Source organism: Zingiber officinale, chromosome 8B, assembly GCF_018446385.1.
Source record: "Zingiber officinale cultivar Zhangliang chromosome 8B, Zo_v1.1, whole genome shotgun sequence".
In the NCBI taxonomy this organism is placed as follows: Eukaryota; Viridiplantae; Streptophyta; class Magnoliopsida; order Zingiberales; family Zingiberaceae; genus Zingiber; species Zingiber officinale.
The window spans coordinates 66,420,688-66,491,980 of record NC_056001.1 but is presented as its reverse complement, the minus strand read 5'-3'; the positions used below and the strand labels follow the sequence as shown (position 1 = coordinate 66,491,980).

The 71,293-nt window shown below is 37.9% G+C and overlaps 5 protein-coding genes, 1 non-coding gene and 1 pseudogene across 18 annotated transcripts; 4 read left to right on the top strand and 3 right to left on the bottom strand.

Annotated features, from left to right (window-relative positions):
- The first annotated feature begins 18,203 nt into the window (after positions 1–18,203).
- On the top strand, positions 18,204–22,710 carry LOC122015069 (receptor-like protein 7). Of its 12 annotated transcripts, none has more exons than XM_042571736.1 (13): positions 18,218–18,792; positions 19,015–19,201; positions 19,294–19,380; positions 19,512–19,622; positions 19,696–19,767; positions 19,864–19,938; positions 20,037–20,107; positions 20,193–20,433; positions 20,514–20,585; positions 20,654–20,725; positions 21,836–21,941; positions 22,031–22,209; positions 22,304–22,710. In XM_042571736.1, the coding sequence occupies exons 8-13, from the start codon at positions 20,336–20,338 to the stop codon at positions 22,401–22,403; spliced, it is 627 nt and encodes a 208-aa protein (XP_042427670.1). In that variant the 5' UTR covers positions 18,218–18,792; positions 19,015–19,201; positions 19,294–19,380; positions 19,512–19,622; positions 19,696–19,767; positions 19,864–19,938; positions 20,037–20,107; positions 20,193–20,335; the 3' UTR covers positions 22,404–22,710. The 12 variants fall into 12 exon arrangements, 7 of the variants coding, with proteins under 7 accessions (XP_042427670.1, XP_042427672.1, XP_042427667.1 ...); XM_042571738.1 differs by having other exon boundaries at positions 20,014–20,107; XR_006120822.1 differs by lacking the exons at positions 20,654–20,725; positions 22,304–22,710 and having other exon boundaries at positions 18,204–18,792; positions 20,193–20,239; positions 20,359–20,433; positions 21,748–21,941; positions 22,031–22,074.
- On the bottom strand, positions 21,864–21,941 carry LOC122018341. Its single transcript, XR_006121752.1, has one exon. It is a non-coding gene; the product is annotated as a small nucleolar RNA snoR35 (small nucleolar RNA).
- Positions 22,711–26,202: 3,492 nt separating the features above from the next.
- On the bottom strand, positions 26,203–29,357 carry LOC122016697 (beta-glucosidase 26-like). Its single transcript, XM_042574080.1, has 11 exons — positions 29,120–29,357; positions 28,931–28,989; positions 28,441–28,516; positions 28,280–28,351; positions 28,113–28,200; positions 27,776–28,019; positions 27,566–27,681; positions 27,226–27,443; positions 27,105–27,136; positions 26,737–26,839; positions 26,203–26,665 (listed from the first exon to the last, which is right to left on the bottom strand). The coding sequence occupies exons 1-11, from the start codon at positions 29,334–29,336 to the stop codon at positions 26,388–26,390; spliced, it is 1,503 nt and encodes a 500-aa protein (XP_042430014.1). The 5' UTR covers positions 29,337–29,357; the 3' UTR covers positions 26,203–26,387.
- A 13,540-nt stretch (positions 29,358–42,897) lies between these two features.
- LOC122017218 (probable inactive receptor kinase At1g48480) lies at positions 42,898–45,101 on the top strand. The gene is made up of 2 exons (XM_042574775.1): positions 42,898–44,209; positions 44,289–45,101. The coding sequence occupies exons 1-2, from the start codon at positions 42,922–42,924 to the stop codon at positions 44,927–44,929; spliced, it is 1,929 nt and encodes a 642-aa protein (XP_042430709.1). The 5' UTR covers positions 42,898–42,921; the 3' UTR covers positions 44,930–45,101.
- A 1,407-nt stretch (positions 45,102–46,508) lies between these two features.
- LOC122017217 (RNA demethylase ALKBH10B-like) lies at positions 46,509–51,186 on the top strand. Of its 2 annotated transcripts, none has more exons than XM_042574773.1 (8): positions 46,509–47,573; positions 47,831–47,950; positions 49,028–49,113; positions 49,241–49,358; positions 49,709–49,828; positions 49,903–50,015; positions 50,101–50,255; positions 50,351–51,186. In XM_042574773.1, the coding sequence occupies exons 1-8, from the start codon at positions 46,991–46,993 to the stop codon at positions 51,057–51,059; spliced, it is 2,004 nt and encodes a 667-aa protein (XP_042430707.1). In that variant the 5' UTR covers positions 46,509–46,990; the 3' UTR covers positions 51,060–51,186. The 2 variants fall into 2 exon arrangements, with proteins under 2 accessions (XP_042430707.1, XP_042430706.1); XM_042574772.1 differs by having other exon boundaries at positions 46,510–47,573; positions 49,019–49,113.
- Positions 51,187–51,946: 760 nt separating this feature from the next.
- LOC122017219 (65-kDa microtubule-associated protein 6-like) lies at positions 51,947–55,745 on the top strand. Its single transcript, XM_042574776.1, has 11 exons — positions 51,947–52,562; positions 52,652–52,855; positions 53,033–53,284; positions 53,735–53,950; positions 54,026–54,181; positions 54,257–54,416; positions 54,510–54,661; positions 54,791–54,878; positions 54,950–55,023; positions 55,097–55,171; positions 55,251–55,745. The coding sequence occupies exons 1-11, from the start codon at positions 52,491–52,493 to the stop codon at positions 55,548–55,550; spliced, it is 1,749 nt and encodes a 582-aa protein (XP_042430710.1). The 5' UTR covers positions 51,947–52,490; the 3' UTR covers positions 55,551–55,745.
- Positions 55,746–56,295: 550 nt separating this feature from the next.
- On the bottom strand, positions 56,296–63,777 carry LOC122014945 (annotated as a pseudogene).
- Between the last annotated feature and the right edge of the window lie 7,516 nt (positions 63,778–71,293).

Here is a 71,293-nt window from a genome sequence, read left to right as displayed (position 1 = left end):
TTTGTATAAGTGGGAGATTGTTGGAATGTATACTAAAAGCCTAGCTTTTGTATAAACATCACATTGGTCAATATCTACATTTATTTGTTAAGTGTAGTTGTTCAATTAATTTATATTGTAGATAACATGGTGTGTGGTGTCACACACAGAAGATCGTGTTATTAGTTCTTTATAAATTATAAATAGTAGCTTACGACTAAGATGGAAAGGAACAAACCATTGGAATAGTCGTAGTGTAATTAGGTGTTAGTTTATCTTGACTGATAAATTATACTAGTACACTTTGAGTGTATTGAGCAGGACCATTTAAGGTAAGTTCTTTTTATACTGACTTGATAAAAGAACAACACCTTAGTTATTATAGAAGTGTGTGCTTTTAATCCTAATATAAGAACAAGCATATATATTTTGTATTCATTTCTTTGACTTATCAAAGGGTGAGATTTAGCTCGATAAATCAATAAGCCCGATAAGTTGGGAAATGATATTACTTATAGTGTGTGTTTTTTATTATAGAAGAAAACTATATCCTATTAATCTAGGTTGATAATGCTCCCAAGAGGAGCTCATAAGGATTGTCATGTTAAACCCTGCAGGTGAATTTAGTCCGACATGACGATAAGGTTGAGTGGTACTACTCTTGGATTGACATATTAATTAAATGAGTTGTCAGTGACTCATTTAATTGGTGGACATTTGATATCTTAAATACAGGGAGACTGACACACTCATAATAAGGAGCCCAAAATATAATTTGGGATTAGTGTGGTAGTTCAATAATAATTCTTTAGTGGAATGAATTATTATTGATGAAATTAAGTTGGGTGTTCGGAGCGAGCACGGGAAGCTTAATTTCATCGGAAGACCAAAACAAATTCCTCCTCTCGGTCCCTATCGTAGCCTCTTATTTATAAAGTATTATACCCACCTATACCCACCTTTATACTCATTCTAAGGTAGTCGGCCAAGCCTTGCTTGGAGCCCAAGCAAGGGGTCGACCAAGTTAATCCTTGGATGAACCAAGTGGTGGCCGGCCCTCGCTTGAGTCCAAGCTTAGGTGGCCGGCCACATCATATTAAAATGATTTTATTTTTAAAATTTTTCTTATGTGGATTCCATGGTTTTAAAAGAGAGTTTAAAATTTAAATCTTTCCTTTTTATAGCTTTCTACAAAAGATTAAGAAAATATATGATATCTTTCCTTATTTGTAGATGGAAAGGAATATTTTAATTTTGAGAAAACTTTCCTTTTTGTAACCATGTTCATGATTTAAAGAGAGTTTTAAAATTATAAATTTTTCCTTTTATAAGTTTCTACAAAGGATTAAGAAAAGATTTGATATCTTTCCTTATTTGTAGATTGAAAGGTGATTTTAATTTTAAAGATAACTTTCCTTTTTGGAAATCATCCAAATGTTTAAAATAAATATTTTAATTTATAAAATTTCCTTTTATAACAAACCATGAAGGGAAAAACTATTAGAGAAATTTTTATTAAAATTTTCGGAAACAAATTAGGAAGTTTTAATTCTTGTGTTGTTAAAACTTTCCTTGTTTGGAGCTTTAAGGTGGCCGGCCATATGATTTAAGAAAAGGAATTTGATTTTAATTAATTAAATTTTCCATTTCATGGCAAAGAAATTAAGGAAGGTTTTATTTAAATTTTCCTTATTTGCCAAGACCAAGGATTATAAAAAAGAGGGTAGGGGTGCCTTCATGGTTTACAACTCTATTCTATTTTCCTCCCTCTTTTCCTTGGTGGTGGTCGGCCCTTGCTTCTTGCTCTTCTCCTTTTCTCTTCCTCCTTTGTGGCCGGCGGCATCAACACAAGAGGAGTCCTTGGTGGTCGTTTCTAGCTAGGAGAAGAAGGAGAGAAAGGAGGCTTTGTTTCTAACATCCCTTGGAGCTTGGTGGTGGTGGCCAAACCTCACATCTCTTGGAGTTTTTTGTGGTGGCCGAAACTAGCTTGGAGAAGAAGGAGCTTGGGTGGTTCTCGTCTCGGTAGATTGTCGCCCACACGACGTCCAAGATAAGAAGAGGAATACGGTAGAAGATCAAGAGGTCGTTGCATACAAAGAAAGGTATAACTAGTAATTATTTTCCACATCATGCTAGTTTTTCTTTGTATGAATTCCAAACACAAGAGGCATATAATTCTAGGTTTCGAATTTGTGATTCGAGTTCATGTTTTTTTTTTGTTTTTCGAATTTGTGATTCGAGTTCATGTTTTTTTTTTGTTTTTCGAATTTGTGATTCGATTGTTCTTTTTAGTTAAACCTAATGTAATTTTAGGAAATTAATATTGAATTTCTATAAAAGGCTTTGTCGAGGCAGTGGTGGATGATCCCATACCCAAGAAGGCCTAGTGTTTCGCCATGTTTAACCTGGGAGCCGATTTTAGAAATAAATATTTAATCAACTTTGTAACATAGGTCAGACTTGGCTCAATAGTGTTAAGTTCCGCTTGTGATCTAAGTCTAAACCATTAAGAACAGATAAGTTAAATTTCAAATCAATAATCTTAAGTTCCGTTTGCGATTCCGAATTTAATATCTAAATAACACAATAGGTTGTTAGGAAAGGTTCGACACTTGTACAAAATTTTTGTACAATGGAACCGGTACGATCTTCCTAGGACCAACTAACAACCATTTCCATAAGAGTCATATTCCTTCGTTTTGCCACACCATTCTGTTGGGGTGTACCAGATGCAGATAGTTGGGATTGAATCCCTACCTCTGATAAGTAACTCCTAAACTCTTCTAAGAGGTACTCGCCACCACGATCAGACTGTAGTGTCTTGACACTTTTACCATGACGTTTCTCCACATCGGCCTTGTGCTCTCTGAACTTATCAAAGCACTCAGACTTGTGGCGCATCAAGTATATGTATCCGTATCTCGAATAGTCGTCTATAAAAGAGACGAAATATTTGAAACCACCTCTTGCCTGGATAGTCATAGGTCCACACAAATCAGAATGAACAAATTCCAACACATCTTTGGCTCTATACCCCTTAGCCTTAAAAGGTCTCTTGGTCATTTTTCCTTCCAAGCAAGACTCGTAGGTTGGAAAGTTTTCCACCACCAATGAACCCAAAAGTCCATCAGCTATTAACCTTTGAATCCTACTCAAGTTAATATGACCAAGCCTTTGATGTCAAAGATATGTTTGGTTCATTTTCGAAGGTTGCTTTCTCTTATTAGAATTAGAAGATGTGTTATTAATTTTCATTTGTTGCATCGTGGGAGTTATTGGATTTAGAGTATATAAATTGTGAACAAAAGTACCAGAACAGATAACTACCCTATTTTTCTTAATAACAACTTTGTCATCAAAAGAAATAAAATATCCATCCTTAAATAGTTTAGAAACTAAAATCAAGTTCTTTCTAAAACTTGGTATGTAAAGACAATTTCTCAAAATAAATGTTTTATTCCTATCAAAAGATAAATAAACATCTTCCACTGCAACAGCCGTCACTTTCGTAGCATTGCCCATGTAGACGATGATTTCCCCTTCATATAGTTGTCGGATTTCCGGGAACCCCTGCAATGAATTGTAGACATGATTAGTGGCTCCCGTATCTACACACCAGGTACCGGTAGATAACACCACTAAATATATTTCAACAACTAATGAATAGGATACACATTTATCGTTCTCAATTTTGCGAGGACAGTCCACTTTTTGTTTCCAATCAATATAATTGGGACTTGTAAGTTTATTCTCTAATATATCAGTAGGAGGTTTGAAGGTCATTTGAAATCCTAAGAATCACAAAATATTTGATCAATACTTTAGAATTTAAAATAATATTGATTCCTCAAACAATATCATTTAAATTCATCAACACCTCAAAACACCGTGAATTTTGTATGCCACGTTAGTATGGACGTATACAAATTCAAACATTTGTAATAGGGGGGCATAACCATTAATTTTATTATCTTGTCAACCTAACTTTATGACAAATAAAATTAATAGTTGATTTTTCTTTGGTCACACGGAAAATAGCAGTGACTCCGATGTGGATGATACTATTAAATGCACCTAAGTGTATACCATTACTTGATACTTAGTCCATTAAATAGGATTGTGCCCCTTCAGTTGGAGAAGATCACATGCACCTAAATAACTTTCTATAATCATCCATAAAGGAAGTTTGATCTAGTGATCCGTAAACAAACTCATCTGTTGTGGAGAAAGGCACTCAGAGCCAACGCGCAAGTTTGAATGCATCACTTACAAACCAGTAATGGAAACCGTGGAATTTAAATAATTTCTCTCTCAGTTAGTAATTTAGAAACGAGGAATTTTAACATGCACATAAGTATATAAATACAGCACACACATCACAGCATAAAAGACAATAAATATGAAAACTAATTTTCCAACTATTATGGCCTTATCCATAGTTGTCCTCCATATGCTGCTAACCCTAGCCACCGCCAATGGGTTATGTCGTCGCGTCTATCTTGCTTCCTTTTCCGTTGTGCCTCTAGTCCTCAAATAGTACCACGCCTCGCAAGGATACGATCCATGAAAAAAATAAAATTTTACATTTATCGATCCTATATTCGACAAGGGAATGTACAAGTAATCTAAATCGAACAAAATATAAAATCCTAAAACTAATACAGCACCTGCTATATTTAATAATTACAATCATGCACACACATAAAATGCCCTCGACATACCGAGGGTCCCATCACACACAAACACAATAGGGCCATAATAGTTGGAACTAGGATGTCTGCAACCACAGAATTAATCTATTTGCACATCCTACTATTATCCTGTCAAAATTTATGTATGAACAGTGCACAATTTAACTGAAAACCAAACACACAGAGGCAGAAAAATAGCTCCGATACCAATTGTTGGATGCTACTCGAAATTCCGTTCTGCTTCCCCTGTACAAAAATTTGTACAAGCACAGAACTTTCCTAACAACCTATGTGTTCCTCATGAGTTAAACTTGAATTAAAAACGGAACTTAACATTTTTACTTCAAGTTCAACTCATGAGTTCTTCAGTAGTTAAAACTTGGATTGCAAGCGATACTTAACATTATTAATCCAAGTTCATCCCATGTTACAGAAGTTGATTAAATATCTATTTCAAGGATTGGCTTCCAGGTTAAACATGGCGAGGCACACGACCTTCTTGGGTATGGGATCATCCACCACTTCCTAAACAAAGCCTTTCAAAGAAATTGGATATTTAAACTGTTGGTGCAACATCCCTCAGGTCAAGGTTGACCTGGTTGACCAAGCTGAGTCTTGGTTTGAGTTTAGATGTTTGACAATAAGATATTGATTGAAGAAGAGTCAAGTAGGTCAAGGGAGTGACCGGATACTTGACTGGGAAGTCCTAGTGAGTGAAGCTAGGCAGATGGAAAGTCCTAGTGAGTGAAGCTAGGCAGATGGAAAGTCCTAGTGAGTGAAGCTAGGCAGATGGAAAACCCTAGTGAGTGAAACTAGGTGAAAGTCCTGGTGAGTGAAGCCAGGCAAGGGAAAATTCAGATGGATCAAGGATGATCGGACATCTGGTATTGGGAAGTCCAAGTAGGTCAAAGGATTGACTGGATACTTGGCATGAGGAAATCCAGATGGGTCAAGGTTGACCAGACATCTGGTGGAAGTCCAAGTAGGTCAAGGGAGTGACCGGATACTTGGCACGACTAGAAAAGTCCAAGTGGGTCAAAGGAATTGACCAGACACTTGGTGAGAAGTCCTAGCAGGTCAAAGGAGTGACCAGATGCTAGGCATGATGTACCAACGGGTCAAGGTTGACCGGGTGTTGGTTTGGTAGGCTTGGGACTTGGTTTTGGGCAAAACCAATCGGATCGATCGATGGATCGATCCAAGCCTTTCTAGCGAGCAGAGCCTCGGATCGATCCGTGGATCGATCAGATGTCCCAATCGATCGGTGGATCGATTGGGACGCGGCTGCGCGATAAGCGCCGGATCGATCCGTGGATCGATCCAGCGTTTCCTAGAGCACAGAGGCGCTCTGGATCGATCTGTGGATCGATCCAAAGCCTCCCCGATCGATTGGGAACATTTGAATCGATCGGGTTCCGACCGTTGACGTCGATTTAAGCTGCAGGCGTGCGATGGCTGCGGTATCTCTTCTCCGATTCACTCCAGATCTTTCGCCAACTTCTCCACAGCGCTTTCAAAGATCAGATCGCCAGTTCTTGAAGGATCTTGGAAGCTTTCCAAGTCAAGAGGCGGATCAAAGGCAAGAAGAGAAGCTAGGGCTAGGGTTTTCTGTACTCATTGTAAGCTTTGCGCTTGTATTTTGTTTCCCTTTCCTTTCTTCTTGTACTGAGAGTCTTGTAGGGCTTCTCCGCCCTCGGTAGTTACCGAAAAGGAGTGTTTTCATAGTGGAGGGTGCGTGCGTGGTGTGGATCCTTGGATTAGTCACCTCTTGTGAGGTGGATACCAAGTAAACCAACCTTGTTAGCGTTGTATGTTTGTTTCTGTTATTTTCCGCTGCATATCCTTGAAGAAACAAGCCACGCCGAGCGACGAGCGAGCGACGAGCTATTCACCCCCCCCCCCTCTAGCTACTTTTGGTCCTAACAAGTGGTATCAGAGCGAGGCCGCTCTTCACCGGAATCATCGCCGGAAGGGTCAAGCATAACAAGAAAAGCTAGAGGGTGAAGAAGTTGGAGCAAATTCTTCAAGTTCAAGACTTTATCAAGCTCAACTTCAAGATGCAATTCCAAGATGGACTTGGATTTGACACAAGGGTGGCTCCACCATACACTTCTACGAGTTTCGATTCTTGGAAATCAAGAATCGAAAATTTTCTTATGATGGAGATAGAGCAATGGTTTGCTCTAATGGAAGGCTTCAAGGCTCCAAGAAATTCAAAGGGTAAAGTTCTCAAGAGGAGCAAGTGGAGCCAAGAGCAAGTCCAAAGGTGCGAGGCTAATGACAAAGTGACCAAGCTTTTGGTCAATTTATTGCCAAGCACCATCCTTTGCAAAATTGGAGAATTTGAAGATGCAAAGGAATTATGGAGCAAATTGGCCAAGCTTCATGAAGAGATCCCCTCCACTGTACAAGAGCAAGAAGTATCCAGAGAGGGTGACTCTTTGGAGCAAGACCAAGAGGAGGACTCCGAGGTTGAGAGATGCTCAACCTCCGAAGAAGAGGAAATCCAAGAAGCTTCATCCTCAAGGGAATGCAACGAAGGGAACAAGGAGGGAGCATACTCCTTGTTTCATGTTCAAGATGATGAAGCCTCCACCTCTAGGATTGAGGGGGAGCAATCCTTGGTGACGCCGGATCAAGAAGAAGGAGAAGCTTCGACATCCGGGTCAAGTGAAGAAGAAGAAGGTGGTGCCACCTCCGAAATTCAAGAAATAGCAAATGGAGGAGGAAGTGTCATCCCTACACAAGAAGGTATAAATGTTTCAATTAAAAATAAAAATCATATAATATGTTTTGAGTGTAGGGAAAGTGGGCACTACAAGAGCAAGTGTCCCAACTTGGCCAAGAAGAAGGACCAAGTGGCAAAAAAGGGCAAGGAGAAGCCCAAGGAGACCATCCCCGGAACAAAAAGGAGCAAGGAGCACATTGTGTGTTTTCTTGCAACCAAAAAGGGCATTACCGAAGTCAATGCCCCAAGGGGAAGAAGATGGTCAAGGCTCAAGGAGGCATTAGTCAAGGGGGAGCCTCCAAGGTAAAGAAGAAGGTAACATTTATTGAGCCTACCCCTTCACATTATGGTAAAAAGCATGATAGTTCTAACTTTTATCATTTTAATGCAATTTACCATAAGAATAGGAAGCATGAGGGCTTTAAGGAAAAGCATGTGGCCCTACATGCCAAAACTACTACACCTAAGGCTAGGAATGTAGGTAAAAGTCTAGGCAAGAACTCTAAGGATTGTAGCTACAAGCCTAGAAACAAAAATGCTCATGAACTTAATGGAAAAACAAAAACTAAGGACTTAGTGATGGAAAATCAAGTCTTGAGGTCAAGACTTGATAAAATGAAAAAGACCCTAAAAAGGATGGAAAATATCCTATTAGGGCAAAAAGAGCATAACCTAGGTTTAGGGGTACAAAAGTCATCCAATGGCCATAGAGGTTTGGGATACAAACCGAAGGCTAAGAAGGATGTGCCCTCTTACCATAGAGTTCCATATACTTATGGAACAAACCCTAGGTCTAGTGGTCAAGCCAAAAATACTAGGGAAGTCATCCCTAAGAGTATTTTTGTAATAAATGTGACTAAGGCTTCTAAGAAGTCTAAGAAAGTCACAAACAAGGTCACAAGGGAGGCTATCCCTAGAGTTGACCTAGAAAGTGTGACCAAGGCCTCCAAGAAGCCAAACAAGGTCACTAGGAAGGTATCTAGGGAAGTTATCCCTAGTGAATACCTAGAGCATCCAAGGAGCACCAATAGGTGTTGGGTTCCTAGGAGCATCTTCTCTACCCCATAGATGGGTTAGAGAGTGTCAACTCCGATTAGAAGGGTAGTTAACCCAACTTTGAGGAAATTGACACTCAAGGAGCATTTTCAAGGTTTTTGTTAACCTTTGAAAATGAAATGAAATTATTATTTACTCCTTGAAAGAGTAAAATGTGCCTAATGGTGGAAGAATTGATTTTAATCTTAAATGGCACATATTGGGAAATTCATAAGAACTACCAAGTTGGGATTTTGGTATGCTCTTAGGAAATTTAAGGCAATCCGGCCCTTAATTTAACTGTGCTACTCTTGTGGAAAAATGAAATATGCCAACATTTGAGGAATATGCTTAATTTCAATTGGCATAAATTAATCAAGGGAAGTAGAAATGCCAATTTAGGCTTTGGCATTTTCATGAAGCACTTTAGGGCAATCTAGGTTTAAGTTTTAAGTTTAGCTAAGATTTCAAGGATACTTAGATAGTTAATCTAGGTATATTTTATTTAGGCTAAATCTTGCCATGATTGTTTGCCTATCATATGCCATGACATCATGTCTATTTTTGCATTCATGTTTTATTATGCAAAATCCAAAAATACCATGTCATGACATTCATACATCATGTAGTTATAGGAATCTTTCTTTTGAAAGTTATTTTATTTTGATGTATACCATAACATTATCATGCATTAGTTTAAATTCCTTGTAATTAAGGACAAATGGCATTTAACAACACTTATTAACGAGTGACATCCTAGGTGGATGTCAAATATCTCTAAAATGCCTAGATAGATATGCATGATCCCTAGTTTAGGGCAAAACCAAAATCTACATCTCACAAAGACTATAAGGTGACTTGTATGTGGTTTAGTGCACATTAGATACAAGTGAGATGTTAGGATGATGAACAAAGCTTAAGATGTTGATTTAGTGCATTCTTTTGAGTTTTTAGGTTCATCAAAACACATAGTTATGTGTTTTTCCCATCATTGGGAAAGCTAATGTACAAGTCATGTGCATTATGCCCAAGGAACATGATGGGATATTGGTTTTGAAAATGTTTTTAAAATGTTTTTGGAAAACCTTGGTGAAGACTATCTTTTGATAGTAATCACCATTGAATAGTTAGACACAAACTTGAAGAAAACGCTAAAGTTTTTGCAAGTTTTCAAGTTTGTGTCAATCTTTGAAAATATGAAGTATTTTCATAGAAAACTATTTTTCCATGATTAAGTATGCCCTAAATAATGTCTACACGAAATTTCATGATTTTTGGATTTTTGTAGAATTTTCTAGGGGTTTCTGAAGTTGGCTGAATTTAAAATTCAGCAACTATCAGAGGCTCCGATCGATCCATGGATCGATTGGAGTGCCTGAATCGATCCGTGGATCGATTCAGAAGGCAACTCTTGCGAGCAGAAGCTCGCTGGATCGATCAGTCGATCGATCCACACATCCTGAATCGATCAGTGGATCGATTCAAATAGGTTGAATCGATTGGAACCCAACTCCAATCGATCCAGGACGCTAATTTTGGCTGGGAATGTCTGATTTCAGCACTCTAAACCTATTTTAGTCTAGGTAACCATTCCAAACCCTTAAAATATATTTGTATACATAAAAAGGGTGTTTTCGTGTTGAAAACAAGGATGGAATGGTTAAGGAAGACTTCATTGAAGTTAAGGTTGAGGTTTGTTTCAAATTTTGAACATTTGAACCTCAAAACTTCAAAATTTGGGTTTCCTAAAGGTTTAGGGATTCCAAGTCATTGTTGGTGCAATGACAGAAGTTACCACCATGTCTTTAGAGGGAGGGACTCTTTAAAGGCATGAAAATTATTTTTCATGAACCTTGGAAGGTGGTTAACCTTCTTTAAAGAAAATGCTCATGGACGAGCTTTTGAACTTGAAATGGGGAGTGGATATCCTCATTATTTCAAGTGAAAACTCAAGTGGTTAGAAAATGCTCAAGGTTGGGTATTTGTCTACATTGAGGGAGAAGTTAAGGATAAATGAAGGGTATGGGACCTTCATTGTCGTGTTGATCACAACAAGCAATGTTGTGAACAACGATGAGCAACTCTTCAGGGGGAGAGTTGTCAACAAATGGATTTGTTGATGTATACCCAAAATTGGGGCATGGGTTGATGTGTGCCCAAAGATGGGTTGATGTGTTTTATCAGTAGGGGGTTTGATGTGTGCCAATAGGGGGAGAATGAAAGGACTTGTGAATGGGAGTAAGTTAGGCTTTCATTACCTAGAGGGAGTTTGCCCTCTTAGGGGGAGAATGAAGAGTCTAACTTATGTGTTCATTACCTAGTGGCATGAAGAATGAGGCTATGGGATTAGCTTAACTTACATGTGGTATTGTAAGTGTTATTATGGTATTGTCAAACATCAAAAAGGGGGAGATTGTTGGTGCAACATCCCTCAGGTCAAGGTTGACCTGGTTGACCAAGCTGAGTCTTGGTTTGAGTTTAGATGTTTGACAATAAGATATTGATTGAAGAAGAGTCAAGTAGGTCAAGGGAGTGACCGGATACTTGACTGGGAAGTCCTAGTGAGTGAAGCTAGGCAGATGGAAAGTCCTAGTGAGTGAAGCTAGGCAGATGGAAAGTCCTAGTGAGTGAAGCTAGGCAGATGGAAAACCCTAGTGAGTGAAACTAGGTGAAAGTCCTGGTGAGTGAAGCCAGGCAAGGGAAAATTCAGATGGATCAAGGATGATCGGACATCTGGTGTTGGGAAGTCCAAGTAGGTCAAAGGATTGACTGGATACTTGGCATGAGGAAATCCAGATGGGTCAAGGTTGACCAGACATCTGGTGGAAGTCCAAGTAGGTCAAGGGAGTGACCGGATACTTGGCACGACTAGAAAAGTCCAAGTGGGTCAAAGGGATTGACCAGACACTTGGTGAGAAGTCCTAGCAGGTCAAAGGAGTGACCAGATGCTAGGCATGATGTACCAACGGGTCAAGGTTGATCGGGTGTTGGTTTGGTAGGCTTGGGACTTGGTTTTGGGCAAAAACCAAGTATTGGATCGATCAGTGGATCGATCCAGGAGCTGGATCGATCAGTGGATCGATCCAAGCCTTTCCTAGCGAACAGAGAGCCTCTGGATCGATCCGTGGATCGATCCAGATGTCCCAATCGATCAGTGGATCGATTGGGACGTGGCTGCTTCGCGCGATAAGCGCTGGATCGATCCGTGGATCAATCCAGGCATTTTTCCTAGAGCACAGAGGCGCTCTGGATCGATCTGTGGATCGATCCAAAGCCTCCCCGATCGATTGGGAACATTTGAATCGATCGGGTTCCGACTGTTGGCGTCGATTTAAGCTGCAGGCGTGCGATGGCTGCGGTATCTCTTCTCCGATTCACTCCAGATCTTTCGCCAACTTCTCCACAGCGCTCTCAAAGATCAGATCGCCAGTTCTTGAAGGATCTTGGAAGCTTTCCAAGTCAAGAGGCGGATCAAAGGCAAGAAGAGAAACTAGGGCTAGGGTTTTCTGTACTCATTGTAAGCTTTGCGCTTGTATTTTGTTTCCCTTTCCTTTCTTCTTGTACTGAGAGTCTTGTAGGGCTTCTCCGCCCTCGGTAGTTACCGAAAAGGAGTGTTTTCATAGTGGAGGGTGCGTGCGTGGTGTGGATCCTTGGATTAGTCACCTCTTGTGAGGTGGATACCAAGTAAACCAACCTTGTTAGCGTTGTATGTTTGTTTCTGTTATTTTCCGCTGCATATCCTTGAAGAAACAAGCCATGCCGAGCGACGAGCGAGCGACGAGCTATTCACCCCCCCCCCCCCCTCTAGCTACTTTTGGTCCTAACATAAACTTCTTACAGTAACCCTAGGTTTAACTACAGAGACCTCAATAGAAGCACAAGATCAAAACACTAAATCGAAACACGAAAAATGAAACACGAAATCGCTAGCCTCTTGTGTTCGTATTTCAGGATCCATACAAAGAAAAACTGGTTTCACTGCCGAATTAAGAACTAATTATACCTTTCTTTGTAAACAAAGACCTATTGATCTTCTGCTGTATTCCTCTCCTCTTCTTGGACGTCGTGTGGGTGACGATCTACCAAGATGAAATCCATCTGAACCTTCTTATTTGCCTATAAGTTTCGGCCACCCAAAGAATGCCAAAATAGGAAACTTCCTTCTCTTTTCCTTCTTCTCCAAGCAACCAGCCACCAAGTGCTTCTTCTTTTCTTTCAAGTTTCGACCACCAAGAAGAGATGAGTGCCGACCTCAAAAAGAAGAAAGGGAGAGAAGAAGATGTGTGCCGCCGGCCTTAGGGAAGAAAACAAGGTGAAGGGGAGAAGATGAGAGAAGGGTCGGCCACCAAGGAATCAAAGAACCACCGGCCACCAAGGATATATAAGGTAGAGTCCCTCCTTCTCTTCTTCTTATCCTTCAAGCAACTGGCCACCAATGGAATCAAAAGTGTGCCGCCGACCCTAAGCTTTAGAAGAAAAGAGAGGAGCCGACCACCAAGGATAGAACAAGAAAGGAATCCTATAGATCATTATTCTTCCTCTAAGGCACCATCTATCCTCTTTTGTAATCCTTGATAATGGCTAAAAAGGAAAGTTTTAAACATAATTAAAACTTCCTTTTAATTCCAATCATGGCAAAAAAGGAAATTTTAATAATAATTAAAATCTCTCTCTTTTAATTTCCTATTGTGATGGCTACAAAAGGAAAGTTTTAAAATTAATCTCTCTCTTTTAAACAATGTAGAAGGCTACAAAAAAGGAAAGATTAAAATTAAAACTTATCTTTTAAATCATGGTTACAAAAAAGTAAAGTTTTATCAAAATTAAAATCTCTCTTATTAAACATTATAGATAACTACAAAAAAGAAAAGATTAAAATCTCTCTTTTAAACCTTTGTAGATAGCTATACAAGGAAAGATTTTAAAATTTAAAACTCTCTTTTAAAACCATGTGGATGGATATAAAAGGAAAGATTTTTACAATTAAAATCTCTCTTTTAAATCCCTTTAAGGATGACTATAAAAGGAAAGCTTTTAAAATCTAAAACTCCCTTTTAATTCCCTTGTGGCCGGCCCCTTGCTTGGGCACCAAGCAAGGCTTGGTCGGTCACATCTTGGACACCAAGATGTGCTTGGCGGACCCTAACATGGACTAGAAGATGGGCTTGGGTGTATACAAGGTTTTATATATAGAGGGTACAACAGGGACCTAGAGGAGGAATTGGTTTTGGCCTCCTAATGAGCTTGAGCTTCTTGTGTTCAACCCGAACACCCAACTCAAGTTCATCAATAATAACTCATACCACTAAAGAGTTATTATTGAACTACCGCACCAATCCCATATTACATTATGGGCTCCTTCTTATCATGAGTGTATTAATCTCCCTGTGTTTAAGATATCAAATGTCCATTAATTAAATGAGTTACTAACAACTCACTTAATTAATATCTAGCTCCAAGAGTAGTATCACTCAACATTATTATCATGTCGGACTAAGTCCATCTGCAGGGTTTACATGAAAATCCTTATAAGCTCCTCAAGGGGACATCATCAACCTAGATAACTAGGACACAGTTTCCTTCTATAATCAACAACACACATATAAATAATATTATTTCTCAATTTATCAGGTCTATTGATTTAATAAATAAGTCTCACCCATTAATAAATTAAAGAAATAAATATTAAGTATATGTGCTTGTTATTATATCGGGATTAGGAGTACGCACATCCATAATACTAGAGGTTATGTTCTTTTATACAGTTAGTATAAAAAGAAACAACCTCAAATGGTCCTGCTCAATACACACATAGTGTACTAATGTAATTTTATAGTCAAGATAAACTAATACCAAATTGCACTACAACCATTCCAATGGTTTGTCCTAATCCATCTTGGTTGTGAGCTACTATTTATAATTTGTAAGGAACTGATAACATGATCTTCTGTGTGACACCACACACCATGTTATCTACAATATAAATTAAATGAGCAATTGCATTTTACTAAATACAGACATTTGACCAATGTGATTCTTATTTCAAAATAAATGTTCATACAAAAAGCTAGGCTTTTAGTATACATCCTACTAGGTTCTGCATTATTTGATGTCTTGCGTCTGAGTGTGTAGAGACTTAGCAATGCAAGAAGTCGAGCGAAAGACATGGCAGACAAGAAGAATGGCACAGGAATGGAATCGACTGGCTCAGTGCATTTGAGGGGCGAGAAGTTGTAGAAGAGTATGCCGATGGAGCGAGAAGGACGTGCATGCACGCTTCCAAGAGACGAGAAGTCAGAGCGGATGCATGCTCAAGGAGAAGGCCGGAGTTGGGTTTGGGTGAGCTCAACTCTGGAAGGCCAGAGTATCACCCAAGCGATCAGACAGGAAGACCGGACAAAAGAGTCAACTCTAAAGTTGACACTTGTCCGGGCACTCAGACTAGTTTGGTGCCAAAAGGGTGCCTCGATGTAGTGGATCAATGTTGGATCCATGTCAGTAGGGTTCGGGTGCTTGGAGCAGATTCGGGCATCCGAGAGAGGATAAGTTTTTATCACTTCACCATTGTGTAACTGTTGCATGGAGATAGAATTTGTCGCACTAGGGGTGCCCGGAGAGGGTCTGGACACTCGAACCATGTCACATCAGCAAACGATCACTTCAACCAGTGCTATAAAAGGAGCCCTAGTTCTCTTCATTCGCACAACACTTTCTGTATTTGAGTTATTTCACTCTGTTCTTCAAAATCTAAGCTATCAACATCCTATACGAGGCTTATCCACCTCTGACTTGTGTCGAAGGAACCTCTCCAATTGAGATTCATTTACCTTGAATTAGTAACCTCTCCAGTTGAAAACCAAGTCTTGTACTTATTTTATGCATTTCAGTTTTGTTTATTAAAGTGTTTTTCTAATCTAAAGTTAAAAGTTTCTCGGAAAGGGTATCCTTCATTTTTTTTCAGGGCAACTCACCCCCTCTTGTCGACCGCACGGGACCTTCAAGATTGAATTATTTTCTCTAACACGACCAAACCTGGCCATGATAGTTTCCTCCCTTCAAGTTTTCAGTAGTAATTTAGGAAAAATAACCGCATGACAACCTTACTCTAACCCAAATCAATTTTGCTTTGTTTTTAAGGAGTTTTCAACTTGATTCCAGATCCTTGATTTGGATTTTTTTTAAGGCTACTGATTGTTAGAAATTTTACTCATTAAATTTAGATGTTATTTTGGAAGTTTTGAAGCTTGATTCCACCTAAATAGGTTGATTTGCACGCTACCTCAAATGAGAATTTTACTCATTTGATTTAGTTTGATTTATAGTTTCTGAAATTGTGTGATTTTAAAGTAAAATTCAACAACTCTAAAATTATGTTGAATATTTAGTTATGGCCTTGAGGTGGTCAAGGTGGGACTGGCACACAGGACCCCATCTCCTTGGTGGGCCCTATTTTTTAAAATTTTAAAATAAAGTTTTGATATTTTTCATTGTATTAAAAAACAATATGTAGCAGTATCAATGAAAAAAATTTAATTAAAAAATGATTTAGTTATAAATTATAAAATATTATAGACTTTTTTGTAAAAGTTCCCAAAAAAGGATAAACACTGACATTTTCTTCCTCCACTCTTCTATTTCCCTAAACCCCTAAATGTCGACGCTCTTTGAACCTTTTGCCTTTTGCTTTTTGAACCTTTCGCCGGTGCCCATGCTGACGTCGACGTCGACACCGAAGGCTCGACAGGCTTTATAGGGTGTAGACAACACACCGGTCACGAGAAGTCGCAAACCCTAGTGATCTCGAGCTCCATCATCACAGATTCACAATTTTACAATCACCTCTGGTCTTCGTGGTCTTTATTGCAGCATCGGGTTGGCGTACCAAGTTTCCATCTCTACTTATACATCTATGATCTATTGTTTTGCTTAAATATGTTTGGTTGGATTATACTTTCCATCGATTGTTGGTTTCAGCATCAAATTAAAGTATTTTTTTTTTTTGAAAAATGTGGTTTTTTGATATCTAGGAATTAAGGTGGGTAATTAAAGGGTTGGTCGTAGGCAATGTGCCATTGAAGAAGAACAAGAAAACAATTGTAATGAATTACATGAAGGCTTAGCCATTGAAAATGATATAGAGGGAGATGTGAATGAGATTGAAGGCAATGAAAGTAAAGATGACTTATACTTTGAAAATAATTATTATGAAAGTGATGATGATGCTATTAATGTCATGTATGAAGAACCAAGTGTCCCAAGTTCATCGATTCCACTTGACATTTTGGATCCAAAAAGTTGGGAGAATTTAGATCCCAAGTGGAAGGATCAATTAGTGGAAAAGGGTCCTATAAGAGATGTATTAACAGGAAAAGGTCCCAAAGATAAATCAAATAGACGATTCTCTTCAGATTTCTATACTCGTATTTTGCCAAATGGTCAAAAACACTATAGAGATTGGTTGGTCTATTCAAAAGCACTTGATAAAGCATTTTGTTTTTGTTGCAAGTTGTTTAAAAGGGGATCTCAACCAAGTCAACTAACAAATGACGGATACTATGATTGGGGGCATCTTAGTAGTAGACTTAAATAACATGAGACAAGTATTGAGCATATCAATTATTATGTTAGTTGGTCTAAGTCGCATATCAAGTTAATAAAGGGTACAACAATTGATCGTGCTATTCAAGATCAAACCAAGAAGGCAAAAGAGCATTGGAGGAAGGTATTATACCGATTAATTTCACTTGTGAGATTTTTGGTTAAACAAAATATAGCATTTCATGGTAGTAATGAGAAGCTTTATTATGATAACAATGGAAATTTTATGGCTGCTGTTGAGATGATTGCTAAGTGGGACTCAGTGATGAAGGAGCATATTGAAAGAAATACACATCATTATTATCTTAGTCAAAAAATTCAGAATGAATCGATATGTTTGTTAGCTTCTCAAATTAAGAGTTCTATTCTTAAAAACATTAAAAAGCTAAGTTCTTTTCATACTTGATTGCAATCCTAATGTTAGTAACCAAGAGCAAATGACTTTGGTTATAAGATGTGTTGATGTTTCTACAAGCACAATGAAAGTAGAAGAATACTTGTTGGGATTTTTAAAAGTGGATGATACAACAGGACAAGGGTTGTTTGAAGAACGGCAAAATGTGTTGAAAAGTTTTGATCCCGATATTGATAATGTGAGAGGGCAACGATATGAGAATGGAGCAAATATGAAAGGGAAGCGTAAAAAAAACCTTTTGGATATATATCCTAGAGCATTATACACTCCATGTGGCTATCATTATTTGAATTTAACACTTTGTGATAGTGCAAATTCCTATGGAAAAGCGAAAGATTTTTTGGAGTAGTACAACGGATTTATACAATGTTTTCTCATTCTACAAAGAGGTGGAAGATTTTGATAGATCATGTGACGATAAAAGGTTAACTCTCGTGTCATTGCAAATCACTCGATGGGAAAGTCCACTACAAGAAAAACCCTCATAGACATCGGTGGAACAACAATGATTTTAAGCAAAAACCGATGTCTTTGAGTATTTTACACCGGTTTTTCTAAAAACCGGTGTCTATAAGCGCAGATTTTAGCTCATAGACATTGGTTTTTTAAGCCGATGTCTATGAGCGCCTTTTTTTTTGTTAATAAACACCGATTTTAACAGCGGTTTTTAAAACCCGGTGTCTATGATAAAATAAAATAATTTAATTTTCCCACCAATACTTAGCCAAAATTTGTAACACTTCACTCTTCCCTCTAAACCTAAACCTCTATCGCGTTGTCCACCGTATACCATCGCAACGCCTCCACCACTTTTCTCCTCGCCTCATCTCCCTCTTCCCCTTCCTAGATCTATGAAAGATGGCATCTTTTTCGTGGACGGAGGAGGATGTGCTACGGTGCTGTGGTAGCAAGAGTTTCGCCAAGGAGCTCGCCTCCGCCTCGTTGTTTTCCGACCTCCACCACACAATCCAGTCCGCCCGTGGGATTTGGTTCAACAAGGTCGCACCTTTGAACCTCTTCTTCTACCTCTTTCTCTTTTTCAGTGTTTCTTTTTTATTCTTCCTTCCGACCTCACCACCTTTCTTCTTCCCTAATTCTATCTTTATATTTGCTTTTGTTTTCTTTAATCCGAATCTCTTATTTCTGCCCCGTTGTTGTTTTGGTGCTCGATCATCGCTTTGCACTGTTTGCTTTTGGGACGATGATGAGTTCCTCCTCTGGGCCTGGCGTTAGCTGCCTTTACTCCTTCAAGATACTCCTGATCGGCGACACTGGCGTCGGCAAGAGCAGCCTCCTCGTCTCCTTCATCTCTAACAACCTCGTGGCCGACCTCTCTCCCACCATCGGTTTGCACTCCATCCTTTCCCTTTCCTCTCTGCATAATTACTCTTTTTTTCAGCAATTATGCAGCACCTCTGTTCTTTTTTCAGCAATTATGCAGCACCTCTGATTTGTTAGAATTTTTCTGCATTTCGCGCTTGGTTCTGACTTCTGAGTGGATTCTCTTGTTCTTGTTGTCCTTTTTGTTTGTATCTCTCATTTGGTTCCTTTTGTGTTACTTGTGATAGTTGCTTCTTTAGGTGGACAAGAGTGTTTGGTGTACTAGAGTAGTGACTCGAGGCCTAATAATGTCTTGGTCAATCATATGGTGTCTTCAGTATTCACAATTGGACAAGTTTTTTGTCTCCATGCTTCCTCAAGCCCCTAAAATTTTTCTTCATCTCATGCTCAAGAAGTACTGTCGACTCTAGAGAGGTTTGAGATCTTAATGGGCTTATGTTTTATGATTGCTTGCAGAGTCTAAAAAGGAAAGAAGTAAACAAAAACTTGGTCTCTCTTTGTTGCAGTCATGGCTTGTACAAAATTCTTGCTTCTGCTGTTCATGTGGCTGCTTGATCAGCAACTTGGCTCCTGTAGCACGGATCCACAGGATGGTACTGTTCTTTTTTCTTTTCCCGATTCTACGAAACGAATTAGCACAGTTTAAGGAGAAGAAAAGAGTTGCTGCATGAATCTGCTGATGAACTAACTATCAACCCTAAAATATGGCAGTCTATGCTCTCAGATCTCTTTCTGGTGATTGGAAAAATGGACCTTCGAGTTGGAGGCACTCAGATGATCCATGTGGTAATTGGGATGGAGTTAATTGTAGCAACTCAATAAGGGTCACAAAGCTGTGAGTTTATCTCAAACTGTGCTGAAATTTTAATAAACTGGTAGAATTTCAATTCATCTATTTTCTCTTTCAGGAAGCTATTCAACATGGGCATTAAGGGTACACTAAGTAATGCTACAGGAGATCTTACTGAATTGCAGCTCATGTAAGTTTAGTATACTAAATCCAATCCTTCAAATACTTGCCATAAGTTTTAGTTTCTGAACCTCAAGTTTGTGGATTGTGCCACCAATTTATTCAGAGACTTTTCCAATAACAAATATCTCAACGGCCAACTTCCACCTAGTATTAGAAATTTGAAGAAGCTCCAGACTCTGTGAGTCCATCAGCAACTTCTCCATCTCATCATTCATTTCTTGAATTATAGTGCTCAACTACAAACATAACCTAGATGCTCTCTGAACTGCTTCTCAGGATACTGTTGGTTGCAAGTTCAATGGTATTATTCCTATTGAACTAGGCAATCTATCCCATCTCCAGACCTTGTAAGGATGTAATTTCCACTGTCTTACTATTTTTGCTAGCTGAGGAACAAGAGTCTGATGATTCCCACCTCAACCTGTATCACAGATCATTAAATGCAAACCATTTTACTGGTAGAATACCTGCATCCCTGGGTAGGCTCGCCGACCTCGTATGGCTAGACCTGGCAAACAATCACTTCAGTTTTCCATGCATGATCAAATAAAAACTTACGTGGTGAAGAATTAACAATGATGAAATATGTTCTTATCAGACACTTGAACAAGAATCATCTCTCAGGTCCAATTCCACTGAGCCTTTTCAGCTCTAGCATGAATGTTAAACATATGTAAGATATATCAGCTCTATTGCCACCTGAAGCTTCCTTGTAATAGGCTCTCTGCATACTAACTTCTTGTTTGCATTCAGACTGATTGACAGCAATAACCTTTCTGGGGTTATTCCAGAATCAATTGGACTTCTTCAGAAACTTGAAGTTTTGTGAGTGCTTGCTATTAATTTCCTTTTCATCAAACTGTTTGTTTATATCTTTCTTGCGCTTTTCTTAGACGGCTAGACCGCAATAATTTGATTGGACCAGTTCCTCAAAGTATCAGCAATCTGACAAGACTCAAAGTGTTGTAAGTGATTTATGGAATCAATGAGATCAAATAACTTCTGAGCTTGAGAAACTGATCCTTACTTGCCTTTGTCCTAGAAACTTTGCAAACAACGAGCTAACAGGAATGATACCAAATATGACTGGAATGCATGCCCTCTACAATCTATGAGAATAAGCCATTTCAGGACTAGCTTGATTTTCCATTTGGTGAAATGGGAGATTATGTATACCTGATTTCATTTACAGGAACTTGAGCAACAACTCATTTGATCCTTCAGAGTAGTAGATTCCTACTCTGTGTTGTTTTCTATGAAGAAGAGTGTACTGTAATCATGTGTGAACTGTGGATATTGTAGATTTCAGAGTCAAAGTCATCAGCCTGCATTAAATTTAGCGTCCAAATATTAGATGCTAAGTTGTTAAGATTAAACCTCAGGGGGCCCTCCTCACCTTTTCTTGCACATGACCTTTCATAAGACTTTAACTCCTAGTGTGTTTAGCATTTGCATTCCAGATTCATTACATTTCATGTGCAGCAAGCTTAGATTCTTTACCACAAATAAATTCTTAGATTTAGTGTTTTTAGAATGTTTAGGTTATGTGAATTGTTAGAGCGTTATTTCCATTGTAAACTTGAAATTTTTTAGAATGTTTAAGAAAGTTATCTATGCTGTCAAACAAATTTTTAGAGCATGGTTTAAGAAATCACAAGGTTACTAAATTGATAATCAAATCTTTATTGAGTACAACTTGACAAACTAAGCACCATCAATGTCTATGCTCCATTATGTTCTAGCTTGATGGAGAGAAGTAGAATAAATAGTTATAAACTTCAATATTCATCCCAAATTGTCTATCTGTTATTTTATGTATGGGATTTGTATCTGATGTAATTTTACTCTTGGTATTAATAATATAATCCCTTATTCTTAGCTGAGTTTCAATTGTTAGAGATGAGTAGCTTTTGTTGTTTGGTGCAGATGTTCAATACAGTTTATGTAAATACTAACTTAGCGCAATTGTTTCTTTCTTGTTGGTTAGCATACCAAGTTTGTTAGCACCTAGCCCATGCCCTGTGCTTTTACTAGTCTTGCTTTTGCTGATCAAATTACTGGGTCTCTTGGTATAGTCAACTCTTAATGGTTCAACATCTAATCTTGCGGACTCCTCAGGCCGACCCTATACCACATTGTTTTCTGGCCAGTCTGCGGCAGTGCCTGGGTTCCATCCTTCTGGTTAGACATTCCTACATAAACTTTAATAACATATTCATGTGAAATTTTGCTTGTATATGGAATTTTGATTATGATTTGTAAAAAAATAGGTGGTCTTCAAGGATTGCATAATATTCATGGAAACTTCAACCTGCCAACTGTGCCTGGTTCGCTTGCATCTAGAGAGGCCGCAATGGGTGTTGTACCATCAGGTGGTGTTCAGCAACCAGGAGGAAGCATTCCTAGTGGACGGTTCTCATCAAACAATCTTTTGGTTGCATTATCTCAGGTCTGGCATGAGTTTATTTCCACATTACTTCACTGCATCATATGGTCCTTTGAATGTGTTTTATAGTATTGATTATGGATTTTTTTTCATGCAGATGCCTCATGGCTCTGGTGTCACAAATAGAGGGGGTATTAATGTTGTTGGAAATCATGCTTTTAGTAGTAGTAATATTAATGGAGTCACTGGGTCAATAACTGGTATTTCCTCAAGTTCAGCTTCTGGGAATCGGGAGTTTCTCCAGTATTGAGTAATGTAGGGCCAAGACTTACAAGCTCTGTAGGCAACATTGTTGGCAGTGGTAACATGGGAAGAAGCATCAGTTCTGGAGGATTATCTGTGCCCGGTTTAGCTTCACGGATAAACTTAGCTACTATGCACAGAGCAAGAAGGATAATGTTGGCACCAGTAAGAAACATATTTGTGTACTATCTATTACCTTTTGATGTTGTAAGAAGAATAGTTATGTGTAATTTGTGGCTACCGACTTGATGTGCACAATATCTATTATCTTTTTATGTTGTAAGAAGAATATTTATGTGTTGGTTATATGGATATTGACTTGGTGTATTTAGATACATCGGTGCATTTTTATTTGTGATTTTGTTAGTGAATTAATAATATTAACTTAATTTTATGATTTGCTTGGTGATAATATTGGTTTTTCACTATTTCGAAAATCGGATTTGTGTCGTTAAACAATATTGATATTACATCGGTTTTCCACCGTTGCAAAACCGGTGTCATTAACTAATATTACATCGGTCGTATACCGCTGCCAAAACTGGTGTTATTAACATATAATATTACATCGGTTTTACACCCGATGTCGTTAAGTGATACTACACCGGTTTTAACCCGATGTCTAAAATGACAGACCTTTTACATCGCCTTCATAGACATCGGTCGAAAATGTAATAGACATCGGTGGAAAACCGATGTCTATGAGGTTGTTGTAGTGGTCGTACTGAAAGTATGAAAGCAATGGTACTTCAAGCTTAACAAATCAAAGAAGCTTTACTTCAAGTTGTAGAAGAAAAAGACACCGACTCTAAAATAAGAAGTGAAGCGAAGTCTTTAGCAACATTTGAACTTGGAAATTTTAAATTTTTAGTGAGTATGATTATTTGGTATGACATATTGGGTAAAGTTAACATTGTTAGTAAAGGCTTACAATCTAAAAACATGCTTATTGGCATTGCTATGACCAAAGTTAAGGGGCTAATTGCTTCTTTTGAAGAGTATAGAGAATCTGGATTTGGATAAGCTATTAATATAGTAAAAGAACTTGCTTCAACAATGGAGATTGATTTTGTTTTCCTGAAAAAAGACAAATATATAGAAAAAAAATATTTTGATGAGGTTACATGTGAGTCTTCCAAAATACCTCAAGAATCTGTTGAGAAAGCTTTTAAAGTTCATTATTTCTTGTACATAGTAGATCAAACAATTGGCTCATTGAAGAAAAGATTTGAGCAATATGAGGAATATGAAGATCTTTTTGGATTTCTTTTCACGGCTGAAAAGTTGAGTTCATTGATTGATGAGGACTTGAAATCTCATTGCAAGAATCTTGAAAGGAAATTACAAAGAAAAAAGAGTACATGACAAGATGTTTCATATTTGGATGGAGATGACTTATATCAAGAACTGAAAATCATACAACATATAACCAAAGAAAACAACAACAGCAAATGAAATACTAATTTTTTTTGCAAATAAATTGTTTCCCGAATTCATTCATTGTATACAGGATATTATTAACTATTTCTTCCAGTGACTGTTGCATTTGCAAAAAAGAAGCTTTTTTAAATTGAAGTTGTTGAAATCTTGTTTGAGATCAACCATGACCCAAACAAGATTGAATGCATTGGCTCTGATTTTGATTTAGAGTGAGTTTTTAGAGAAACTCAATTATGAAAAATTGATTGATAACTTTCCAGATAAAAATACAAGAAGATCAGTTTTTAATAGTTAATTGTAATAGTTCTTTTTCCTTTTATAATATTGATTATTAGCCATGTGGAATATAATGTTTTCATTATTATGGATTTTAGTTTGTATTTTGTTATTGAATTATTTATATAGTATCGATTTTATTATTTTTTATCTGAATTTAAAGGACCTTTTTTTCACCAAGCCCTTCAAAGTTTAGGGTTGACCTTGGTTACAATTATTTGAATTACGATAATATTGAGGATGGGATCCTCTAGACCACCTTTCCTAGTTCACACTTGGACCAGGAAACGTGGATTGGTAGGAGGCAATGGCCCCCACATGTTAAACATGTGGGGGTCATTACCTCCCACCAATACAAATGTCAGACTAGGAATAGTCCAGTATTTGCGGATCAGAAGATCCTTCCCCGTAATATTGGGCCATAACGTTTATACATTTTCAAGTTTGAATTTTTTAACCTAAAAATTTACTATTGTAAATTTTGGAAAAATAATTCACTATATTTGAGAATTATTGATGTTACAATTGTTATTAGATTTGTATTGTGATTTTTATAATTATAAATAATCAAAAATTAAATAATTATGAAATTTAGAAAGAAAAAAATTGTTGGGATAAGAGTTAAAACAGTTCTTAACTAGATTGCTGAAGAGTTTTTGATAGATTTTATTGTCGTTTATATACTAAACTAGAATTGGTTAAAAAATTGATAACTATATAATAATTAATAAGTTTGTATAAAAAATATCATTTCAATAATATTTTACTTCCATACTTTTGAATGAGTTAACTATTAAATACTTTTATTCTATAATTTGAAATTTTAATATTCAATATTTTTTATTTATATTTTTAAATTAATTAATTTATTGTATTAATTCATCACCTCCCGGTAATTTTGAATCCCCTTGGGAACCATGGAGCTAAAGGAATATTATGAACTTATTAAGGGTGTAGGTGTCACTCTTCCTACTCCTCTCAGATTTTATACATTTTGTCTATTTGCCAGTGTCGTAACTTCTCGTTAATATATACTTCATAGCTATGTTCCGGAAAGTAAACAGTATATTTATTTAGATAAATAATTTAATGAGTGATTTTCATTATTTCTTTAGTCAGTGAAAAAAAATAACCACATAAAAATTAATCAGATGAATCCTTGACGAAACTAATCCAGCAAGAAAGTAACATTGAACCACAAACCTCCATAGATATGAGGTAGTAGCATATATTTGATGCATAGGACGTACACATCTAGGGATTTTCGCTTGAATTGATCTCATCGGAGAAAGCCACCGGGCCGAGCTTTGCCTTCTTCTTGATCTTTGTCTTGCCCTTGGAATGAGGGATGGAGTGATCAGACGTAGATAGCTTGGAGGTGGTATTGGAGAGGAATTGGAGTTCGCTAAGGGTGATGCGATTTCTCTTGGTAGGGGGTTGGTTGGGGGAAGGAGCCGCGGTGGCGAAGACACAAAAGCAGCTCTCTTGGCCACCGCCGGAGAATGGCACAAGGCGATGTTCTCATTCTCCGCTTCCTCATTCTCTTGATTTGGGAGAGTATTGAGATTAAAGGGTTGAGAAACTCAACTCCACTATTCTTGAACACCGATTTTTTTTCGTACTATTACTATTATAGATAGTAAAATAATAGAAAAAATAGATTCAATTATCAACTGTTCTTTATCGAAAATAGGATTGACTACGAATTCGAACTAGAGGATTGGAACTGTTGAAGAAGACGTCTTATTTAATAGAATCAGAACATATTTGAGAAGGAAAAAATAAATGGTTTTCCACTTATTTAAATGAACAATTTAAAAATGATTTCCTTTATAAAATTTTCATACCGTAATATTTTGATATGTAATTTAAAATATTTAAAATTTTGTATGCATTTTTTTAATTGTACTAAAATTTTGTATGAATTTTTTTAATTTGAACAATTCATTTTTGGTGTGCCTAGTAGTTTTAGCATGTTCACTTGAAAGGATATTAAATGGGGAAGATCACCCATAATAGATGATCACTTGCAATCGATGATCATCCAACAACTTGCCTTACTCGGTGCTCTTCAATGTTTACACGATAGGATAGTACAAAGATTGCAAAAGATCGAAAATTGAATTAATTTGCACACAAAGATTTCACTTAAATTGTGCTTTTATTAAACAAACCCTAACAAGAAAACTCCAATAAACTTAATCTAAATCGAACTTGATCACTTAATCTGACTTCCTTTGTAGAATTTTTTTGAACCAATAAGCTGAATTCTTGGGGAACCGTTTCTTGTTCTTGAAATCTACATATACTATACCAAATCTCGATGTGTAGCCCAACGCCCATTCAAAATTGTCGAGAAGAGACCATGCAAAATATCCTATCACCGTAGCGCCGTCATCCATAGCCCTCTTTAAGTTAGTTATGTAACTCTTGAAGTAGTTAACTCTCGTTGTATCTTGCAAAACTTCTGGAAGAGTGGCATTTCCTGGCTGATCCATTCCTGTGATGAACAACTTCGTTACGATGGATGAATATTTGGATATTTGGAAAACAAATCGAAATAAGATTTACCATTCTCGGCTAGAATGATGACGGGATTGTGGTAAGTTTCCTTCACATAGGTCACGGCTTTGTAGATTCCCCATGGAACTATGTAGAGCCAATACGAATTAGCCTAAAAAAAACATTTAGATTCAATGCTAATACAATCCATCATACTAGAATGTACAAACTTTATCACCAAAAGACAAATCTATATAACACAATCTATGAAATGCTACTCTTTTGTATAAAACGATGTTTAAACTTAAATATTCAATCACTATTAACGAAATTCAAGTTGAGTATCATAAAAAAAAAATGAAGAAATGGCATTGTTTTGTATAGCAGAAGATATGATAATAATAACATTTTGTGAAAAAAATACAAAATAAATTTACCAGGGGACCAATTGGCACACCATCTCGATCGTCTAAAAGATAATCAGAAAATGAATAATATTAGTATAACATAAAATATCATTGATCGAGTCATTATCAAAAAAGTTCGAGAAAATCTAACATTTGTATTCGACATGCCAGTCAGCTTGATAGCTAACAGGCTTCGGATCAACTACTCCGGCATCCTTCATATAGAAAGATGTATATTGATTGACCCCCACATAATCGTATGAACCTTTCACCATTTCCACTTGTTCTTCATTAAATTTAGGAAGTCTTTCTTTGACAATGACTTGCATTGATTCTGGATAGTATCCATAAGTTAGAGGGTGAAGGAACCTACAAAGAAAAACAATTAATTGAATGAATAAATCATCCTTTAATACAATTGAAATTTTATTTCTCAATCAAACATGAAAAATGTTTTTAAAAAAATCAAATGAACTGAAACAAGGTCTCACCATCCAATGTGGAAATCCCTAGCTCTTTGAGCTGCGGCTTTATCTTGCACTGAGTAAGTATAAGGTTCATACCATACAAAATCCAAAAGGATTCCAATCATGCCTTTTTGTTCTTTCTGAATCGAGTTTATACAAGAAACACATCTTGGATGAGGAATCATATTTCATTTTATTCACCAAATATAACTCAATGAACAAAGAACAACTTACTTGATATTTTTCACGATATCTTTTCACTGCAGTTGCATGAGATAGGATAAGATTATGTGCCGCAATATAAGGCTCAATGGTCGAGTTTCCCCCAGCTTTACAACCAGTACATCTCCCTGGGGCATGAAGACCATCATCATACCCAAGAGCCGCTATACACCTAGGCTCATTAAAGGTGAACCAATTCTTGACTCTATCACCAAATCTCTCAAAACAAAAATCGGCATAGTCCGCAAATGCATCCCTAAAACACATATCAAATAATATAACAAAATTATCAAATAGGTTCAACTACTAATGAATATAAAAAACGTGATTCATAACCTTTAAAACTTACACAATCTTCGGGCTTAACCAACCCAAGTACTCCTCATTAAGAGCCAAAGGAAGATCGTAGTGATAAAGATTTGCATATGGAGTAATGCCTATTTCAAACCAAAAATTTTTAAAACATATATATATGAGAAACATATTGCTCATTGCTAAATTGAAAATTTAACATACCTTGTTGTATCAAGTAATCAATTAACCTATTATAATAATCTACACCTTCCCAATTGACTTTACCCGTTCCATCTAGATGGAAAATTTTATATAAAAAATGTACTTAGATTGAAAGTTCAGACTAAATATAAGAAAATAAAAAACACAGGGATATTCATTACTTGGAAATATTCTACTCCAAGAAATTGAGAATCGATACGCATCGAAATTGAAATCTTTCATGATATCAACATCTTCCTGCATTGATCATTTGGTCATAAATTGAAGAGAGAGAGAAACAACAACTTCAAATGCTTATATCTTACATATTGAATTCTTTAGGATGTCAACAAATTACAAATGCATATATCTTATAAGCTTCAGCTCAATTATGACACATCAGACAATAAAAGTACAAGGGACACAAGTAAAAATAAAACATGCATGCTTTTTTATAATGTAGGCAGCCCTTGTGATCCTTTTGATGATCTTTCTCTAATACATAATTTTATGTAACTAAAAACTAAAGATCAAAGATACAACTGTTATTAAAGCAGAGTTATAGTTTGGTGCTGTTTTAAAATTCAACCTGTAGTAAATCAGTCACTGTTTTGCTCTCGTAATTACAATTGACAGAAAAAAAGGGGGGAAATGAACAAGAGAAAGGATAACCTTGTAATGATGATACTCGTCAACTGTAACATCAGCAGTAGCGTTGCCAGCGATTGTATCTGCATTCACCAGAAGAAGAAAAAAAAAAGCCCCTTTTAAGCATTACGCAACACCACAACATTAACCCACACAGATCTGAAGAGGATACGAAGCAAAATAAACAGAAACAGCATCACGATTAAAAATTACTTGGGATTCTAACGAATGCGTCCCAAATACTGGGTCCTCTGCCTCCTTTAAGCGCCATCCCTTCCACTTGGTAAGCAGATGCTGCTGTCCCAAACACGAATCCCTCCGGGAAGGACTCGCGGCTGAGACCGTGACCGGCCTGACTTGGCTCGAAAGAGAGTAAAAGGAAGAAGACGATGAAGGAAGAGAAGCAAAATGGGGATCTCTGGAAATCCATCCTAAGAGATAACGAAGAGACAATGTTGCAGAGAGAGAGGTGGAAGTGGGTTTATATAGTGGAGTTTGAGTAAGAGTAGAGATAAGATCATAATTAAATCATTAAAAAAAATTCATTAGTCAAAAAAGGTTATAGATAAAATTCATTAGTAAAGATAAGAATCATAAGATAAAAAATATCTAGTGAAAAAAATATTAGTGTTGTGAATTACGTGATATTTGATTTAATCAACGAGAAAAGCTATAAAAATTTATAGAAACAATATTTTTTTCAAAATGATTGATTTTAAAACTAATTTATTTATATTTATAGTATATCTTATTTATCTTATTATTAAGAATCTAGATCACATACTAATTAATTTTGAGGAAGCTAAAAATAAAATTATATTAATATATTTTGTTTTATCTTTTCACATTAAAAATAATTTTAAATTTTTTTTTTTTTCATACTAAAAATAATTTTAAGATTTATTAATAATTCAAAAATGGATTAATCCATTTTGATTTACTTGATTCAATCGGTTCAATTTTGAAGATGAGCCATGCAGTGAAACAGAGGACAGGTAAACTGGCAGCAAGAACAACTTAAATTTAGCACTGTCTCGCATGGCTTTCTACTCTCGAAGATCAGAAAAGACAAGTTTAATCGGTGGAGGGAGGACCCATTTGAGTTGTTTTTTTTCTTTTGATGCTAGCCTTGTCCACTATCCGTGCTATAGGTGAGATCCATCCTTTTCTCTAAAAAAAATAAAAAAAGATTAAAAAAAACATTTTATTTCAAATTGATATTGTGATTGTGGTTCAAAGGAATATTATGGACTCATTTGACGGCGTAGGTTTTTACTCATCCTACTCCTCTCGATTTTCTTTTTATCGTCGTGGCGGTGTAAAGATTCTATTTCATTACATTTTCGTTCCGGAAAGTGAACAATATTTTTATCTAGAACATTTTTATAGACGATAATTGAATCAGTAATTTCCAATAAGCTTATGCTGCTTTCGATTTAGCAGCTACACTCCTTTTGATTTCTTTGTTTTTTGTTTTTCCTCCGGCGTTCGTGTTCCTTTTCTTTAAAAAAAAAAAAATCATTTTCTGGAGTGTAGAGTCCCGTCGAAAAATGCCATTCAAAAAAATATTGCTGGTAATAATTTAATGGAATGAATGATTTGCAATAAGCTTACGCCTCTTTCCATCTACAAGACTACAACTTCGGAGGCAGAGTCCCGTCGTTGTAATTGGATAGCAGTCGTGGGACCCACCTGTGGCCGTGGTGGTGATGGAATCCGAGTGGCCGCACAGGGGCGATCCCACCGCCGACAACGCCAACACCTACAACAGCAGCCTCCTCCGTCACGTGCTCAACAGCATCGGCACGCCCAAGAACCCAGGCGTGCCAGTGCCCACTTACATCTACGACGATGACCTTCAGCCAGGGGCGACGTCGGAGAAGTTATGGGGTCTGTTCGACGCCAATGTCGCGCCGGCGTACTCGCTGCAACTTGCGGAATCTGGCACGCTGCTGGCCAGGCCAACGACACGGCGAACCAGACGTTTTGCGTGGCGAGGGAGTAAGGGACGGGGCGGACGCGAAGATGCTTCTGATCTGTTTAAGGAATATCTGAGTAAGAAAATCAGGAAACAAATAACTTAGGCTGAGGTGTACGAAGATACTTTCTTTTAAAGTTTTATTTTTTTCACTATTTAAAATTTGCTAATGAATTTGTTGTTGGGTGGCTTATATTTAGATTAAGATTAATGTACTGAATATCATGCGAAAATAATCTGTTAAGAATTTTTATAATAAAATTTTATTACGATTTTATATAATAAAATTTTATTATGATTTTTCATAACAAAATTCTGTTACGATTTTTTATAACAAAATTTTATTATGATTTTATTGGATTTAGAATTTATATATTATTTATAGAGATCATTGTAAAATTTATTGTACAATCACAAGAACTATGGAATATGATTTAATTGTGTAAAGGGAATTCTAATAAAACTTTGACTGTTTTTGTGGAATAGGCACGCTTCCGAACTAGAGTAACTCTTCTTCTTCTCCTTTCTCGTATTTGCTCTTTTTTGTGTCTTTGTCTCATTGCTCCGTGTGATCTCTTTCTCTCCTCCTTTTCTTCCTGTTAGTGCAGTCAACACTAATGGTCAAACCTAAGTTTTGATTAATGACAAATATGTTAAAGTTAGACGTATTGCGATCTAACCTTGTTACCGAGTGTACAGGGTTGACTAACCCTAGTCAGGATATTTGATTCATGATTGGTTGAAGACTGGATGTGTGATTCCGACAAGTCGGGATGTTCGATTTTCGACAGATTGAAGTCTAGATATAACGCCCCTAGTTTTTTTAAACATATATATATAATACATAACCTGTGGACGTCACTTACTCATACTTCCATAATGGTTTCTTACTTCAAATAAAATTACATAAACGATTCGAAAGAAAACATAACTACATGCGGAATTAATCTAGAAGGCTTTCGGGTTGTACTGCCCTTGTTCTGAGCTGGCTCACTAGTCAATGTTGTTAGCTAGAGTCAATCATTTGATGATTGTATTTTGGACTTATTGTATCATATTCTATATAAATAAAAGGTATTTTAATTTTGGTTATTATACTTACTTATATTGGTGCCAAATAAACTAAGTATAATAATGTCCTTGAGTAGACGGTTCTCACCTATATCAATCGGTTAGTTGAACCGATAGTGACATGATATAGGGAACACTACTCTTAATCATTCCTAGTCGAGTATTAACATTCAGGGGCAATGTTAATGCAATAAGACTAGCATGTAGGTCAACTCGATGACTTGATCTCACAAGTCATGGATATAGAGATATCAAGTTGACACATGGGTATACATTAGAGAATGTATACTGAATGACCCGCAATGAGAAAGTATCATGGATCGTTATATGAGTGTCATATACTTTCTCATGTGGCTATTAGTATGACTACTAGTCCTTAGACCTGAAGTCACCATAGATCCCTACATAAGGAGTTATGTACTTTGGTTTCGTCAAACGTCACCCGTAACTGGGTGGACTATAAAGGCGATTACTGAGTATATAACAAATTATGCAGAGGGATGTGAGTGATGTAGATGGGATCTATCCCTCCTATATGACGGGAGAGACATCGGTATTCTTGATAGAGTGAGACCACGAAGTGCATGGTCATGCCCAAATGAGTCAATATAGGATATTGAGCTCATTTGATTTAGTGAGTCTACTTGGAGTTCAAGATTTAGATTGGTCAGAGGATGACACGGTCTATGCCTCACATTGACCAATCTAGATGTCTAGGATAGAAGGACACTTGTCATATTTTGTGAGGAGTCACAATTAGTAGTCACAAGGTGATTTCGGCATTGATGTGGACCAATGATGTTACTCCACATCATCATGGGTGCCACCTCATGGAAGTTACAAAGTCATTCTCTTTAATGACTTCACATTAATTGCAATTAATGCAATTAATTTGGGGTTGCACATGGAGAAGTGGCCGGCCACATTTTTGAATGAAATGGATTCATTTTTCATTTAAGTGGTATTATTCCATCTTCTTCCTCTCAAGCTCTCCCTCTCCTCCTTCCTTGGCCGAACCACATAGGTGCTAGCACACCTTGGTTTTTGGTCACCTCCACCTAGTGTGTTCGTGTGGATACGTGTAGAGAGTTGTCTACATTGACAACTTCGAGATCCGGCGTACCGAGGACGAGCGGGATACGAAAAAGGGCACGCAACAAGGGTAAAGATCTTCATCATGTAGATCTAGAAGTTTTTGTAACTCGTACTCGTATGTTTTCGAATTTTTTCTTCGCACGAGATCCGTTAGCTAGGGTGATTGGGGGTTTCCGCGATGCGAAAAAGCGGTTTTCGCGGCCCGAAAAACCCAACAAATGTCTCTTATCTCATTCATCTCATTGTCTGAAAAAAAAAAGATATAAACTGTGAGTTGAGAGACTTAGCATGTTCAAAACAATGTTATGCATTAGTTAGCGTCTATAATATAGTGTACTAAGGGAAATCACATCAAAGGTAACTTAGGTCTTACCTACCGGCACATCATGGACATGAGCATAGACGTCTACATAGGCATACAAGCATAAACATAAGCCTAAACATGTACGTAAGCTAAGTATAAAATAAACACAACCAAGAGCATGTATATAAACATAGGCATAAGCATACTAGCTGACATAAACGTGCATACCATAGATGAACAGGAGCATAATCATAAGCATGTAATTAAATTAAGCATGAAATAGATATAATCATGAGCATGTATATAAACATAGGTATAAACATACTAGCTGGCATAAACGTACATACTATGGATGAACAGAAGCATAAGCATAAACATAAGCATGTAATTAAATTAAGCATGAAATAGATATAATCATGAGCATGTATATAAACATAGGCATGAGCATACTAGCTGGCATAAACGTACATACTATGGATGAACAGAAACATAAACATGTAAATAAGCTAAACATGGAAAAGATCATAATCGCATAGAGTTAATGAGCTCCCAGGCTAGGGTCACCGGTCACACTCAACTACATAGTTTAGTGAGCTCCCGAGCTAAGGACACCGGTCGCGCTCAATCAGATAGAATTTTGGTGAGCTCTCGGACTAAGGACACTAGTCACACTCGATCACGTAAAATTTGGTGAGCTCCCAGACTAAGGACACCGGTCACACTCGATCACATAAAATTGGTGAGCTCTCGGGCTAAGGATACTGGTCACACTCGACTACGTAAATTTGGTGAGCTCCCGGACTAAGGACTTCAATCACACTCGACCATGTAAAATTGATGAGCTCCCGAGCTAAGGACACCGGTCATATTCAACCGTATAATTACATAAACATAAACATAAACTTAATCATGCACTTAACATAAACTTGATCACTACCTAAACGTGAGCATGATTGTAAATCTTAACATAGCATGTAAATTCATAACATAAGCTTAAACATAAATTTCACGTCATTCTGTGCATAAACATACTATGAGCATGCATAAATATAAACATGGCATAATTGTAAACCTAAATGTAAGCATGTAAATTCATATCATAAATTAAGCCTACACTTATACGTCCAGAATTGGCTACTTCTACCTAGCAACAGTGTGGGAGCATTAACTCGTGCATGAAATCTCCTAAGAACCAACGGGGTTCATTTATCTTAAAGCTAATTCTACCCAACTATATTCTGATTTTTAATTCCATTGGTTGAATTATGAGGAACGTTTTGTCATTTCATCCAAATTATCCATAAATCATCTAGGTCCCATTATAAAATAAAGAAATAAATTGGTAGAATTATATGTAATCTAGCCATAAAAATTCATTTATATCACAAGACAGAAAAGGACGTGTAGATAAGTGTCCACCATTATATATGCAAGTGTCTCCTTAAGCATGCAAAAATATTGCTTCATGGAAATCAAAAGTAACCTACTGCATGGCTCCATTGCATTAACATGAAAACAATTAATAGTGAATTTCAGACATCTCTTGTGTAAATAATTTTCAACAAAATAAATTTCTCTTAACTTCGGATGGGAGAAATACGTTAGCAAGTTATAGTGAAACGCCTTAACCCAAGAATCGGACATAGAGACATGATTAAAAACTAAGATGACTGCACTTATAGTTGTCGCATGTAGGAATTAAAACCACCCAAACTAGACTCTATCAAATCTGAAATCCACATCAATACAATAATTTGGAGCATAAGAAAAGAACCTAAACCATGGGATTATCTTCCTACAGCAGTAAAGATTATTAGAAGTCATAGGATCCAAATTCCACAAGTTATAGAAACTAATTAAAGCCTTAACAAAGTAGATAACATGCCTTAAGTACTTAGCTATTACTCCTTGTGTTCCCTTAAAACTCTAGTACCGATGAAGAAACAAAGGGTGGGGGAAATCTTCTTAGGGAGCGGCAATAAATATCACACGTTGGATTCTAGGTGAGAGTTTTTATATAAAGTGGAGGCGTTAAATTTGTCTAAATTCTATCAACTATACCATATTAATCTTATTATATGTATATCAAGCCGTCAATTTGATATTGGATAAAATTTCCTATATATATCCATATCTATATCATATATACATATTAATATTTAATTCACATATTAAAATTTATTATACATACCTTATATAATTTATATTAAATATTACATATTACATATTACATATACATATTTATAAAATATATTTATGGTACTATAGTTTACACGTTTCCAACTATATAATTCCATATTAATTAGATATCCATCTATCATACATATATAAAATATTTAATTCACATATTAGGCATATAAATTCATATACTTTTATTTACTTACTAGTTAGATGATAAATCCTATATCATATTATTATAGATCTTGATACTAAGTCTGAAACCTATATCATGGTTATATAATTCCATTTAATAATTCCATATTTATATAAATCTATATATATATTAGCTATATATGGTAATATTTTTAATTCATATTATAGTTTATTAATACTAAGTCATTAATTTGACATTGAATCAAATTATATATTTCCATATATATATATCATATATATATACATAATGATTAACATATTATAGTTCTCTAAAAAAAATTCACGTCCATTGCATTAACTTTATATATAATATATCATATTAATCATTAATTTAATATTAATACTAAATAATTTCTATTATTTATGCTATATACTTTATATTATACATAATATATTATTTATATTTTATTTTTAAAACACGTTATATATATATATATATATATATATAATTGATTAATCCATAATTATATGTTAACTTAATTAATTTAAATCTATCTATATTTAAGAAATTCTTAATTCAATTGAAGGAACCCTCTTAATTATCCATTAGTTTGCGGATATTACACTAGATGTGGGATTTTGATAAGGGTCGGGGTGTGCAATTCTCGATTGGAGAAGACCGGATGTGCAATTTCAATAAGTCGGGATGTTTGATTCCCGAAATCCGGATGTTTGATTCCAGAAGGTAACTCTATACATGGTAAGTAGAGGTAAGTCACTGGAGAAGAGTGACTAAGTGAGGACGTGTCCCCGTTCGATGGGACATTATGCATTAATCCAATTTAGGTCTATTTCGAAAACCTAAATTAAAACCCTGCTAGATCCTATTCTCAGGGAGACAAAGTCTAATTACTATTCATTATTATTACCGTGCTAATATTTGGCTTACAAGTTATTGGACTAACACTTTTTTTATGGTAAAAGGAGCACAAAATGTCTCGGGTGAACAGTGTTCGAGATTTATTTCGAAAACCTAAATTGAAACTCTACTAGATCTTGGTCTCGGGAAGACAAAGTCTAATTACTATTCATTATTATTACTGTGCTAATATTTGTCTTACAAGTTATTGGACTAACACTTTTTGTATGGTAAAAGAAACACAAAATGTCTCGGGTGAACAGTGTTCGAAGCGCCTTCAAGCATTGGAAGGCGTCTTCACACTGTTCATGTAAGGCGCCTTCAGTGCTACGGATAGCACCTTCCGTAGAATAAAATTCAAACCTCGTCGCAGATAAAAAGTGGGTGGGTTGGGATCAAATTTCTCACATTGGAGGCGCCTTCAAGGCTATGGAAAGTGCTTTCCATGCTTAATAAAAGGATGTTCCGCCCAAGGCTTCTTAATCAACTTCAACTCTTATACAAGCTTTTACGCGTTCGAACTGTCCCCAAGGCATAGCACAGCTGGGGGGCGCATGGTTTCGTGGTCGAAAGGTCCAAGGTTCGATCCTCGGGGTGTCATTGCCTAGGGTTAGCATCCCGGCTATGTGCTTTCAGCTATGTACCTGCATTTACCTCCCTCCATATCCGTGGGACCGGCTCTAGGGGGCCGCTGATGTGGCGGTTCAACCTTTTTTTTTACGCGTTCGAACTGATTTTTTACTTTTCCGACTTACTACTTCTACTCTACTACAACTTTGTTATGGCCGACTATCGCCGAGAAGCCATCAAACACAAGCTAAAGTCGACCGACTACAAACAAATGTTTGGTAACAAGTTAATTATTGCACTTTCCTTCTATAAATGGAAAGTGTAGCATGTTACACTTCTTTGACTTTTCTTGTACTCGATTACTCTTCTACCGGTTCTGGAAGAGTTATTTAGCGGATTACCCATCGATATGTCTGCGAGACCTGGGTCTTGTAGTAGGAGTCGCTGAAGGCTCCGAACCAAATAAAACCGACCGCGTGTTTTGTTGCTTGTTCTTTTATTTCACTTTAGTACTTAATTTTCCGCTGCGCACTTGATTTCATAAATCGAAAATATCAAGTTTTTCAAAACCACATGATTCACCCCCCACCCCCCCTCACGTGCGTCTTAATCCAACACTTCCGCATTAGAGGTTGAGAGGTATTGCCCCCTTTTTGCGCAACAATTGATATCAGAGCTACAGGTTTTGGCGGATTTCTTCAACATGTCGGGAATGATTTCTACGAAGTTTAATATGGTGAAGTATAATAAAACCGAGAACTTTGAATTATGGCAAAGAAGGGTTAAGGACAACACCTCCCTTGTAGCAGTGACAAATGAAACCAGTATATATCGCCCAAGGCTGCTCACAAGCCAACAACAACCCACACCGTTGGATATAAAACAACAACCACGCAGTTATATACACAACCCACACGGTTGGAACTAAAAGAACATAACCACGCAGTTGTATAGTAAGCAGCCCACACGACTAGAATAAAAAGACAGCGGAAGACATAAGCAAAACATAAAAAATAATACAACCAACTACGAGTCGACCCGACTTAACACAACAAGTTCATAACCGAAATAAAGAACACCACAAGTCCAGGAAACCATACAGAAGGTACATAATACAAATATAAGTACAAAACCAATAATGCGGGTGAAAGCAATAACGATAAAGGTCGCTCAATATGACACGGGACTGGCGGACAGGATCTCCAGGCGACTCCAAAAAACCTTTACCTGCTATCTGGTGAAATAAACCAGTTTACGGAGTGGTGAGTACTAAGACTCAGCAGGTGATAGACAGATAGTGCATGAATATAATAAAGAACTAGAGGAATAAAGGTATACATTCTCATAAGGAAAATATCATATACTACAATAATATCATAATAAATATCCATACCTAAAACCATATCCTAGACTAGTAATAGAAGGTCAGAAGTAGCAAAGATCTGTTACAGTACACAACTCATAACTACAAGGGTAATATGTGAGGTAAATACATATTATCAATAAGTAAGTCAGTGTCTAAACACATACAACAGATATATATATAAGCATATCAATATAAGTAAGCAACAGCAGCATAAGCTAGCAACAACATCAGCAGGTATAATATAACAGCGTATGCACAAATGGTCACCCCGCCCACCCCTCTGCATCACGACCCTTTGTATGGTCAAGAGGTCGGATCGATGACAACTATACGACACTCCAGCCGCCACTACTTTCGAGTGACCGAGTGGACAGTTTGCGTAGTAGCTAAATAGCTACATAGCATGGGGTCCCTGATGCTTGCATCTCCAGCCGTCGCTATCCATGAGTGACCGAGTGAGAGCACGATAGGACAAGCAACATCTGCTCCAGCTACCACTACCCATGAGTGGTCGAGCGTGCGACCTGGCCAACGACCCTCTCAACCACAAGGGAGACATGGTCGTCGGCATGTATGCAATGACATGATGCGTAAAATGCAACAGTCATTATATATATATAAATAGAAATTAAGTATGCTACATGAAGGTCGCATGCTCAATAAGATACATGAATAAACAGTAATCAAAGCAAGTAAGTATGGTATATAGTATCTGCTAAATATCATAGACAGTAACGTGAGACTGTATAGATATAGAAACGAGTAGCTTAAAGATCGAGTGGATAAGCATCAAGCACAGAAAAAATATGAGTGGAGTCGAGATAAACATAATAATTATCCGAATATATAGCTCATGCACTAAGATCAATGTACTAAAAAAATAAAGCAGGAAGTATCCGCCTTTATCTGACGATCGTGATAAATAATCTCACGTCGAGTCGCTCATCTCAGTCAGTACATCCTGCAAATCACATGATGTATAGTTTAGCTAATTACATATACAACTAGCTAAACCCAAATATCCAAACCCATAGATAAAACCCTAATCATAACGATCATTAATTATCCTTAATTAATGATTAACTTCAATTACTCTCATACATGAATCATTAACCTTCCCAACTATAATCTATAATCCCTTGATTAACAATCATATTATAATCATCTTTATCCACCTAATTAGATTAGGTTTATCATATCATCCAACAAATCCAAATTAGTAATGGATTATCCATCATACTCATTAAATCCATCCATTAATCTATCTAGTACAAATTAATCCCATTCTAAAATCAATTAGCTCATCATTCAATCCATTGTATCAACTACAAACATGATGAACCAATAGGGTGATGGTCAATCACATCTACTTTGGATTTAAGTATTCTTAAGCATTCCATCACTATAATAGATTAAACAACCATAATCATTCCACAATCCAAATATATCACTCAATTACGTATCAATTAATCCCCAACTAACACAATCATCATTTAGATTTAATCAATATAAACTTACTACTCAAAACCACCAATTAAACCCTTAATCAACTTAGGTTAAACAATCCCAATTGTATTTCATAATCAAATCAGATGAAGCTAAACACATATTAACTTCTACCACTTACCTAAGTCCGGAGGTGGTTGATGGTGGTACACGACAGACAACCGAGGTCTACTGTTGCTCCCCACTCCCTTCACTTGCTAGCCTAGCAATCCAACCAAGATTTTAGCTAGCCAATCTAATACAGGAGTGAATCAATCTTGTATTAATCAAATATCCATCATAGCTAACCCTAATCCGATTATCAACAATGAAGTAGTGTGGAGAATAGAATTCCACCTTGAATCTGTCATTTGATGAAAATCCCTAAGATAGCTAAGAGGAAATCTGCACTCTTCTCCTCAAATCCGCAAAGAAGACGATGACTCCACACAAGGGAAAGGGCGTACAATGTCGGAAGTAGGCTCATGGCTGCTAGCGATAGATTGGCGACCATATTGCTCGCATGGACAGAAGAGGAAGGGGATCGAGCTGTCGGCGATGATCCAGAGCTAGCTGCATCTGGTAGAGATTGAGAGGAGGCGACGATACCCAACGATGGCCACAAGCAACGACGTCGAGCATATTAGGGGCGAAGAAGGGGAGTCGAGTGGAAGTTAGGGCACAACTTAGCAATTCCTTGCTCCTGGTCGTAGTCAGCGTGGGCAGCTCGAGTGGAGGAGTCGGTGAAACGACATCACCGCGAGCAGAGGGCAACGCCGATGGTTGACAGGCAATGGCGGATCGAGTGGAGAGGAGGAGACGGCGACGATGAGGAGAGGTAGGCGGTGGATCGAGAGGGGAAGGGGAAGGAGAGAAATGAGGGAATTAAGTAAACTTAGGTTTATTTTATATACTTAGGTTTAATTTAATCAACTTAGATTAATCAAGTTAATCAACTCCTACTTAATGATTATCCTATACGGGCATTCTCCTAGACCAATAGATTCATCCTTTTAAAATGTGTGTACGAACTCCGTTTAAATCCAGAAAAAATTCTAAATTTTTTTGAAAAATCTTATAATATTATTCCTCAAATAATATTTATTATTTAATTATCGGATCTTACCATACATATATATAACATTTTAATTTATATATAAATATGGTATAAATCTATAGTATTTGACTTTTTGCAGGATTTTTCTATTATTATTTTATAAATAGATATACTATTTGAATTATGGATATAGATATATAGTATAGTTTTTTATATTAGTTTATTTTTTTGAATATTTTATTACTGTTTGTATGGATTATGTTTAGTTTTTTCGAGATTTTGTTTGTATATTATATTCCATTCGATGATTGTGTTTCTTTAAATTATGGATTGTGAAATGGATTTGTAATGCGAAAATGTATTTGTATGTGTGGAATGCGATGTATGGATGAATGTGAAATATGTGTGGATTGTCAATGTTATGGCTTATGATAGTTTTATTATCTATGAGAATTATAAACAGATTTTAGCCTAATTATGTTGTCTATTTCTATTTTTTTTTATTTTTGATGGAATACCAACGAGCTAGAGATTTTGTTAGTAAATATCAAAATATTTTACCGACGAAATCTCGATGTCGTCGGTATTACTTGAAGGATTTACCGACGGATTTAGGTAATGCCGATGGATAAATTTTTCCATCGATGATTACCAACGAAAAATAAATTTCATCAGTTATATTTGACTACGAAAATTAGAATTCCATCTGTAAAATATTTCTCGATGAATTATCACCGATAAAAACTTTGACCATTTATTCACGTAGCGTATAACCATTCAGCCAAAATACACGTTGGTTAAAAACAATTCAAATAAAAAGGTAATTAAAAAGGTAATTTGATTCGAATCAAATTCTTCATGGGTATTATAATCTTTTATCGGCTCCGTTGATACAGGGAAGCCCTGTTTGTGATCCTGATACACCGGAGACTCACTCTTCGTACGCATTCAACTTAAACTACATGCGACAGAGATGACTGCCGGGGCATGCTACTTCAGCGGAGTTGCTGCATTCACCACTACAGATCCTCTCACTGTTTCTGCAACGCCGTAGGAGTCCTTGAGATCCTTAGGGTTCTTGGGTCTCGTTTTCTTGTAGGTTAAATTATTAACATTTTTATGGGCTGCAGCTACCGGTGGTGAATCCCCGTTGAAATTTACTCAATCTTACTGAGTCAACATGTACAAAATCTATGTTAAAGTCAAGCCACGGTGGCATGGAGCATCTCTTTCCTTCTATCCAACGGTTGTCATCGTTTCGAGGGATGAGGCATCCGATCACAAGGCGGCGACGGCGACACGTGGTCCCGACGGACGTTTGACGGCGCCGACCAACTGCCACGCGTTCGCAGTCAAAATTAATGTGAGTAGGACATTGTGTCGTTCTTTCCTTCTCTGCGACCTTTCTTCTCCCAATTTTCCAAAATTGTTGTTGTCAATGTCAACCTGGTTGACTTACAAAGTAAAGTCGAACTATTCTCACCCATCTGTTTGGTTCTCCAAATGACTTTAGCTGCGCATTTTGAACAGACATCCAATTAGTTGTTCAACTAATATTCTACTCCTTCTTCTGTATATTAATTTGGCAGGGTTTTTAAATTTTGTAATTCTTTTTTTTATTAATAACAGACAGCAATATTTTACTAATAAAGTATTTTCTTACCTGTTTATATTTCTTTCCCTCATAATTAAGGAGATATATTTATTTGCAAATTTAACTCTTTTATTTCGCTTCCTTCTAAAATAGTAGTAATCATAATAATTAGTAACACAATTATTGCAAAATTGTATGTTAATTATATATTGGAGTTTTGAAGAAGGGTAGAAGAATAGAAGCGGTTTTTCATCGAGAGACGCATGGCGTCACCGCCCTTCTTCTGCGCCTTCCTCTTGTTTCTTCTCGTAGGCCGTTTGCCCGGCGGAGCACCGGATCTGGCGGCGGATGGCGTCGCCCTGCTTTCCTTCCGCGCCGCCGTCGGCCGCTCCGTGCTGCAGTGGAACGCGTCCCTGTCGCCCTGCTCGTGGCGAGGCGTGGAGTGCGACTCCGGCAGAGTCACCGCGCTCCGCCTCCCCGGAGCCAGCCTCGTCGGCTCCATCCCGTCCGGAACCGTTGGAAACCTCTCAAACCTCCGCAACCTGAGCCTCCGCTACAACCATCTGTCCGGCGACTTGCCATCCGATATTTTCGATCTTCCGGAGCTCCGCAACGTTTACCTCCAGCAGAATCAGTTCTCCAGCAGAATCTCAACGGTTCTAGGTTCTGTCAGGAACCTCGTCCGGCTTAATCTCGCTGGGAACCAGTTCTCTGGAGAAATCCCTCCGGCGCTCAACAACCTCACACGGCTTCGAATGCTTTATCTGGAGAGCAATCAGCTCACCGGGAGTCTCCCCTCTTTGGTTCCGCCTAATCTGACACTGTTCAATGTGTCGTTTAATCGGCTTAGTGGTTCGATTCCTCCTCCTCTTCGCGGGTTTCAGGTGAGCTCATTCCTCTCCACGGGCCTGTGCGACGGGCCGCTTCCTCCGTGTTCAGCAGAGATTGCTCCATCGCCGCCGCCGAATGCGGGTTCTTCCGGCGGTGGCGGCGGCAATCTCTCGGGAGGTGCCATCGCCGGCATCGTCGTCGGTTCCGCGGTTTTTCTCGCCTTCCTCCTCGTCTTGTTCATAGTATGCCGTAGGATCCGCAAGAGAGCGACGAATTCGCCTGTCAAGCAGCGAGAAGCTGTTTCGGCGGTGCCGGCGCAGGAAAGGGGAATCGGCGGAGGAGAAAGCAGCAGCACGTCTACCGCTACACCAACACCACCTGCGGCGCTCCCCGTGTTGAAGAAGCTGGTCTTCTTCGACGCCGCCGCCGGTGCGACAACGTTCGAGCTGGAGGACTTGCTGAGGGCATCGGCGGAGGTGCTAGGGAAAGGTACGTTCGGGACGTCGTACAAGGCGGTGTTGGAAATGGGGATCACAGTGGCCGTAAAAAGACTCAGCTATGTAACCATGACGGCAAACGATTTCCGGCAGAAGGCGGAGCTCATCGCGGCGATGAACCACCCCAATTTGGTCCCTTTACGAGCGTACTACTACAGCAAGGACGAGAAGCTCCTTTTGTACGATTACATGCCCATGGGAAGCCTCTCTTTTCTCCTTCACGGTAACGACTCTGCAAATCTGTAACATTTTCAATTGTTTGTTTCTACAAACTTGTAATCTTCGCCGGATGAATTTAACAGGCGACAGGGGATCTCGAAGAACCCCTCTCCGCTGGGGCACAAGAGCTGCCATCGCCCTTGATGCCGCGCGCTGCATCGAATACCTTCACTCAACTGGACCTTCTTCCTTCTCGCATGGCAGCATCACATCCTCCAACATCCTGCTCTCCGACTCGTATGAAGCTCGCGTCTCCGACCATGGCCTCTCTCTTCTCGCCGCTCCGCCCGCTGCTATGGCACGCGTAATTGGCTACCGCGCGCCGGAGATCACTGATCCTTCCAGGGTTCCCCGGAAGGCTGACGTTTACAGCTTCGGGGTGCTACTGATGGAGTTGCTCACCGGGAAGGCCCCTGCTCAGGCAAACCTCAACGGCGACGGCGTTGATCTGCCAATGTGGGTTCGATCGGTAGTGCAAGAGAAGCGGACGGCCGAGGTGTTTGATCCCGATCTGCTCAGTCAGCAGAATGTCGAGCAGGAGATGGTCCAGCTGCTGCAGCTTGCTGTGGACTGTGCTGCTCAGCATCCGGAAGAACGGCCTTCGATGGTCCAGGTCGTCGCTCGCATTGAGCAAATTCGATCGCCAAGCGTCATAGCTCTTGAAGAGGTTGAAGTTAGCGATAAGCTTTCATCAAGCAGGGATCATTCCACCACTGAATCCTAAGTTTTCTGGATGAACAGAATAGTCTGGAGATCGCTTCACATGAAGATTTTCCCCCCTAAATTTTGATGATTTATCAGAATAGTTTGTTCTTCCCTTTGTGTGATTGCTACTAACAGATTGTTAGACTGTGGTAATGTTCAAATGCTGATTCACGTAATTGTTTGAACCTTTATGTTTTGTAAGCTTCCTTTTCGTTTCCTTCATTTTTTTTTTCCTGCAAGAAAACAACGCCGGAGAAGTTGTTCCCGCGTCATTTCTCTTTCCGGTTCCTTCTAGAAGAGCATTGTTCGTAGACTGCCGTGGCACGTGGGTTGGGTTACAAACATCCTCGTCGGTCCGCTTAACCGCTGGCAACGTCAACTGCAGAGCTTGGGAGAAAACGTAACTCCGGTCCGTTCGGTCGCTTTGCCCGACGCCGACGCCGACGGCGACGGCGACGTTGCGGACCCCCCACCTGCGATATCGCTTCCTCCATTCGTGAGGTATGTCGTGAAGGCCGGGCAAGCTGTTTGTTGAAACGTCTTACTCAGACGGGAAGTGTCTTTCGTGTCGTGATGGATGCGGTAAGTTGGGCATAACGAATTAGTGGACCTGCAAAAATAACATAGGAGAATAGATGGACAGCCGTTTCTTTTTTACGAGCAGGGAATACTCAATCTTCACTTAATTTTGAAGAGATGTTTTTTAAAATTTGTCGGTCATTGGAATAAAGGATACATCAGTCCAACATTTTAAAGTGAAGTATCCATTAAATAAAATTTATCTATTAATTTATTAAAATTTAAACTTAAGCTTTAGATACTTAACCAACGCTGCTACAGACAATTTTATGGCTTAGATTACTCTAAAGAAGGGTTTCATGGCGTAAGTCGTGAGGCCACCAGCAACTGAGACCGTGAAACATCCCAGGCTGACGTGATCTGATGGATGACGTCAGCCATTCTCTTTTTCACGGTAGCGAAGGAACGCAGTTCCAAGTGCTGCAAAAGCGAAATGGTTCATCCCAACGTTCCGCCGCACCAAACCTAAGATCATCACGAGAGAGATAAATGATGATAATTGAAAGGATAAGTGATGGGTGGGATGAGGTACACAAGATCCAAAGATTTATATTTCGACATCCCTATCGTTCGAAGGTAACCATCACTTACAATCTCGAATAACCCCGTGGAGTTGAATGCAATTCCAAGTGCTACAAAAGGCGAAATCATTCGTCCTCAGTGTCCTCGTCGCACCCAACCCAAGTCCATCACGAAGAAGATAAATCACGATAAGCGAAAGGGCAAGTGGTGGGTGAGATGAGATACACAGGATCCAGAGATTAAGCCTCGATATCTCTATAGTTCGACCATACGTTCTCCACTGCAAACATAACCATCATTTACTATCTCGGAAATCCTGTAAATGCTACAAAAATCGAAATCGCTCTTCTCCAGTGCTCCACTACATCCAATCTAAGGTCATAACGAGGGAGATAAAATACACTAATATGATATATACCGAGTCCAGAGATTTATACCCGGATATTTATATGATTCGACCCTGTATTTTCAACTGTAAATAAACGTAATCACCATTTACCCTCGAGAATCCTGTGGGGTGGAACGCAGTTCCAAGTGCACTTCTACGAGAGAGAGAGAGAGAGCGTGCACCGCAAGCCACCTCCATTGCTTCTGAAACCCTACTTGCCTCCCTTCCGTCCACTAGCCAGATCTCGATCTCTCTACTTGCCGAATTCGTTGTATCTTCCGATCGGATTCTCGAACTTTTCCCTTTCTCCGTGTTCTCTGATCTTATCCGGTCCAGAAATCTATTTTGAACTGGTGATTTCGTACATCTGATGTGTTTTTTCCGTCCTGATCGAGGTTAATTGCGCGATTTTTAGCTGCATTATTTTTTATTCTCCCCTCCGATCCGTTTGTTTCCAGGATCGGAGCGTGTGTTCAATTTTTTTCTTCTAGATTATTGCTCGGTATACTTCTTTGGACGAGATTTTTCTCTTGATTTTCGAGGTCAAGAGGTTGGATCTTTGGTTATGTGCTCGAATTAGAGGGCTTGGAGATGGCGGCGTTGTCGGGTAACTCGGTGGTGGTGTCGGTGGAGCCAATGCAGTTCCCGCTGAACGGCGGCCGCGGGAGCGAGGTGCCGCAGCAGTGGTTTGTGGACGAGAGGGATGGGCTCATCTCGTGGCTGCGGGGAGAGTTCGCGGCGGCTAACGCGATCATCGATGTGTTGATGGATCACATCAGGGTCACTGGCGAGCTAGGGGAGTATGACCACGTTGTCGGGTGCATCCACCAACGGCGGTTCTACTGGACAAACTTTCTCCACATGCAGCAATTTTTCCCTGTTACCGATGTGGGATACGCGCTGCAGCAGGTGATGGACTTGAGGCAGCTGAAGCAGAGGCAGAGGCATTCGTATGGCCAAAAGGACGGGAGGAAATCTGCATTTGGGCATAGGTATGGGCATCGATCTGATGGGGTTCGAGAGAGTCGTGTATCTCCTGCTTCCGGCACGGCTGTGTCTGAGAGTGGAACTGTGGAGCAGATGGTGGATAAATTAGACCACAGCAAGAACGTGAACCAGAACAATGTGCAGATGTCACATGCTACGAATTGTTTCCCTGTTGCTGGGAAGGATGGTGAGCTTCTGATTTCAGTTGACGAGTCTGTTGTGATAGTAATGTACAATCGAATAGCAGTTATATGGAAGTTCACTCTTTTTTCCCTGTTACTGAATAGCGCTTACACACAATCAACCTATAAGCCATAGCCACGGTTTTCATTAATAACTTTTATGCAAGAAACACTCACTTGGATTTTGCCTTCGTTAGAAGACTCGTATACTTATGAATGCTCAAGGATAACTATGATCTGACTCGCAATTAAATGTATTCAGGAAACTCACATAGCCTGGCGGAAAGTTGTTGCATGAAGGATGGAAGTAATCCAGCTGAGACCTGTGTTATTGAGTTGGAAGCTGCTTCTGGGTGTGGTAGTCAAGCCTCAAACAGTGGAGGTAGGCTCTTTTTTTTTTCTTCTATGTGCAACAAAAAAAACAGCATCTTGGAAATGGCATGCAACACCCTTATCCTTAAGAAGTTCAGCTAATTTTACATTATCTAAATTGAATTTTTGGGAAGTTCTCCTAATCACACATTTTATAAATGCATTTTTAAGGAAGCCTTGGTTATTATCATTGAAAATTGAAATGTGATGGCATGATAGGGATTACACACATATAGGTCAAGCATCCTTGTAACAAACTCACCTTTCTCCATAACATTGATATGGAATATCTGAAATTTTATTAACAAGGTCTTAGCTGCTAGTTCTTTTGTTAGTTGTACAATACTTTCAAACTCTATCATAGTTTTATAATCAAACATTCATGAGCCATTTGTAATAAGATTTTTACGCATGCTTCGAGTATATAGTGATCCCATCTATATTGTTAATGATATAAATATATAAATTGATAGCTTTACTATTAGCTCAAATTTTGAGATAAGTTAGGGAGGCAGGGATTTGAATCTCATCTGTGTCAAAGAAAAAACACAATTTAATCTAATCAGTTCATGCTTTGGGAAGTTGGGATCAATCAACTCAAGTACACTACCCACACATGATGGTTGTGTTAACCATCTAAATATATAAATTTGTTTTACTAATAGCTCGAATTTTGTGTAATTCTTAACATATACTAATAAATTAATCATCAAATAACCTTAGTTTGTTTACCAACAATCGCTTAAGGGTTAAAGTGGTTTGAGTCCATTAACAAACTATTGGGAAGGTGCTCCTGAATGAGGATTGTCTCATATCTAATATGGTGCAAGGACACTTTCGTGGTCAGACCAAAAAAAATTGGCTTACCTTGTTGGGCATGTGCTGGTTGATCTGCATATGGAAGATTTTACCTATTCCTGACAGTTAATATCTGTTTTCTTTTGTTTGATGTCCAATATTCAATCATTACTTATTTGCATTATGCCCTAGCAATGTGAGCACTTGGTTCTTTACCTTACTTTACTCTTTCTTTTACATTGGTTTAAATGTTTGGACACTTGAAATGATGCTGCTACAGATAACACAGTTATGACCTCAAATCAAGATAGAACTCAAAAAGTAATACCAGCGCCAAACGAATTTGTGGCCAAAGAAACATGTGACGGCATGATGGTAAGTTTTATATAAGAGGTAAAACAAAAACATTGCTGTAATTGCATCATATGATTGTTAGATTGAAATTTAATCTTTTAGGTTTATTATACAACTTGGTTATTAATTTCCATTATACAACTTGTAGGTCAATGTCGTTGAAGGGCTTAAACTTTATGAAAATTTTCTGGATAGCTCAGAGGTCACTAAATTTGTTTCATTAGCAAATGAAATGAGAGCTGCTGGCCACAGAGGAGAACTTTCAGGCAAGCATTGCTATAATCCATCTCCTTTTCTATTGGATACACAATTATAAATTTATAGTTATTATTAATAAATCATCATTCGGGAATTATTTATAGGTATATTCTTATGCATGACATTCTAGATCCTCAAACAATTAGTTAAACTAATCAGAATTATCTCTTTCCATGATTGATATTCTAGTGATATTCTAATTGAAAGGCACTATTTAAAGGTTTATGTATTGAGAAATTGTTCCATGATAGATCCATTTTAGATTATTGTTAATCCACTGAACTACTTGTTTTTCCTGTAAGATTTTCATAGCTGTATTGTTAGCTCTTCTCTTTAACATTTTTCCGATGTAAAGCAGGACAAACACTTGTTACCCTGAAAAGGCCAACAAAAGGACATGGAAGAGAGATGATTCAGCTAGGCATACCCACTAATGAAGGGCATATAGAAGATGAACATAGAACTCTGAACTATAAAGGTATTTGCTACTTGCCCGATATGTTTTCTTTGAATTTATACATATCCTTTGTCAACTTGAATACAATATTTTAGAGAGGAAGATAGAGGCCATTCCTAGCTCACTTCATAGTATCTTCGACTGCTTGTTTGAGCAGCAAGTTTTACCGGTCAAACCGGATTTTTGCATGATTGACTTTTTCAATGAGGTAAGGAAACTGTTTTTTTTTTGGTGCATGTGTGAATCTGTGAGAGCTCCTAATGTTCTTGGCTGACTTTTGTTCTCATGTGAAGGGGGATCATTCACAACCTCATACGTGGCCATCTTGGTTTGGTAGGCCAGTTTGTAATTTATTCTTGACCGATTGTGATGTAATATTCGGTAGAGCAGTGGGATCCAATCACAGAGGAGATTATGATGGTTCTCTGAAACTTCCTGTAATTGCAGGGTATGTTTCTACTTCACCAAGTTCCAAACTCAAGGCCATGTTATTAGCGTTGCCATCCTGTGTCATGTATGATAGTTCTCTTTGATCTATTCCAGGTCTCTTCTTGTCATGCAAGGGAAAAGTGCAGATCTAGCAAAACGTGCTATCCCCTCCCTTCGCAAGACACTGATATTACTAACCTTTGGAAAGTACCGGCCAAAGAAAACTCTTCTTCCATCAGAAGGCACGTTCTTCAGTTCATCTGCTGCAAATCCACTCTCAATCCCAACATCAGCTAGGCCTTCAAGCTTCTCCCGGTATCCATCAGCTCGGAAACCATATGGGATCATGCCTGCCAATGGCATTCTACATGCTCAGCAAGCCCCACAAATTATGCTATCTCCAAATGGTGTCCAACCACGCTTTGCAGCAGCTCCCATGGTGGCTTCTCCAGCTCTGCCATCAGGGCCTCCTGCAACTGTTGGGTGGGCGGCGGCATCTTCAATGAATGCAACTGGCCCTCGACCTCCTGTTCCCGGCACTGGAGTCTTCCTTCCCCCTGGATCTGTTCATATATACCCAATCCAGCACCTACCAGGAACACCGATTTCTGCCCAAACCATCTACGACAATAGATCTGAGAAGCCATCTAATAGTAATGCGTCTGATTGTTCCACAAATATTACCACTGATTTGTCTGAGCCTGTTCCCGAGTGCAATGGCGATGGGTGGTGCTTGGACACTGCTGCTGTTGCTCCTAACCAAGAACAGACCGATTCTGTTGAAAAAGCTGATGACAATCTTTCTGAAAGTGTTGCAAAATAAGCAGAGGGAGAACACTTTGTTTTGAGCCTTCGTAAGATAAATCAGAAAACTACATAGGGCTTTTGAACCAAATGTAGAGGGCGAGAGAAGAATTGGTAAGCAATTATCTTCACATTTTTTTTTGTCATACGTTAGGCCAAAAGCATTTCATTTTTGTAGGCTCTCTGCAGTCGTATACTCAGACTTAGTCATATACTTAAAATGCCTCTGAACCTGGACTAGTTACCACGGTACACAGAAAAGTCGACCTCGTTGGTTTTCAATGGCTAGCTTCTTTGGACGGTTAAAACAAGATTAAATTGACACTACAAAGCACAAAATGTTCATTAGTTATCAGCAATTCTAATAAAATAAAATGATAAATAAAAAACAATTGAAAAGTTTCAAGCAAGGCTGTTAAGATCTACGTAATCACAATGCTGGGGCCAAATGAAATTCTGAAGGGCGGTGAAAAACTGGCGTCTGAGTCGGAGTTGTTAAACCAGTGTGACACTGACGTACTACTCTCCTTCGAACAGAGAAACAACCACATCAGCCGGATTTGAAGATCAGGCTGCCTCGCCCAATCTCCATCGCCACTCGCCATCCACTTGGAACCGACCAATTATTTAAAAACCCATTCCTGATTCACATTTTAATTAAATTATAGCCTATTTGATTTATAAGAATTATTTCTCTAAATTATCAAGCGGTCCTATTTTTTTTATTGCAAAATTAAGTTCATCGTATTATTTTTTCCCCCTTTATTTTACTTTCTAAAACTTATCTATTTTAAAAAAGAAAAAACTAGAATGATTTTTAAGGAAAATCTTTTCTATCTTTGGTCATGCATATGTATAACAAATTATGGTTGCATGGTTCGCCTGCTGCTGTCGACGCAGAGATGATTACTCAACGACCGATGGCCGGAGTCCGCTAAAATACGGCGCAAGCAAACAAATGCAGGGGAGGATTAGCTTTCCGATCGCCGCCGGTGACATGACTCGTCGAAGTGAAAGCTCCACCCCCTCTGCCGGCGGTTGGAATGTCATCGATCATATCCATCCACCCCGGGCATTTCCAACTGCAGCTTATTTCAATAAAATAAAACGCCTTATGATCCTTAATCGCTCCATCTTCAAACTGCGCAATCCTTGATCGACAACATCTTCGCTGCTGCTGCTGCTGTTCCAGAATTTGACCAACCAAAGTACCATAAACTACGTTAAACTGCAGGATGCAGCTATAAAGATCCCCCCTTTTTTTGCTTCAATCTCGGCAAAATCTCGGTTGCTTTCTCCTGGCGACCATTTCCAGTTCGGGCATTAGCAAGCAAGCTTGTAAGGCAAGGTGAAGGGAAGCAGAAAAGTTGTTCCTTTCTGCGCAAGCAACGAGAGAGGAAGAAAGTTGGTGTTTTGGTCACTGATTGAGGCGCAAGGAAGGGAAGGCGGGATGGCGGCTCTAGGGTTAGGGTTAGAGGCGAAGAGTACCACCGGCTTTGGCGATTCCATCAGAGAGCTTCAGGTTCGTTCTCTTGGACCTTCTCGTTGGCGAAGATTGTAAATTTAGGGTTTTCCTGGTCTGCCAATGTTCATGCCAATTTGGCGGAACAGCAAATATGGACAGAGATCGGGGAAAGCGAGGAGGACATGGACAGCATGGTGTTGGAATTGGAGAGGGAGTGCAGGAAAATATACCAGAAGAAGATCGAAGAAGCTAGCAGAGCTAGGGCATTCCTTCACCAGTCAGTGGCGGCCAAAGAAGCAGAGGTTGCTTCTCTTGTGGCTGTTCTTGATGAACGCAATCTCCAGCGCAAGGTGCCATACCACTTTTTTTAGTAAAATTGCCACCATTGTTGTGCAATATGAGAATTTTACTACTCCTTTCTTTACATGTACAATAGCTAGAGATTTATCTATCACTTTGAAGAAGAAAAAAAACTTCTGGTATCAGTTTTACACTTAAATTCATAGCAGTTGACTGTTGTTGTGTAGATGGAGAAGTTGTCCCTGAAGGAGCTGCTTGCTTCAGTCGACCCTCTTTTGGAAAATTTGAGGGAAATGAGAGAGGAACGGCTGAGACAATTTGCAGAAGTGCTTTCACAGATTGAGAAGATTAAAGCAGAGATAGAAGGATTCAGTTACCCTCATCCTCCGACTAATGATGTTAAGATCAAACAAGATGACTTATCAGTTCGAAAACTCACCGAGTATCAGTTGCAACTAAAGGCCCTCCAGAAGGATAAGGTATGTTTCTTGCTCATCCAACTCCAGTTAGTCTAACTGGTTTTCTACACTCAGCATATGTTTAGTGTCTACCGGGTGATTCATCCTTAGAATTTAAAATTGTTAGTCATCGAAAACACATTTTGTCAGACATTAATCATAAGATATTACATTCAGATCTACTAGTACTGATTGTACTTATAAGTTGAGAAATCGAAGGATGTAAGAAGAAAGTTACAATTTCTTCATCTAACTATGCTTTAAGGTTACTTTCGCATGATTGTATACTTGTATGGATCTACTACAGGTCTTTTTGTTCGATATTTCTGAGGGTCACAAGCAGATTATTGTATCAAAGTGAAGAGTTAGTATTGTCGACTTGTGGCATAATGTGAATTCTATTGCAGTAGCTTAATAACTAATATGGGTTTGCATTCAAAAAAAATGATCTGATCAAAAACTCTTCTTCAGTCTGACCGCCTTCAGAAAGTTTTGGAGTTTGTAAATGAGATTTACTCTTTATGCGGTCTCCTTGAAGTGGATTTCCGAAAGACAGTTGACTCTGTGCACCCTAGCTTGCATGATAATGGTGGAAAACATTCCACAAACATTAGTGATTCCACACTCGAGGGGCTGTCTCAAACTGTCCTGAAGCTAGAAACTGAGAAGAAGATTCGAAAGGAGAAGGTTGATTACGACCTACATGCATAACTTTCAACATCTCTTGTTAAAATTGTTTGATGCGACCTCTTCGATTTGTAGCTATTTCAAGTGGCGGAATCACTGCTGGATCTGTGGAATCTGATGGAGACTCCTCATGAAGAGAAGAAATACTATAGAGAAACAGAAAGCATTGTGGGATCACTTGAACATGACATTGGATGCTCAGGCATCTACTCGCTTGAAACGATTGAGAAGGTTAGATTTGCTAGATCTATACTGACTGTTAATATCAAATGAAAAACAGTTTACCGAAAGTATAATTCTTAACAGATGGAAGGTGAAGTTGAGAGGCTCACAAACCTTAAAGCGACTAGAATGAGGGAACTTGTTCTGATTAGAAGGACAGAACTAGAAGAGATATGCAGAACTACACATATCGAACCTGATACGAGCACAGCACCAGAGAACGTCAGTGCACTGATAGATTCAGGTAACTGTATGGTGCACATATTCGAAGCTGTGCTGAGAGTGATAAACAACTTAAGGCATCATGTCACTCGTCTCAATTCTTGTTGGTGTCCAGGCATTGTGAATTCTTCTGAACTTCTTGCGAGCATCGAGATGCAAATTTCTAAAGCCAAAGAGGAAACCATTGTCAGGAAAGAAATCATGGATAGGGTAAACAAATGGCTCGTGGCATGTACTGAAGAGAACTGGCTCGAAGACTATGACCAGGTAGGTTAATTTCGATTGCTATAATTGGATTGTCAAACACCCTTTAGTTTTAGATCTTGTGTTGCATGCATCTTGAAAATCTTCACATCATCTATTTCTCAGTTGTCACTAAGTTCAAGTACATTGCAGGATCCAAACAAGTACATTGCTGGAAGAGGTTTCCACTTGAATCTAAAACGCGCAGAGAAGGCACGAGCGATTGTCAGCAAAATTCCAGGTAGACCTTCATAGGACTGATGCATTATCACTTTCTTTCATCTTGATTGAACTGTTTAGTGCTGTTTCCAGATATGGTGGACAAATTGATGAACAAGATATTCGTCTGGGAGAACGAAAGACAGATGCCTTTCTTGTATGATGGGGTAAAAGAAAATCTTGATTCATTGTCTGAGAGTTATGGAGTATCTGGTGATTTATCTGCTGTTAATTGTTTAGGTTTCACTGGTATCAATATTGGAAGAGTATAAACTATTGAGGCAACAGAAGGAAGAACTGAAAAGGCGATATCGAGTATGTATCATCTCTTACATCCTTTTTTCCCTCCCTTCGGAGTCTTTTGTTTTACTTGCGATACTGATTTTCTAAACAGGAGCAGAGAAAACTTCAAAACATGTTCCTCAAAGGTAAGGAAACAGTTTACGGGTCCAAATGGAGTTCAAGAAGGAACACCAATTTTAGAGGGAAGCCAAATGCAAATGGCTCCATGAACAGTGCAATCCCCGAGTTGTTTCTTCTCCATTCCCGTTCTCGCGATTCTGATGCATACTCCAAGGAGATACGGCATCTGTCCTGCACATCATTGAACTTCCCTCCGATGTCAAGGGAGGATACTGCATCTTTGTTCACATCCATTACAAGTTCTGAACCTGAGTCTCCACCTTTCACTTGAACTCTCAGGTTTGTGTCACTTGTTATTCATTTCACATGTTTCCTTTCCACATCTGCAAGTTTGTAATACCTTCCTTTCAGTTTCTTAGCCGCCGGGCCCTTTGATCTTTTTTGTTAAATGAAACTCGTTAACTAGATGTTCTGATACTCTGCGATATCAGTCATATGGAATAGATGTTGCTAGTAGATTTATATATGTAAAAGCTATAAATAAAAGATAAAATTTTACTTTGCGCGGGTAAAATATTTTTTAAAAATGGATAAAAACAAAGTGACAGTCATATTTTCAATGTTTTTCTTTGTGATAAATATTTGTTTTGCAATGTTCACGTTTTGTTTGTAACATACCATGTACTCAGGCATCATTATAGTACGCTCCCAAAGTTATGATGCGGCGGTAGGACATCCAAATTGTCACCTAGATATCTGCGGTTCAAACTCCAGTTATGACAAATTTATAGAAATTTTTTCTCCAAATGAAACACACAACTAAAAGATGCTGGACTCCTAAGCCTGGAGATGTTGAGACATCTTGCAGAATGCCTTGTGTTGCGGATGGTGTTCAAGCTCACTTGAACTTAAAATTAAACATTTTGATTCACGAACTATATTTTTTTTTTCCCATCAGCCACAATTTTATCTTTCATAAAATGCTAAAACCCTTTAAAAAGAAGGTAGTTTACATACAAACATTTTGCGTAGAACAGTACTACGGACGGCGATCTAAGCAAGGTAAGGCAAGAACCGATTATAAAGTGTCCAGATTTTGCAGCAAATACTAAACAAAAGTTGCATAACATGTTTGCAGAAATGCAGTCAAAACTTAAAGAAGGGCAAAAATTTTCATAGGCCTCAATAATAATCACATCATATACAACAGGACCTGGACGAAAGGGCATACCAGAGTGCAGCTCAACTACACCCTTTGACTCGAACACAAATGATAAAAGGAGCGAGTGAGTGATTACAACAAGACTCCACCGCGAAGAAGAGTCGGATCCTAATGTCACATGAAAAACTAAGCACAAAAAAAAAATGGAATTAGATATCGAACTTCCCCCACCTAGGCTTACCTGAGTAGCTCGTGGCAAGTTCCTCTGCTTTGCACGCGAAAGATCTGCTGCGACAACATTTACGTGCAGCGGAGGATAATACCGATGAGCATTTTCTCCGAGACTGACTGACCGAATGCAGCGTCCATCATGGATATCTCAAGATGATATTGGTTCGTAAGGATATGAAAGCCATGGATGGTTAAGTGCCTCTGAAGCACTTGATCGCTTCCTTGGATTCACTTCAAGGAGGTGCGCGACAAAATCAATGAAGCCTTGATCACCCATCGGCAGGCGGTGGCGCAGTGATGTTTTCTTTGGGATCAAATATTCTAGCCTGTTGGTTTCCTGAAAAGGAAATGTAATTGAGGATCAGGGATTCGAGCAACACTTCTCTTCCATGCTTCAAATTTTTTATTTTATTTTTTTAAGAAAAGGAGCATTGGAGAGGGTACTAGCCACCTTCGCCGCAATAAGATAATACAATAGCATCTAATTATGTGTCTACGAATAGTAGCAAAAAATAAGGATGGCAAAAAGGCGAGAATAGAAAGGATGTGGAATTAGTTAATGGCACAAGTCCAATTTTTGCAGAGCATGGGTCATTTATTTGTTCTTTCTGATAATCATAAAAATGATATGACTTTTGTTGTAATTTAAAATGCATCCTTACCAGTTTATAGAAAGACAGCACAAGATTGGAAAGTTGCTTTTAACATAGATTAAATATCGGAGGCTCAAACCTGGTTCTTCTCGTATAACATGTGGTTCTTTGTAAAATATTTGTATGTATCATGTCCCTTCGCAAGCATTCCTTGATCAATGGGACCAATGATGCCGATAACACGTGCTAGTAACGTTGCAGGAGAGTCATTTTGAAAGAGAACCTGCAGAAGTAGGAATTCATTTAATGACAAAGTAGAAGAGCATTGTTGTTATGAATAATGGCATCTTGAAAAAACAGCACAATCTGTTAATATAATCTTAGGAAAAGATTAATACTAGGAGAAGGCAAAAAAAAAAATAGAAGATAAAAACAGTATCTCTAATTTGGCCGCATGATTTATCCATATGACATGGAATTGATTGGACAAATAAGAAAAACAAAAAAATAAAAATGTTGTATAACATTTTTTAGTCATGAAACTTACATTTCCAGTGCAAAGTTCGGCCAAGATGCATCCAAGCGACCAAATGTCTATCTTTTTATCATATGGGAGACCTAGAATAACCTCAGGTGCACGATATGATCGTGATTGTACATAGGAACATAAATTATCTGTTTCAAAACAACTACTGCCAAGATCAATGACCTTAACTTCACACCTACTGTAGCTCTTCACCAATATATTTTCAGGCTTCAAGTCACAATGAATAAGGCCAAGGCCATGCAAAAACTGAAGTGCCTCGAGGCATTGAATTGTAATGGACTGCAAAAAAAATTATGTAAATCATAAGCTAAAACTTCTATCAAATAACAAGCAAAAATCATGAGCATGGGCAATGGTATGGAGCATGTAACCTGAAGCCTAGGCATTGTAAAATAAACCTCGCCTCCAGATTCTCTATTGAACTTGTGGAATTCATATAAGTTGGCTTTGAGAAGTTCACAAACTATCAACAAGTGTTCCTACACATGTCAAAATTATCAATCAGAAACAACGGAATAGCTATGGGAATAAAGAAAAAGCAAACCAAAGTTATTGCATGAAACCATCTTAAGCTAATTCCATTCTAATAACTTCCTAATTCTCACAAGTAGCTGAATGATGAAAGGAAAGGTGTGTTTATGGTTATTAGAAAGGATAGTTTACTAGTTAGGGCATTATGCATTCCAAGATTTGTCGAACAAGGAAAAATTAATAATGAGCATACTTAAATTCTGAGTCTACATTATTTGCCTTTGGGTTTTGTGCTCGTGGTGGTGACAGATTCCAAATTGCTCTCTAATTTAGAAACATGTCTACATACTTCAACTTTACAGCACGATGAGATATGCACACCTGTTAGACTTGAATACTCTCATCCTTGCTCTTAAATCCATATAATAATAATTCTTTGGGACATGTAATCCTTCTGCATCCATTTTTTTTTTTTTGCTTTATTTTCTTTTTCTCCTACAGGTAAATGCATGAGTGCTGCAAATGCCAAACAGGTAGCCTAACCATTAAGAAATTTCCAAGGTCCTGATGCATGCAGAGATATACAACTAACAAGGCAGCAATGTAATCAAATACTTTTCAAGATATTATTTTATTTCCTGGAGAACAAGCCATTTCAAATCAGAATAAGGCCTTAAGGACCTTCATTTTAAATTACTAATCCTATAATACATTATTCATAATTTTGAACTTTCCCTAGCTACCTTTTTGTTCATTCTGAGCTTTTTTTGAAATTTCTCTTTCAAAGCAATTCAAGCATTCATAGATAAGAAAAGAACTATTTTGAATTTAACTAATCTTTTGTATAAAAATAAGGAAACAGAGTAAATGGGCAAAAAATGAGTAAGAATAAGAATAAGAATAATGGATGATCAAAATGTAAGTATATATTCACCTGATAATAGAAATAATCATAGAGACGTAAAATATGATACTTGTCAGCAGGGTCATGCTTGTTAACAAATTTCAGAAGCTTGATTTCATCAAGGCTCTGATCAAAGAAATCTTTGTTATTCTTGATAATTTTAACACAGACATCCATGCCAGTATGCAAATCATGTGCCTGAATAGCTTTGCTAAATGCAGCAGAACCCAAGTATTCAGTTACATGATAACGTCCAGCAATAACAGAATTCAGAACCACATGAAAATTTTTGTCCTCTTCAAAGCCAGTTCTGTAAGTGACATGAACAGGAAAAACTGAAAGTTAGAACATAAAAGTGTTTCTAAAAATGACAGAAACCCTCAAACATTTGTTTTTGTAAGCAGTTAGTTGTGGATCATTAGCACGAAAAGATTGAGGAAAGAGGAACAAATACGAATGACTTATCATTCAAACAGAATATTGCAAAAAACAATGTCAAGGATAAGCATGCCTGTTTTTCCTATGAACTATCTTAAGATAGAAAGTCTCGAATTCTTCCTCCTGAGCTTTTATCTGTCTTAGTTGTTCTTGCAGTGCAGCTACTTCTTCATCTTCTAACGCTGCTCCAGGGTCTTCTTCCTTTATCTCATTTGCTTCATAGTGCCTTTTCCTGATATTGTTTGTTTCATCATAACCATAATCTGACGCTGATGATGCACTTGAGTTCTGTGATCTGATGGCATCAGAAGTCTTCCCATCTCTGGAGCTCCTTACAGGAGATGAATCACTGCTTTTTCTCCTCCAAGTAACAAGGGCATCCTCTGAAACTAGACCATTTGCACACTCATCAAAAGATTTAACAGCATCACCAGATTTTCCTGAACATAGTGTTTTGTTAGAATCAACCTCCAACATACTTGCAGTTTTATAAGGCTGGAAAGAGAAGGCACCATCAGCACTCACTCCTGGCAGGCTTAAATCCTTTTTATATGCCCAAATGTAGCTATCTCGTTTATTTTCCTTCATCTTTTCCTTCTTTAACTTATTCAAATCACTACTGGTTGTACCACCTTGAGGATGTCTTATACCAAACTCTGTAACATTATGATCAGGAAAGAATTCCATGTCCCCTTCACTGCTTCCTCCAACCAAGCTCTCCCGTACTTCACTGCCTATATCAGCAGCATCACTATTAATGCCCACACCAACTGACCTGACTGAACCATGTTGATCATCTTCTATAAGAGAGTTTCTCTGGTGGCTCCGTCCAACCTCAATTGACCTCATGGTGTGTTCCTTTCTCATTATCACTTGGATAGTCGATTTCATGTGCCAGAAACCAGGTTTCATCTTCAATTGGTTGTCTCATGTAGCCTATATCATCATCATCTTCATACTCATCAGAATCCCAATACTCGTTTGGATAGTCAATAGAATCATCACCAAAGGTTGCAATACCAGATACTAAATCAGAAGTATCCTCAGCAATTCCTTGACTTACAGAAAGCCAACTACTTCCAATTGTTCGCCTGCCACCTGTATTAAAATTTCACAGCTTATAAAACATTGGCTTATGCAGATACATGTATAAATCAACTGCACTCTGCGGGACATAGGCTAAGAACAGACCATCGAGCATGGACAATGACAGACACTAGCAAGCAAACATTGAAGATATAGTTAAATCCAGGGTGAACCGATACTTTGTCGAACACAAACCCCAGGGCCAACTTAAAAGAATAAGGTTAAAGATTCAGCTAAACCGTTATATCTCACCAATGAATCCAAATTCAATAGAACAAAAAAGTAAGAATTTTAAAAAAAAAAACAAAAACAGGATCTAGAAATTTGTGGGACCATAGATATATAATGATGTGATTGAGTATACCAAATACCAAAGAGTGAACAACGTAGGAAAATATCACAGTGGAAAGGCATTTTCTGTTGGAGAAGCCAAATTTATTGTTTCAAAAGGTTGTATGACATATAATTGGAGTCTGGGCCATCCATGAAGTTCCCATATTTGGTACAAGTAATATGCTTGAAGTTGGCTAAAGCTTACAGATTTCTGATTAATAATGGAATGCCTGGAAGGCTGGAACAATTGGCTAAAGAGATGGTTTTATGAATTTAAAGTAAATAGTTGAGGTACATGCATTAGATGTACTCTTAACAATTAAATAAACAATAGCCCACAGAAGTACTGCCAGCAATCGGCATGGTTTCAAAGGCAGTGAAAGAATACAATTAGAAATAGACTAACCTAGAGAAGCCTATTTCGACTGCATAAAGTGAAGGAAACATATTGACATGCATAAACAATAATCTTTGGCAGCCAAATATTTCTTAATCAGCAGGAACTTAAAATCAAAAGCCATTGATCCAGTGGCTTGTCTGAAATATAGGCTCATTATCCAAAGAGAAAACTAGCAAGCACATGACATGATCATACTCACATCTTAAGACCAGGAAAAAAAAATTCCGCTGTGTACAATATACATTAGTCAATTCATAGACTGACCACACAATTCCTTTCACAGTTCTGGTATTGAAACTGGCAATATTATGAACAATTAAACGGATACAACTTTCAAATCAAATCGGTAGACAAATAGAAGTCCCAAATTCAACCATCAAATACATTAATTGGTCTTAAATTTTGTGTAGCTTTACTAAGCAAATAGGTTTAATTCTGTTCTTACAAATCATCAGAAACATTGTATCAGATTTTCTATTACTTAGAACACTGATAATAAAATTTATTAAATGAATTGAGGACTAATAGTTTCATATATGTCGAGGTGAAATGAAAATGCAATGATCATGTCATGATCCATCGCTAAGAGACTGGCTATATATTGTACCCTTATTTTTTGCAGGAACATATTGATTTATTGAGCTAAATTTAACAGTTAAAATCCATAACTAGAACACAGTTATAGCATACCTGACGAGTTGATCTCCTGCCCAACAGGTACATCGAGGAAGGATCCTATCATAAAGGTACTGTCAGCATTGGATACCTTCATTCCCGATCCATGCTGACCAGCCTTTTCCACCAACTGAGTACTGAGTAACTTGTCTTCGGACTTAAGTCTTACAGGAGGCAACTTAGGTAATTCATCCCGGTGATTCTCACCGATAGCTGGTAAATCAAAACTCTTCCAACCATTAGTTACAGCATTTTCTTCGGACTTAACCAAGAAGTATGATCCGCTGAACTCATCTAGTTGTTCTTTTCTTGATTCATTGTTGCTGCCATCTTTATGCTTAAACTCATTTTTTTCATTAGGAAGTCCACTACAACTGGATGAGGTTGTGTCCATGGGAAATGGAAAAACTGTCTTCACAGAGCATCCCTTGAATGAGTCTTCAGCTTTCACCCACAGGTCATTGACAAAATGGTCTTGAGAATAAGCATTTTTGTCCTTATAATCACTAGGCTGCCTGATCTCAGGTTTCACTTCAAGCACAGCTTTATCTCTGTCCTTGGCATAAGAAGTTCGCTGCTCTGCTTGCTGATCAGGTTCAGTACCAACAGCACGATCTCTTTTCTCAGACACAAAAGTAATGCGCCGATGCTTTGGTTCTTCTGGTATCAAGAGGTCAGCAAAATGGTTGACAATTGCACCCGAGTCTTTAGAAAGTAAATCAGAATTACTAGCACTGGAACCAAAATTCAAAGGATAAAGATCTACAGAGTCACTGTTCCTGTCCTGACCAAAACCACGACCTTTCTTATTGTTGAATCCATTACCAGACCCTCCTACTTCAATTTCCTTGACAATGCACTCCTTCGAGGTCTCAGGCCGATGATTGTTTGAGTTTTGCTGCCTAGCACTACCAACTTCTCCAGCATTTCTTCCCACTTCTTCTTTTTCCACGGAAAGATGTTTTTGAAGGAACCCATTCAAGTCTGGCCGCGCATTCAGCTCCCCCCGCAAAGCAGCCTCTGCATTGGTAAACCGATTCTTCCTCAGAAATTCCAACACCACGTCCACCGAGTCCACCATCTCCCGAAGGGAAGAGACCACCACCGAAGCTATAAAAGAAACTCCAAATGAGCCTGCAAATCGAAACGAGGTGAGACGGAAGTAGATTTATTTCCTCTTCCTTGCTCGTGATTTCCCTTTGCACTAAATAAAAAGGGAACCTTTGGCACCGAGCAACGCCATTTAAATAACAACGAGACGCGAAACCCTAGAACAAGCTGTCAAACACACAATTTTGCTTCGAAATAAAAACGACCGGCAAGTACCGCGGCCAATCCACCTCGGTACCGGACATATGAACAAACCCTAGCGGCCCACTCCGCAGCCCTACTCAAATACGAGGACAAACGAAAGAGGGAGAAAAAAAAAAGAGAGACTTCGAGCGGGAGAGGGAGAGCTAGGAACGAAGAGACTCACGGATCGAGAAAACAACAGAGACGAGGAGGGGGTATGCGGGCCGCGGCAACCTCCGGCGGCAGTACAGCGACGAGAAGAAGCGGTGCCTAGGCGTGGGGCAGCAGCGGGATCCGGCGAAGTCAAGAGCGGAGGAAGCGGAGGGAGAAAGGACAGAGGAAGGACAGCATTGGTCGAGAACGACGTGATTGGATTTCGATTCGGTTTCGAGGGTTTGGATTTGGATTGGATTCGATTCGGTTGGAGGGTTTGGTGGTATAATTGCCGATCCAGCATCAGCGCTGGCAACTAAAATATTAAACTCCCATATTACTAAATTTTATATATATATATATATTAGCGTGTGTGAGTTTATGGTTCGCAACGAACATGGTTCCTTACCTTATTTAACGAAGAATATACTTTATCAAGATAATTTTAGATAAAAGATAAACAAATAGGTTGGCAACGAACATGGTTCCTTACCTTATTTGACAAAGAATATACTGTATCATGATAATTTTAGATAAAAGGATAAACAAATAAAAAAAGATTTCACTTTTTTTTTTTGACAAAATCAAATTAGGCGTTTTTAGTAGGGATGACAAATCATTTTGTTTCTATATAAATTCATATTTATACGCTGGAGTAGTCTCCGTTTAACCTATTGATGTAAAAATATGATAATTTACTCATAGTCGGTCTTATAGTATCACCAAGGAAGATAAATTAGGTATTGAATAGTCCACTGAGTAGCAGAGTTATTTTTCATAATCACAACTTTAACTATTGCCCATTATATAAGTTTAACACTTTAAGACTAATTCAACTATGCTCCGTGGCTCGTCTCCATTCAATATTTTTAAAAAAATATATTGAATCTGGAGCGATCGATCTGATGTTATGAAAATTTTCTACTACTCGTTGAGTAAATCGGGAATTACTTGTTGGTACAGTTAACATCAATAGTCAAACTCAGATTTTGATGAATGATAAATAGTTTAAAGTTAGATGTTAGATTGTCTAACATTTTCATCATATGTGCATAAATTGACGGGTCTAGAAAACCTGATACTAAGCTGAAGCTATTTATGTATGAGAGCCTAATAAGTAACACGAAGTCTAGATATGTCAAGATGTGGCATGATATCTTATAGGAAGTCTAGCTAGGTCCGACCTGACAGTTGGCTAAAGGTAAGTTAAGTTTGTGGACCTGACAACTGGCAGTAAGACCTGATGAGTCAAGAGGTAAGTCAAGTGACTGCAAATTATAAGTAAAAGTAAATGACTAGAAGAGAGTGATCTAGTGAGAACGAGTCCCAGTGAGACTGTAGGCATGTGTCCAGCTTAGAGTCATTTTTGAAGTCTAAGCTGAGAGCATAACTAGATCATATGGCAAAAGGTGATTCACTCGCCCCCAGTGCCCCCGCCAACCTGTCCCAAGACCAACACGGAGGAGGTAAATCATGGCTGACTACTAGCCATTAGTGCAGGTGGTAATACATGAGGGGGAGAACATAACTAGATCATGATCTTGGGAATACATGATCTAATTAATAATGTTATTTTATATTATGTTAACTCTATTTTGCATATTACACTTTATTTTTGGACTAATATATTTCACAGGGTTAAAATTCATAAACAAGCCTCTGGTGAATTGTTGGAATGTATACTAAAAGTCTAACTTTTTGTATAAATATTTACGTAAAAATAAGAATCATATTGGTCAAATATCTACATTTATAAGTTAAGTGTAGTTGTTCAATTAACTTATATTGTAGATAACATGGTGTGTGGTGTCACACACAAAATATCATGTTATCGATTCTTGATAAATTATAAACAGTAGCTCACGACTAGATGAAAAGGAACAAACCATTGGAATAGTCATAGTGTAATTTGGTATTAGTTTATCTTAACTATAAAATTATACTAGTACACTCTTAGTGTATTGAGCATGATCATTTAAGGTAAGTTCTTTTTGTACTAACTTAATAAAAGAACAAGTCCTTAGTTATTATGGAAGAGTGTGCTCTTAATCCTAAAATAATAACAAGCACATATATTTAGTATTTATTTCTTTAACTTATCAAAGGGTGAGATTTAGATCGATAAATCAATAGGCCCGATAAGTTGGGAAATGATATTACTTATAGTGTGTGTTGTTGATTATAGAAGGAAACTGTGTCCTAGTAATCTAGGTTGATAATGTCCCCAAGAGGAGCTCATAAGGATTGTCATGTTAAACTCTACAGGTGGACTTAGTCCGACATGACGATAAGGTTGAGTGGTACTAGTCTTGGACTAAGACATTAATTAAAATGAGTTGTCAATAACTCAATTAATTAGTGGACATTCGATATCTTAAACACAGGAAGACTAACACACTCATAATAAGAATGAGCCCAAAATGTAATTTGGGATTGGTGCAGTAGTTCAATAATAATTCTTTAGTGGAATGAATTATTATTGATGAAATTAAGTTGGGTGTTCGGGGCGAACACGAGAAGCTTAATTTCATTGGAAGACCAAAACCAATTCCTCCTCTCGGTCCCTATCGTGGCCTCTTATTTATAAAGTATTATACCCACCTATACCCACCTTTATACCCATCCTAAGGTGGCCGTCCAAGCCTTGCTTGGAGCCCAAGCAAGGAGTTGGCCAAGTTAATCCTTGGATGAACCAAGTGGTGGTCGCCCCTAGCTTGAGTCCAAGCTTAAGTGGTCAGCCACAATAAAATTAAAAGGATTTTATTTTTTAAAATTTTTCTTATGTGGATTCCATGGTTTTAAAAAAGAGTTTAAAATTTAAATCTTTCCTTTTATAGCTTTCTACAAAAGATTAAGAAAATATTTGATATCTTTCCTTATTTGTAGATTGAAAGGAAAATTTTAATTTTGATAAAATTTCCTTTTTTTGTAACCATGTTCATGATTTAAAAAGAGAGTTTAAAATTAAATATTTCCTTTTATAAGTTTCTACAAAAGATTAAGAAAAGATTTGATATATTTCATTATTTATAGATTGTAAGGAGATTTTAATTTTAAAAATAACTTTTCTTTTTTGAAATCATCCACATATTTTAATAGAGAACTTTTAATTTATATATTTCCTTTTATAACCAAACATGAAGGGATAAATTATTAGAGAAATTTTTTTAAAATTTCCGGAAACAAATTTGGAAGTTTTAATTCTTGTTAAAACTTACCTTGTTTGGGATTATGAGGTGGCCAACCACCACTTGATTTAAGAAAAGGAAATTGTTTTTAATTAATTAAATTTTCCTTTTCATGACAAAGAAAATAAGGAATATTTTATTTAATTATTCCTTATTTGCTAAGACCAAGAATTATAAAAGAGGGGATAGGGGTGGGTTCATGGCTAACAACTCTATTCTATTTTTCCTCCCTCTCTTCCTTGGTGGTGTGACCGACCTTTCTAAGTTTTCCCTTCTCTTTTTCTTTCTTCTCCTTGGCCGAAACTCTTCATCCTTTGGAGCTTAGAAGGTGACCGGATATTGCTTGGAGAAGAAGGAGAGAAAGGCTGCTTTATTTCTAGCATCCCTTGAACCTTGGTGGTGGTGGCCGAACCTCACATCTCTTGGAGTTTTTTATAGTGGTCGAAACTAGCTTGGAGAAGAAGGAGCTTGGGTGGTTCTCGTTTCGGTAGATCGTCGCCCACACGACGTCCGAGATAAGAAGAGGAATACGGTAGAAGATCAAGAGGTCAGCAAATCGACACTGACACTCATGCACTCTCACTTCGATCCCTACGTGTCAGTAACAAAGTAATTTTTTTTTACTTAATTTATTCAAATGAAAAGTGTAGTCTATTACACTTTTCCAATCTCTTTGTACTCGATCTCCTCTTTCTGAGATAGCGGAAGAGGTTTGTTAGTGGATTACCCATTGATAGATTCGCGGGACCTGGGCCTTGGAGTAGGAGTTGTCGAAGGTTCCGAACCAAGTAAACCGCTTATATTCATATTGTTTTTTTTTATATTCTCTTATTCCGCTGTATTCATACGTTGATTTGGAAACTGAAAAGAATGAGATTTTTAAAACCATGTGATTCACCCCCTCTCACGTGCGACTCAATCCAACATCTATGAAATCGTAACTACTACAACTGTATAGTATGTTGGTGCATTTAACACCAATGATCAAATCTGAGTTTTGATGAATGACCAATAGATTAAAGTTAAATTTATTATTGATCTAACCTTATTATTGAGTATGCAGGGTTGACTGACTTGATGGATCAAAAGAACTTAACACCAGGCAGGAAGTCCAGTTAGGATACGCGATTCCCGATTGACGAAGTCCAGATGTGAATGGTAGGAGGATTTAAGTTAGAAAATAAATAAAACTTGACGAGTTAGGATGCACAATTCTGGTAGGAGGATGTCCTGATGTGTGATTTTGGCAGAAGATCAAGATGTTTGATTCCCGATTAGCGAAGTCTGGATGTGCGATTCCAACAAGAAAACCTGGTGGATTAGATTGGACTTTGAGAAGGTAACTCAATAGTTGTTAAGTGAAAGTAAGTCACTGGAGAAGAATGACTAAGTGAGGACGTGTCCCGGTTGAGGGGACAGTCGATGTCGGTCCAATTTAGGTCCATTTCGAAAACTTAAATTGAGACCTTTACTAGGTCCTGGTCTGGAGAACAGGATTTAAGTCATAAATTATTCATATTATTATTGTGCTAACTTTGTTTTACATGTTATTAATTATTGTGTTGGACTGACACGTTTTGTAGGACAAAAAGAGCAAAAATTACCTCGGGTGAACAATACCCGAGGCACCTTCCATATAACGGAAGACGCCTTCAGTACTATTCATGGAAGGCGCCTTCGGTGCTATGGAATGTGCCTTCCAATAGATGAAATCAGACTTTGTCAACAATAAGGAGCAGGATGTTTGAGATCAATTTTTACACATTGAAGGCGCCTTCAGACATATGGAAGGTGCCTTCCACACTCTATAAAAGTGATGCTCGACTAAGCATTCAACACCAACTCTTCTACGAGTTTCTATGCATCCATTTGAAGTTTTGACTGCTCTGACTTCCTGCTATTGCTCTGCTACGATGTTGCTATGTCCGACTACTATCGAGGAGCCACCCTACACCGAGCCTAAGCTGATCATCTTTGAAAGTGTTGGGTAGCAATGTTAAATATTGTACTTACTTTCTGAAAAAGGAAAAGTGTAGCGTGTTACACTTGTTTTGATTTTTATTGTACTCGATCCCCCTCTTCCGGCAGTTATAGAAGTGGTATTTAGTAGATTACTCATCAATAGGTCTGCAGGACCTGTGTCTTGGAGTAGGAGTCGCCGAAGGCTCTGAACCAAGTAAAACTGACTGAGTTGTGTTTTCGTGTTTTTTGTTTGTGTGTTTAAATCTTTCGCTGCATGTACTTTGATTTCAAAACCAAAAAAGAAAGTTTTTTAAAAATCATGTGATTCGCCCCTCTCTTACTTGCGTCTCGATCCAATATAGTAAACTTCCGAAAATCATAACTTCTAACTCGGATATTAGAATGACATGATCATTTTTTTGAATTATAGACCTCTAACGATCTTCGATTCAAAAAAAAATCGTCTAATTCTGATATCTGAGCCAAAAGTTATAATGTTTAAAAGTTTGTTATATAATTATAGCAGCCACACATGTTGTAGCAGCTACATAGTTGTAGAAGCTATAGTTTCGTATTACAGTTGTAGAAGTTATAGTTTCGTAGTTACTATAATTGTGAAGCAACTATAAAATCGTAGCTGCTACAACTTGAAAAATAATTATAGTTGTAGATGTTACATTAATTTAATAATTCATTTCATTCAACTTCTTGAAGTTACTTATGTTCAAAGGAACTTATTGCTCTCACTATAGCATGCACACTAGTGAAACCATTCAAGAGTTACCATACCTCAAGGCTCCGTTTGATATGCATGATAGGATATGATTGAGTTGATTAGGATATGATTAAAGGTAAGATAAATAATTCCTCTTGAGGCCAAGGTATTATGAATCCTACTCCTAATCATTCACAATCCTGCCTCTAATCAACTCTACCAAACGCTTGATTAAAATCTTTTTGAAAATATAATCCTATCCTATCATGCATACCAAACAGAGCCTAAGTGAGTAAAATTTTAAAAAATTTAGAAAGTAACTAAAGAAGAAAATCCATACTCGACTTCTCTAGATATCCACAAGAGTTATAAGTGGAATAAGATTTAAGTATTTAGTAATCTCAGACGGTGCAGTCCTGAATTGTCTGACGTTCAAATGAACAATGTCTATACTATAAACTACACTACAATCTCCTAACATATGATTATATCACATAAGTTGATAAGTATACACAAAATCCCATCCTATTGCGCATGGAATGCGACATTCATATCACTTGTGAACAATAAGAGGTAATGGATGATCCCCGCAAAAAAAAAAACTTATACATTAAAAATGAATAATTAGTAATGCAACACATTATAAATTAAGAAATATATATTGTCGAACTGAAATTAAACATACTTGAATAAAATGATTTCCATTCATATGTGCAATACAGTAGTACACTTTGGAGTCTCAACCATGGGAGTCCTCATAGGCATAAATGTGAGATAACCCATTTTTGGCAATGTAAGAGTGACGATGCTTCATCAAAACAATTCAACTTGTGCCTTACTACTCTAACACGATCATCTTCATTGAATATACCTTTACATAATATTTCGAAATGTATGATCTTCTCAAGAAGGTTTCATTGCACCCTCGGCCATACATCATCACTAAAACCAAGTAAGCCAACAATGGAATAAAAACTACAATGACCATCCGTCGTTACATCTTTAGTGCCAACAATATAGCCCCCAGGGCGTAGCGTAGATGGTGGGCGTATGCTATCTCTGGCGTAATGGTCAGAAGTCGATTCTCAGGAACTGACGACTTGAGGTTTATCCTGCCATGCGCCTATGACCTGTGTACCTGCATGAACCTCCCTCCATATCTGTGGGGTCGACACTAGGGGAGCCGCTAAGATAGCAGATCTACCTTTTTTTAGTGCCAACAATATATTCATGGAGATAAAATGATAGTTGATCAATATTTGGTTATGTTTGGTTTCTAATAGCCGAAGGTTACTCAAATTGTTTGGCTTGGTAAGATGCTTATATTGTTCATAGGAATTGAATCTTCATGATCCATTATTGATTTATTACTATAATTTTTATATTTTGGGATATTAGATTATAAAGAGAAAAAGTGAGGGCGAGGAAATAGGAAAAGGGGAGGAAAATATTTTATAAATGTTATAAAAAGAATATTTTAAATGTTTCATCTAAGAGTATCTTTAATACCGTGTTTACTTTGGAGAGCGGAAAATAAAACTAAGGAAAGATTTATGCAGTGGAAAAGTTTTCACCATTTACTTCATTAAAATTTTCAGATGGAAGAGAAACAGAATCCATCCACGGATGATTTTGGAGTCAAAATCGATCACCTCAAAATCGGACGGAAAGCAACAAATGAAAAAAAAATAACGCATGTACCCCTTTGCATTCTCAAAATTACATTATATACCAAAAATTAATGACGCATGTACCATTTTTAACTTACAAAATTACACCATGTAAAAAAAAATTGACACATGTACCTTTTTTTGTTTATAAAATTACATCATATGTATCCATCTTCCTCAATGAAGATAAATAAGAATACAAAGGAAGAGATTTCTTTATCCTTTATCTTCTCTTCCTCCTAGAATAATTTTC

Coding starts and splice junctions, on each gene's coding strand:
- LOC122015069 (XM_042571735.1), top strand. CDS start 19,296: ATGGCTTGTACAAAATTCTTGCTTCTGCTGTTCATGTGGCTGCTTGAT. Junction 19,623..19,695: donor TCAATAAGGGTCACAAAGCT/GTGAGTTTATCT, acceptor TTTCTCTTTCAG/GAAGCTATTCAACATGGGCA. Junction 21,942..22,030: donor GCCTGGGTTCCATCCTTCTG/GTTAGACATTCC, acceptor GTAAAAAAATAG/GTGGTCTTCAAGGATTGCAT.
- LOC122016697 (XM_042574080.1), bottom strand. CDS start 29,336: ATGGATTTCCAGAGATCCCCATTTTGCTTCTCTTCCTTCATCGTCTTC. Junction 28,990..29,119: donor CGCATTCGTTAGAATCCCAA/GTAATTTTTAAT, acceptor TGGTGAATGCAG/ATACAATCGCTGGCAACGCT. Junction 26,840..27,104: donor GTGTGCCAATTGGTCCCCTG/GTAAATTTATTT, acceptor TGTTTTTTTTAG/GCTAATTCGTATTGGCTCTA.
- LOC122017218 (XM_042574775.1), top strand. CDS start 42,922: ATGGCGTCACCGCCCTTCTTCTGCGCCTTCCTCTTGTTTCTTCTCGTA. Junction 44,210..44,288: donor CCTCTCTTTTCTCCTTCACG/GTAACGACTCTG, acceptor TGAATTTAACAG/GCGACAGGGGATCTCGAAGA.
- LOC122017217 (XM_042574772.1), top strand. CDS start 46,991: ATGGCGGCGTTGTCGGGTAACTCGGTGGTGGTGTCGGTGGAGCCAATG. Junction 47,951..49,018: donor TCAAGCCTCAAACAGTGGAG/GTAGGCTCTTTT, acceptor ATGCTGCTACAG/ATAACACAGTTATGACCTCA. Junction 49,829..49,902: donor TAGAACTCTGAACTATAAAG/GTATTTGCTACT, acceptor ACAATATTTTAG/AGAGGAAGATAGAGGCCATT.
- LOC122017219 (XM_042574776.1), top strand. CDS start 52,491: ATGGCGGCTCTAGGGTTAGGGTTAGAGGCGAAGAGTACCACCGGCTTT. Junction 54,182..54,256: donor CGCTTGAAACGATTGAGAAG/GTTAGATTTGCT, acceptor AATTCTTAACAG/ATGGAAGGTGAAGTTGAGAG. Junction 54,879..54,949: donor GATTGTCAGCAAAATTCCAG/GTAGACCTTCAT, acceptor TGCTGTTTCCAG/ATATGGTGGACAAATTGATG.